The 72,089-nt window shown below is 43.2% G+C and overlaps 1 protein-coding gene across 2 annotated transcripts; it reads right to left on the reverse strand.

The window, feature by feature from the left end:
- Window positions 1-30,802: 30,802 nt before the first annotated feature.
- Window positions 30,803-45,944, reverse strand: LOC140760192 (probable methyltransferase PMT9). 2 transcript variants are annotated; one of them, XM_073097039.1, is made up of 7 exons: window positions 45,515-45,944; window positions 45,233-45,397; window positions 44,974-45,156; window positions 44,287-44,881; window positions 43,267-43,379; window positions 42,935-43,155; window positions 30,803-31,342 (listed from the first exon to the last, which is right to left on the reverse strand). In XM_073097039.1, the coding sequence occupies exons 1-7, from the start codon at window positions 45,743-45,745 to the stop codon at window positions 31,030-31,032; spliced, it is 1,821 nt and encodes a 606-aa protein (XP_072953140.1). In that variant the 5' UTR covers window positions 45,746-45,944; the 3' UTR covers window positions 30,803-31,029. The 2 variants fall into 2 exon arrangements, with proteins under 2 accessions (XP_072953140.1, XP_072953141.1); XM_073097040.1 differs by having other exon boundaries at window positions 45,525-45,656.
- Window positions 45,945-72,089: the final 26,145 nt, after the last annotated feature.

The raw sequence follows: 72,089 nt of genomic DNA on the forward strand, positions 1-72,089 counted from the left end.
GACAAGTGTTGGATAGATTGGAAGAAGGGGAGGAGTGTGATACGATCTCGCCTCTGGCTGTGGAGCTCTGATACCAAGTTTGATACAATCACGCCTCGAGCTATGGAGCTCTGATACCAAGTTGATACGATCTCCCCTATAGGGTTAAGGTTCGATCTCTTTCGATTCTTAGATCTGGACTAGATCTGGCACGGAATTTTAAAATAAGATCCCAAAATATTCTGCCGTCGGATCGATGTGAAATTTTGATATGTTGTAGTTGCAGGAAAGAGCTTTCCAACAAATCTAGTTTTAGGCGAATCAGATGTGGGGATATTAAGATATCATCCAATTAATAGACGAAGGTCAGGGTGGTCTGTTTTGGATCCGTGGATGGAGGCACGTGATCCTAGGTGATGGTGGTTGAAGGTGGACCGGCGTTAATGGGGTAGCACCGGTGAAAAGTGGTGGTGGAAGGGTTATGGTTGATGGAAGGGTTAGGGTAAGTGTTTGATAGATTGGAAGAAGGGGGAGGAGAGGGCCGCCCCTAAGGGACTAGGGTGATTGGCCGGTCGAGGGAGATTAGAAGCGGCGTCGCCGGGGATTGAGAGAACGGGAGCGAAGAAGATGAAGGAGTCAATGCAAACTCAATTCTCAATAATCAATAATGACTTTGGTTGCCATCTACATCCTTTTAGAGGCTAACCAACAACTCAAATTAACCCTAACAATACAATTCTCGTCGACTGCGTTCGAACTCGCCCGACCGCGTTCGAACTCACCGAGTTCGTTCCTCTGGATTTGCGAACGCGATGCAGGCGTTCACAGTGTGCTCGAATGCACCGCATTCGAACGCACAATGCACTCTCTTCACCCACGTTCACAACCCCGTTCACAAACCGCGTTCGAACTCACTCCACCCTCGTTCGAACGCGACTTACAGAAAACTTGTTTTAATGGAAATTAAACACTAAAACATGAAGCAAAAACACTCCTAAAGTGAATCCATGCTCGAGACGACGTCGATGAAGTCCGAATCGTATCAGAGTGGGCCGCCCTTAACGGACTAGGGTGAGTGGCTGGTCGAGGGAGGTTAGAAGTGGCGTCGTCGGATATTGAGAGAACGGGAGCGAAAAGGACGAAGGAGACAAGGCAAATACTCAATTTATCAATAATGACTCCATGGTTGCCATCTACATCTTTTAGAGGCTAACCAAACAATTTAAAAATAACCCTAAATAGTACATTTTCACCAACTGCGTTCAAACGCGCCCGATCACGTTCGAATGCACCTATTTCCCTCTTCTCTGGATTTGCGAATGTGATGCAGACGTTCGAACGCACATATTTCCCAATTCTCTAGATTTGCGAACGCAATGCAGGCGTTCACAGCGCGTTCGAACACACAATTCGCACTCTCTCGATGTGCGAATGTGATATAGGTGTTCACAATCGCATTCTAACGCACTCCACCTGCGTTTGAACGCGACATGCAGAAAACTTATTTTTTTAAGAATTTGATGAGCTCTGATACCAATTGATAGGCTTTGATACAAATTGATAGGCTTTGATACCTGAAACTTGATAGGCTCTGATACCACTTGATAGGCTCTGATACTAATTGATGGGCTCTCATACCAAATGATAGGATCTAGAACCAAAAGATCGGCTATGGAATAATTCCTTAAAATATGAATTTATTATAGGAATCAGTCCGCGCAATTATGGGAAAATATTTTTCAAATATTCTCTTGTAATCAGAAAATTACGAACCTAATTGGATTGGATCCATAACTTCGTGATCTACAACTTTTGTATTTTTGCCCTTCGCAGATTCAAACTGTAGTAGGGACGAAAATACAGAATAACGTAGGTGATGGTAGTGGTAACAGGTGGAGTAGATATTAAGGTTATGGATGGGTATGGAGATGAGGGTGTATTGTGGAAGTGATTAAGGGAAGTAGACGAAGGGAACGAAGTAGTCGAGATCCCAAAGGAGAGGGGTGACTCAACAGACGAGGGATATTAGAAGCAAGGAGAAACCTTGCCAACGGTAGAGGTAGAAGGATGGTGAAGAGGGAGGAGGGAGGAGTCTAGAGAGAAGATAGGAGGCAAGAAATCAAGAATCCTATAGCATAATGAAATTGGTTGCCATCCACATATTTATAAAGGCTAACTAACAAGTCATAAAACAATATGAAATCCTAATTCTAGAGGATTCCCGTCGATCACGTTCAAACGCACTCAAAAAGCCCCTTCTCTGGATTTGCAAATGCGACACAAGCATTCACAAGTCGTTCGAACGCGGGCATTCACAAGGCGTTCATAAGTGTTCACAAGGCGTTCATAATGATTCACAAGCATTCGAACGCCACTCCACCTGCGTTCGAACGCCACCTACAGGAATTTTATTTTAATGAAAATAAACACCTAATGCAATAAGAAAAGATCCTAACTAAGTGTATCAGCCCACCACGCTTCCCCCATATTGCCCTCAAGGTGAAAAGTCAGGAAAACACTCCAAGATATCAGTCTCCAACTCCCATGTCACCTCATCAGATGGCTTGCCAAGCCACTCAACTAGAATCTCCATCTCCAATCTGGTACCATGTCGTCGTCAGCGTCTAGCAAGTACTCGAACTAGCTCTACGATCTCTATCTCCTCCAATGGCTCCGGTAGAACCGATCCAACAATTTCATGATCTCCAATGTGCTCTCTGAACAATGAAACCTGAAAGATAGGGTGCACTCTTGACCCCTCCGGCAGCTCCGAACGATATGCAATTGGACCAATACGCTCCAACACCCAAATGCATCCGTAGTCCAACAGCAAACTTCCTCGATTCTCCAACTCTGGATGGCACTCTGGATCATCCATCACCTCCTGCAACAATCTCAAAATATCTAGGTCAGATGAACATGCATACCTCAGCTCTTTAAGGAAGGGAAAGGTAGGAGATGAATAGGCTGCAAGCTCGGCGGTATCGGGTTGGCACAATAGTGCATCTGCTACTTTATCTTCTGTTCCCTTCTTGTATTGAATTTCATAATCATACCCCAGCAATTTTGTGACCCATCGTTGCTGTGTCGGAGTGTGTGCACTGTCCCATAAAGTATGGAAGGCTCCTTTGATCGGTTCGTATAATGAATCGTCTACCTATCAAATAAGGCTTCCACTTTGTCACTACATGCAGAATTGTCAACATCTCTCTCTCATAAGTCGATAATTGCTAAGATTTTTGCGATAAAGCCTTGCTATGATTGGTAATGGGACGTCCTTTTTGCATTAGTACTACTCCTATGCCAACACCCAATGCATCACACTCAATAATAAATTCTTTGATGAAGTCCGGCAGCGCTCGAACGGGTGCCGTCGTCATTGCTGTTTTTAATTTTTCAAAGGTGAAAAAATTCCTAGACACACGTATGTATCTAAACACTAGGCAATGATATCGCTCGTTCGCTTAATTAAAAGTCCAAAGAAATATTAAGAACGAAAGCAGAGATGAACGCCAAGATTTTAACGTGGAAAAACCCAAAACGGGAAAAAAACCATGGATCCAAACTCGGATCAAAACCAATCACTAAAATATTAGCAGTTACAATACTGACTCATAAAATAACTCGTCGATCCAAACGACTTTGTTCCTCTCAGTCTTGATCGCTAGAACCCACGATTCACTGCTTCTTGTGATTGAAGTCCAATCTCAGTAGCCATCGAGATTGATCTTTCGTCTAGATAGCCCTTAAGACGAAAGATTAAGATTTTTAGATGCGAAGGACCTTGTTTGTTGAAAAACCGATGTAGCCTCCAAAAAGTCTCCTTGAATAATCTTCTTCAACTACCCTAGAGTTAGGGTTTCACAATCCTTATATATGATCTTCAAGATAGAGCCAAATCCAAGTCATATTCGTACTCACGAAAATCCAATAAATAGCAAACTTCATAGGTGCGTTCGAACGCGGCCCGAGTGCGTTCGAACGGCCTGACTTAATCTCAGGTGCGTTCGAACGGGCCCAAGTGCGTTCGAACGCGACAGCTTGAATTCTTCAGGTTGCGTTCGAATGCGTTTGTGAACGCGGCTCTCTGTCTGTGTGAACGCAGTGCCCGCATTCGAACGCGTTTGTGAACGCGGTGAGAACGCGACGGCTTTTCTCCAATGATCTTGCAATTCTTCACACCAGTGATATTCTAAACTTGTGTAAAGCTCATATACATGAAAAAATACACTTAGAATATTTTGTACAAAATTGCCAACAAATAAAAAACCTAACAAAAGGCTAAAGTGGCTTCATCCATCCATCTAAACGAGTCCTTCAACAAAGAAGTGAAAGGGGCAGCGATCTTGCCATATCTGGTGATGAATCGACGATAATAACCAGTTAGCCCCAAAAATCCTCTCAATTCGATGGTAGTAGTAGGAATAGGCTAAGCGGTCATACATGCAACCTTTTGAGGATCCACCGCTACATCATCCACTGAAATGATGTGGCCTAAATACTCCACCTTCGGTACTCCCCATGGGCACTTGGACTTCTTGATCTTCAATTGGTTTTGTTCAGCAAATTCAGCACGTTCTCCAAATATCGCCAATGCTCCAATTCAGTCCTACTATACATCAAAATATCGTCAAAAAATACCAAGACATACCTTCGTAAGAGAGGTTGAAATATATCAATCATAAAGTCTTGAAAGGTAGCCAGAGCATTGGTGAGACCAATAGGCATCACTCGGAACTCATAATGCCCGTCCGGAGTGTGAAATACAGTTTTATGCACATCCACCGAGTGAACTCTAATTTGATGATACCCACCCACCAAGTCAAGCTTGCTAAAAATAGTTGCCCCTGCAAGCTCGTTTAGGAACCCTTGATAACCGAAATGGGATACCGGTCCTTGATGGTAATAGCATTTAGTGCTCGATAGTCGACACAAAAACGCCATGTCCCGTCCCTTTTTCGAACAAATAGCATGGGGAATGAATATGAGCTATGACTTGGTTGTATGAGGCCATCTCCAACATCTCGGCTACCATTTTTGAGATAACTTCTTTTCGCACATGTGGAGATTGATATGGCCTCAAGTTCGCCGGTGCAACCCCGAGTATAATCTTTATGCGATGGCCCGCCGTTCTCCTCGGTGGCAACTCCTGTGGCTCCTCAAATAGTCGAGAAAAGTTATCTAATAAATTAGACAATTCAATAGTAGTACCTGAACTCGTTTAAGGCTCATCTTCCAATGGTCCTAACTGAAAAAGATATGCCAAATCATACGCACAAGGCAGTCCCACCAAAGGCTGCATCGCAGGAATCGGCAAAGACCGAACACCATCAAGCCGCACATCTTTGTTTTCTTATTTATATTTCATCCACATGCTCCGGAAATCAAATATGATGGTTCCAAACTCTGTAACCATTGAGCACCAAGGACAATGTCCGCTCCTCGTAGTGCCAATGGATACAAGTCCACAATGATGTCGTGTCCTTGCACTCTTATACCGACTTGACGATACAAGCTCTACGCGCTAAGCTTCATGCTGTTTCCAATAGCAACGTCAAACCCCGTAGTCGATTCAGCATCCAAACCCAATCTCCTCACTAGCCTCTCGTCTAGAAAGTTGTGTGTACTCCCCGAATCGATGAGGATGTGCACACAATGCTTTCTAACGAGTCCGTCTACCCGTAACATCCTCGGCGCGGAAGTACCCGAATATGCATGCATCGATATTTCAGCTTGGATATCTTCCTCCATGCCCTCCTCAACGATCTCCTCATGGGTCTAGTGCCTCCTCTAACATTTGAAGAAGGTCTCAAAGGTGGTCGAGGTCTAGTAGTCGTAGCCGTTGTTTTTGAAACCGCAGAATTTCCAACCGGCGTTCTAGGTGCAAACTGCCCATCTCGGTTAATCCAATTGGTTTTCACTACCATCTTTAGAGTCCTATGTTTTTGTTCCATCCTCATGGCCTTCTCAAAGGCCTCCTCAAGAGTAGTAGGACATAGAGCACGTACATCCGCTTGTATCTCCTCTCTCAGCCCTGAAATAATATACTTATCAATGTACGTTCGGGCCACGGTAGCTCACAACAACTACTAACTCTTTCAAAAGTATTCCAATACAGTAGTCCTCTGAACCATCTTGTTTAATGTGGCAGCGAAATCTTCATATGCCACTGTCCCAAATCTGCATGTAATCCTTCTACAAAAATTAGCCCATCCGATAAATCCACCACGACGAATAATCGATCTATACCAATGCAATGCCATTCCTTGGAGATGAAAGCTTGCCATCTGGAATTTTGCTTCTTTCGCTCTATCTTGACAATCAAAATATTGTTCAACTTGAAATACCCAATCCATTGGATCACCGCCTTGAAATTTTGGAAAGTCCAAACGTGCGGTTCTCCCCCAAATAGCATTGTCAGGTTCACGAAAGATCCTTGGTTCAGGTCTAAACCTTTGTGCATGTTGATCACCTTCTCTAAATCCTCGAGCATGTCGATCACCATCTCCATAGGGATCAACCTCATCCGCATAGTGCCAATCCTCCTCATTGACGAAGAACACTGGTGCCGCACGCCTCTCGGGTTCCACCACAGCCGGTCTTGGGTTTTGTAACGGAGGTGGGGGATGATATGAAAGCATAGGTAGGAGGGATCATTGACACTCATATGACGCACGTGGACCTGTGGGGTATCGGTTCTATGGGGTCCCACCTCTGGTCCTTCTTGAAACTCTGTTCGTCGTCGAGGAGATGACGAACCCAATCGATTCACAACATATTCTTTGAATTCATTGTGATCCTTTTGTTTGTTGTCCACTCTATGCAACAATGTTTGGAACATGTCCCTTAATTCATCCATATTCGAACCCATGGACGTTGGTTGACTTGGTCCTACCGTGGTCGCTCCAAAGGAATCGGCCTTACGATTAGGATCATCGTGCATTGAGTCTTCCCTTGTCGGTGTGCTCTCCATAGGTCTCCTTATTGATGTCATCTTCCTTGTTTCAATCATTAATGGAGGTCTAAAGTTCGCCTGCTCTGATACCAAATGATAAGCTCTGATACCAATTTGATGGGCTCTAATACCAATTTAATAGGCTCTGATACCAAATTGATAGGCTCTGATACCACTTGATAGGCTCTAATACTAATTGATGGGCTCTAATACCAAATGATAGGATCTGGAACCAAAAGATCGGCTACGGAACAATTCCTTAAGATGTGAATTTATTACAGGAATCAGTCCATGCAACTATGAAAAGATATTCGTCAGATATTCTTCCGTTGTCAGAAAATTATGAAACTAATTGGGTTGGATCCGTAACTTCCTGATTTATATTTATGCCCTTTGCAGATTCGAACGGTAGCATGGACAAAACTATGGAATAACATAGGTGATGGTAGTGGTAACAGGTGGAGTGGATATTAGGGCTATGGATGGGTATGGAGATGAGGGTGGATTGTGGACGTGATTAAGGGAAGTAGACGAAGGGAATGAAATGGTTGAGAACCCAAAGAAGAGGGGTCACTCGATAGACGAGGGAGATTAGAAGCGAGGAGAAACTTTGCCAACGGTAGAGGTGGAAGGATGGTGAAAAATGAGGAGGGAGGAGTCTAGAGAGAAGATAGGAGGCAAGAAATCAAGAATCCAATAGCATAATGAAGTTGGTTGCCATCCACATATTTATAGAGGCTAGCTAACAAGTCCTAAAACAATATGAAATCCTAATTCTAGAGGATTCCCATCGATCATGTTCGAACGCACTCAAAAAGCCCCATCTCTGGATTTGCGAACGTGACACAGGCGTGTTAGGTTTTTTATTTGTTGGCAATTTTGTACAAAATATTCTAAGTGTATTTTTTCATGTATATGAGCTTTACACAAGTCTAGAATATCACTGGTGTGAAGAATTGCAAGATCATTGGAGAAAAGCCGTCGCGTTCTCACCGCGTTTACAAACGCGTTCGAACGCGAAATCTGCGTTCACACAGACAAAGAGCCGCGTTCACAAACGCGTTCGAACGCGGGCACTGCGTTCACACAGACAGAGAGCCGCGTTCACAAACGCATTCGAACGCGGGTACTGCGTTCACACAGACCGAGAGCAACGTTCACAAACGCGTTCGAACGCAACCTGAAGAATTCAAGCTGTCACATTCGAACACACTTAGGCCTGTTCGAACGCACCTGAGATTAAGTCAGGCCATTCGAACGCACTCGGGCCGCGTTTGAACGCACCTATGAAGTTTGCAATTTATTGGATTTTCGTGAGTACGAATATGACTTGGATTTGGCTCTATCTTGGAGATCATATATAAGGATAGTGTTGCCCTAACTTAAAGGAGTTGAAGAAGATTATTCAAGGAGACTTTTTGGAGGCTACATCGGTTCTTCAACAAACAAGGTCCTTCGCATCTACAAATCTTAATCTTTCGTCTTAAGGGCTATCTAGACGAAAGATCAATCTCGAGGGCTACTGAGATTGGACTTCAATCACAAGAAGCAGTGAATCGTGGGTTCTAGCGATCAAGACTGAGAGGAACAAAGTCGTTTGGATCGACGGGTTGTTTTGTGAGTCAGTCTTGTAACTGCTACTATCATAGTGATTGGTTTTGATCCGAGTTTGGATCCGTGGTTTTTTCCCGTTTGGGTTTTCCACGTTAAAATTTTGGCGTTCATCTCTACTTTCATTCTTAATATTTCTTCGATCTTTTATTTAAGCGAACGAGCGATATCATTGCCTAGTGTTTAGATACATACGTGTGTCTAGGGGTTTTTTCAATTGGTATCAGAGCAGGTTCTCTCACCCTTTGAGAGAGATCAAATAGACATGGATTTTCATAGAGATGGACCCTCATCTATTAGACCTCCTATTCTAGATGGATCAAATTATGGATATTGGAAAGCTAGGATGAGAGCTTATTTGAAGTCTATAGATGAGAGAGTATGGATGGCCATTATGAACGGTTGGAGTCCACCAATGTACATGGTGAATGATGAGTTAGTTGAGAAACCGATTAAGTCATGGGATAAAACAGATTATGAAAAAGTTGGCTGGAATAACAAAGCAATAAATGCAATTTTTAGTTGTGTTTCCTTGGATGACATTGTCTTCGGGGCGACGAGTCAATTATTAGCTAAGGAGTTTGCAGATCTCATGCACAGTCATTTTGAGATGAGTATGATGGGTGAGTTGAAGTTCTTTTTAGGGCTTCAAATTACTCAATTGGAGAGAGGGATTTTTATCGCTCAAACCAAGTATGCTAAGGATCTTGTGACTAAATTTGGTTTAGAAAATGCAAAACTTGCTAGAACTCCTATGAGTACAACTACCAAACTAGGTGAGGACATGTCAGGAAAAAGTGTTGATCAGACAGTGTATAGGAGCATGATCGGTAGCCTTTTGTACTTAACGGCTAGTAGACCTGACATTGCATTTAGTGTCGGTGTGTGTGCTTGGTTTCAGTCTGAACCTAAGGAGTCACATTTGTTTGCTGTGAAACGTATCATAAAATATGTCAGTGGCACAGTTGATTTAGGTATCTGGTTTACTTATGACTCGGGTGCTATCATATCGACATATACGGATTCTGATTGGGCAGGTTCATGTGATGATAGAAAAAGTACTTCAGGTTGATGTTTTTATGTTGGAAACAATCTGTTGCTTGGCACAGTAAGAAACAAAACTCGATATCTTTATCTACTACGGAGGCCGAGTACATTGTAGCAGGAAGTTGTTGTTCTCAGTTACTATGGATGAAACAGATGGTCAAGGATTATGACATTGAACAAGATACTATTGTGCTTTATTGTGACAACATGAGTGCTATTAATATATCGAAAATCCTGTTCAACACTCGCGTACAAAACATATTGATATCCGACATCATTTTATACGCGAGTTAGTTGAAGACAAAACAATAGCACTAGAACATGTTGAGACGGAGAAACAGTTAGGTGACTTGTTTACAAAACCTTTGGATTTACAGAGATTTGAGTATTTTCGTACTTCTTTAGGGATTTGTGCTTTGGACTGATTTTATTGGGATTTGTGTTCTTTTTAGTTTGCGAGTTTCTTTCGTTTCGTTTTTTTTAGGTTTTCTTTTACTTTGAAATTTTCTTTGGTTTTAGTTTCAGATTTGTCGAGAGTTTTTGTCATAAAAAAAAAATTGATGCACTCCTAGATTCAATAATATACTCTTGACATAAAAATATGATTTTTCTTTTGATTATGAGTTATTATAGTTAATTTTGTCATCTTGTAGTATATTGTTTCAATTTTGATTTTGTCACTCCCTCGACTTCTATAATAATAAATTTTTTAATGCACTCATAACGTATGTGTATTCTTGTGTGAGCATGATATCATGAATTTTTTTTTTTAAATAGCTCTCTATTAACTTTGATTTGCACAGTTTGACCTCATGCTTAGTTATCAAATATTTTGTTCATAAAAGATCAATGAAAAGGGCTACAATGAGTTAGAGTGAAAGCCGTTTTGTTTCAAGTCCAGTTTGACTCAGTACATTATTTGCAAATTAAAAAAAATGATATATATGAATTTCTTCTTGCACATTGTTTGATTTGTACTACAAGAAAATGGCTACCTACTCATGTGTGAAAGCCATCATTGCACATATATATTTCAGTAAAAAAAAATAATAATATAGGAAAAATTCCTGTTATTTTATGAAGAATAAGTCGAAAAGTGCAAAATTTCAATACTAAGTCGGTTTGACTACTGTGTTGCATCATTGTTTATATAGTAAAGTTTGTTTAAGAAGATTGGTTCATGTTATCTATTCTCATCTTGCATATGCATATCGTTATGATCAATCAAGATTAATTTAATTTTGAGTGATGCATTCGAATTGATTATAATATGCTTTTGATGATTTGATTGATCTGTGTATGACTTATTTCATTTGATTGTCATATTCTATGTCTTGAATATATTTTGAAATTCTAGAAGTGCATCTCCAGAATGATTTTTAACTTGTTTTTAGTTTATAAAAAAAAAGGAAAAGTTGTTCGAACGAGGATTCTTGAGTTCGAACGCGCGGACTGGTGCGTTCAAACGCACTCGTGGGTTCTTTAAATACTGCGTCCGAACCCAAGGGTTTCATCTTCTATTTTCAAAACCCTTCATTCTCCCCTTCTCAAATCTTCAAGATCTTGGTGTTTTTCATCGAATTTTTCACTTCAAATCCTTTTTGGGGGTAGATCTCCTCCGGATCTAGTGTCCTTCAACCAAATTTTTGAGTTTCTCCTCACATTTGCAAGGTATGATCATCCATTATTTTCTTAGTCTTTTTATTCAATAAACATGCTTGATCTTGAGTGATTTGTGCGTTCTCAACTTTTGATCACGTTAATGTTAAACTCTTGATGGTTCTTGTGAGATTGAACGTGATATCTTAGCGTTTTTCAAGTGAAAGATGTTTTTCCTTTTGGGGCTTCATGGTTTCTACCATTTTTTTTTTGAATTCTTGCTATTTTTTAGTTGCTTTGGGCATGTATTGAATATTGCAACGTGTTTTCTTTTCAAGAATGCCTAAAAAACCGACAGTGACCAAGAAACCAAGGCCGACTTCATCGCCATCCTCGGCTCCCAAGTTTTCTTCAACAACGGCTGCGGGTCGTTACAAACATAATTTTGGCACCCGTCCTGTTATCTGTGAAAGACCTATGGTTATATCTGATTTTTCTGAGTTGGGGATTGAACAGATCTTTACTGAACGAGGATGGTTATCAGTGTGTCGGATGAGCGGGACTGCTTATGTGGAAGTTGTTCGAGAATTCTTTAATAATGCCACGATTTTCGATCACTGTATACGTTCTACTATTCGTGGTGTATCTATATACCTGGATTCCGATGTTATTCATGCTGAACTGAGTCTGCCTGATGGTGAGTTCCAATATCCGACGTCTGCTCCACTTCCTGATGTCAATGAATATGCCGGTACAGTCCTGATCAAAGGGGAACGTTGGAAAGGTAACATGATGCCGCATGCAAGGCTGACATCTGTGGCTCGCATGCTTCACCTCTTTTGTCTGTACAATGTTACCCCCAAGACTCGACATTCCAGTATTAGTCTGGATCGTGCATTTCTTCTTCATGCCATGTTATCGGGAGTCTCTATTGACTTAGCTGCAGTGATCTATGATTCAATTCTCTCAACTACACAGAAAGAAGCACCTCGTGAGGGATTACCATTTGGCATTTTTCTTACAAATTTGTGCATTCAGAGTGGGGTGCCAGTAGATGCTTCGGAACCTTCTCTTACTTCACAGAAACCATTGGATCGGATTACTCTGAAGCGGAGTCAAGCTCACGACCAGTCGTCTCCTCTCAAACCATCCTCTTCCGTCGCTGGTCGGTTATCGCACCTCGACAGTTCTGATGATAGCTCTGTCGATGACTCATCTTTCACTGAGGGGGAGTTACCACAGTACTCGGACCAGTTTGATCAACTTAGTACTCAAGTGCAGGATCTCCATTCAGTAGTGAATGATTTACGTACTGAGCAAGTCCGTCAGGGAACTGTACTTGATTCCGTGTTGACGATTCTTCATCGTCAGTTTCCTCCGAGTTCCTAGTCTTTGGCATTTGTGCCAAAAAGGGGGAGAGTGTCTTAGTGTTTAGGTGTCTAGGTGTGTAGGGGGAGTATGGGCATAGGGGGAGTTTAGTGGAGTTTACTTGATGGTTGAACTTTGCTTTGTCTTAGTGTCGTTGGCATTTGAACTTAACTTGAAGTAATTGTGATAACGTGTGTTTAATCTTTGTCTGTTTAAATTTTTGCTCTTGTGATAACTTGTGTTTTGATTTTTTTCTATTTCAAGTTATTTTCACTTGATCTTGGATTGGTATATGTTTCCTTGCAGGGATTGATGTGCAAAATATTCTAGACTTGTTGATTGCTCAGTTTGAAGTCATTGTAATATCTTGTAACCTAGGTGTTTTGTCACAAATTGCCAAAGGGGGAGATTGTTAGGTTTTTTATTTGTTGGAAATTTTGTACAAAATATTCTAAGTGTATTTTTTTCATGTATATGAGCTTTACACAAGTCTAGAATATCACTCGTGTGAAGAATTGCACGATCATTGGAGAAAAGCCATCGCATTCTCACCGCGTTCACAAACGCGTTCGAACGCAAAATCTGCGTTCACACAGACAGAGAGCCGCGTTCACAAACGCGTTCGAACGCGGGCACTGCGTTCACACAGACAGAGAGCCGCGTTCACAAACGCGTTCGAATGCGGGTACTGCGTTCACACAGATAGAAAGCCACGTTCACAAACGCATTCGAACGCGGGTACTGCGTTCACACAGACCGAGAGCAGCGTTCACAAACGCGTTCGAACGCAACCTGAAGAATTCAAGCTGTCACATTCGAACGCACTTAGGCCTGTTCGAACGCACCTGAGATTAAGTCAGGCCATTCGAACGCACTCGGGCCGCGTTCGAATGTACCTATGAAGTTTGCAATTTATTGGATTTTCGTGAGTACGAATATGACTTGGATTTGGCTCTATCTTGGAGATCATATATAAGGATAGTGTTGCCCTAACTTAAGGGAGTTGAAGAAGATTATTCAAGGAGACTTTTTGGAGGCTACATCGGTTCTTCAACAAACAAGGTCCTTCGCATCTACAAATCTTAATCTTTCGTCTTAAGGGCTATCTAGACGAAAGATCAATCTCGAGGGCTACTGAGATTGGACTTCAATCATAAGAAGCAGTGAATCGTGGGTTCTAGCGATCAAGACTGAGAGGAACAAAGTCGTTTGGATCGACGGGTTGTTTTGTGAGTCAGTCTTGTAACTGCTACTATCATAGTGATTGGTTGATCCGAGTTTGGATCCGTGGTTTTTTCCCGTTTGGGTTTTCCACGTTAAAATCTTGGCGTTCATCTCTACTTTCGTTCTTAATATTTCTTCGATCTTTTATTTAAGCGAACGAGCGATATCATTGCCTAGTGTTTAGATACATACGTGAGTCTAGGGGTTTTTTCAAGGCGTTCACAAGTCGTTTGAACGCGAGCGTTCACAAACGCGTTCACAAGGCGTTGACAAACGCGGGCATTCAAAAGGCGTTCATAAGGGTTCACAAGCATTCGATCGCGACTCCGCTTGCGTTCGAAGACGACCTACAGGAATTTTATTTTAATTAAAAAAAAACACCTAATGCAATAAGAAAAGATCCTAACTAAGTGTATCAGAATTAAATATTAAAATATGAAACAAAGACACCTCTAAAGTGAATCCATACTTGAGACGATATCGGTGAAGCCTGAATCGTATCAATCCACCATGCTTCCGCAACCTTGCCCTCAAGGTTTGAAATTTGGGAAGCCATCTATGATATCTAACTCTAGCTCCCAGGTAGACTCATCAATGGGCTTGCCTAGCCACTCAATCAGCACATCGGTCTCCAATCTGAATCCATGGTGTCTTCTCCTGCCGCCCAAGACTCGGACCGATTCAGTTGGGCTATCTTCCTCTATTGGTTCGGGCAAGGCCGAACCCACCACATAGTTAGGCCCGATCTGGGCCTTCAATGCTGATACATGGAAAACCGGATGGATCCTGGTCCCGTCGGGTAGGTCCAGCTGGCAAGCAACTAGACCAATTCGTTGTAGCACTCGGTACGGGCCATAGTACTTGTGACCCAACTTCTGGTTTAAAATTGGCCTCAATGTGGATTGCCGGTACGGTTGAGCTCAAACAAACTCCAATTGATCCACCTCAAACTCTCGCTTATGCCAGCCTTTGTCATGAGTCTGCTTCATGTGGTTTTGGGCTGTTGCTAGGTGTATCTTGAGCCGTCTCAAGGTTTCATCTCGATCAGCAAATTCCAAGTCAAGCTCAGTCCTATCTACCGCCGTGAGCCTATCGTAGACACGCAAGACAAGGGGAGTGCGCCCATAAACCGCCTCAAAGGGGGTCATGCTGATGCTAGAGTGATAAGTTGTATTATATGACCACTCGGCCCATGGAAGGAATTTGACCCAATCCTTTCGTCGGTTTGGCCATCCGTCTCGGGGTGATAAGCTGAACTAAGGTTGATTTGAGTCCCTTGCAATCTGAAGAACTTGGACTAAAACACGTTGATGAAGATGAGATCCTGATCTGACATGATCATCCTAGGCATCCCATGCAAGCGCGCCACTTTCCGAACAAAAATTTTAGCAACTTTTTCGCTAAAAACGAGTGCGTCAATGCTATGAAATGAGCATATTTGCTTAGTCTATCCACCACAACGAACACCACCGATTGTCCTCGAACCTCTGGTAGCCCCTTGATGAAGTCCATGGAGATGTCCTCCCAAATACGCTCCGGTATAAGCAGTGGTTGCAGCAGCCCGCTGGGCTTGACTGCCTCCGATTTGATTCATTGGTAGATTTGACATTCACGCACATACTTCTTCACATCCGTCTTCATTGCTATCTATGTATATTTTTGGGCCAACTGCTTGTAGATATGTAATATCCCTTCATGACTTGTTATAGGAGTATCATGGAAGTGTGTTATCAATAGTCTCCGTAGCTCTTCATTCCGGGGTACCTTTTTCCACCCGCGCTCTAGTAATAACCCATTGCGCTCCTCATGCTCGGGGTGGCTTGAGGGGTTCTCTCTCAGCTCCTCCATGAGTCGAACCAGATCACTATCCTCTGCGTTGGCTCTCCGTAGATCTGAGAAGAAAGGAAAGGTGGGTGCCAAGAAAGAAGCGAGCTCTCTTGTGTCCCCTTCGTTTGGAAGTTCAAGCAATGGTTGACTTTCATCCAGCAGCACACTCTAGTCATTCCTCTAAAATGTCAATGTGAGGCTTATAAAATCAAATGTCACGAGCCCTAAGCTTCGAAGCCATTGAGTCCCCAAAATAATGTTGGCACCTTGCAAGGCCAACGGATAAAGATCCAATGTGAAGAATAGGCCTTGCACCTTCAACTCCACACCTCCACAAATAAAATCTGCCCGCAATGTGGTGCCGTCTCTAATTGTCACGTCGAACCCTTCCATGGGTTTTGACTCAAGGCCAATCTTCTTACGGAGCCTCTTGTCAATGAAGTTGTGGGTGGACCCAGTGTCGATCAAGATTCTCACTATAGATGTCTTGATTACACCGTTCACCCACAAAGTCCATGGAGCGGCTGTCCCGGAATAGGCATGGAGGGAGATCTCGGTCATCATGTTCTCCATAGATCGTTCCTTAGCTACTCCTCCTTGCTGCCTAGCCACACCCTCATCTTCATCTACAATCTCGTCCTCAGCCTCCTCCAATCCGTCGATTAGCATCACCGATCCTATTGGTTTAGTGCAATGATGCTCGGGTACAAACTTCTCATCACAACGAAAGCATAGGTCTTTGGCCCTTCATTCCTCCACTTAACCAGGTGCGAGTGCCCGTCCCGAACCTCTAGGTGCGTACTTCAGGGGTGCTCGAGGAGGCACCATTGCAGCAACGGTTCTTGGTACTCCGGTAACAATTCTTGTCGCTATGGTTGGTTGAACCGAATTGCGGTTTCTTGGCTCGTCCAACTCTGTTTCTGGTGTAACTTCATGGCCCTGTGTTTGTCTTCCATGAGCACTGCATCTTCGAAGGCCTACTTTAAAGTTCTAGGCCTTAAAGCCCTTATGTCGGCTTGTATGCCTCCCGACAGCCTGGAGATGAAGATGCTGCGAAGTTGCTGATCCGTCCATAAGGGATGACATCAGTTATTTATCCTCTCAAATTCTTCTTGGTACGCCTAAACTGGTTATTGGTAAGCCAGTAACATTTCCTGCCGCTATGGTTGGTTGAGCTAGATTATGGCTTCCTTGGCTCGTCTAGTTCTGTTTGAGGTGTATCTTCATAGCTCGATGTTTGTCTTCCATGAGTACTGCATCTTCGAAGGCCTCCTTTAAGGTTCTAGGCCTTAAAGTCCTCACGTTGGCTTGTATATCTCCCTGCAGCCTGGAGATGAAAGTGCTGCGAAGTTGCTGATCCGTCCATGGGGGTTGGCATCGGCTACTTATCTTCTTAAATTCTTCTTGGTACGCCCCAACCGTGGTCCTTAGCACCGTCTTTGGGAGGAGAGCATCGAAGTCTTCATACCTCGACGCTCCAAATCGCCGCGTGATATCGATGCAAAAGTTGGCCCAAGTTTCAATCGTCTCATGGGCATTGGTTGCTCGAAACCAATGAAGCGCCGCATCTTCAAGGTGGAAGCTCACAAGTGTCACCTGTATTCTTCCATCGTACCCTGGTATGCAAAGAATTGCTCCGCCCTATACAACCAATCAATTGGATCGCCACCTTTGAACTTGGAAAATTCAAGACGCACAATTTGCCCACGGATGCTATTGTCTCGATCTGGATCATGTCCAAGTCCTTGTCTAACCGAAGGAGGATGCACCATGAATGGTTGATGATCCCTCCTTTGATTTTGATTAACTCGCCGTGGTTTAGGTTTGTATTGCCTCGCCCATGGATCTAGATCTCCAAGGTGATCTCCATAGTGGTTAGCTCGTCAGATGGGCTCACCTGCAACTGGGCTTGGTGGTACCATCATTGCTTGTCTTTGTCGATAGGGTGGCGGCAGTAGCGGCTCTTGTGGTTGCAAATTCTAAACCGGTTGCGGTGGGTTCATGGGAGTGGACTCACGTCGTGGGGTCAATGGTGCGTTCCCGTTCACCATGGCTTCCCTTGTCGTCCGTAATTCCCGCATCATCTCCATCATCATCTGGTTGTTGATAGCCATTTATTCAGAAAAAGACCCCAACACGGCTTGAACACTAGGTTCTTTCATATTCCGATTTCGCCAGGCAGTTCCGCGGGTGGAAGTCCCCGCGACCGTTTCTTCCTCCTCTATTAGGGGAATCTCTTTTTCCTCATCTCGCCATGCAGCCATGGCTCTGGTGGTTGTCATAGGAAGCGCGTGTCCGAGGAACGGTGACTCTGATACCAGCTTGATATGATCTCCCCTTTTAGGCCAAGGTTCGATCTAGCTTGATACGATCCCTCCTTTTAGGCCAAGGTTCGAGCTAGCTTGATACGATCTCCCCTTTTAGGCCAAGGCCCGATCTATTCCGATTTTTAGATCTGAATAGGATCTAACACGGAACGTTGAAAATAGATTCCAAAAGATGCCGCCGTTGGATAGACCTGAGATTTTGATATGTTGTAGCCCCGGAAAAGAGCTTTCCAACAAATGAAGTTTCAGGTGAATCGGAGATTGGGATCTCGAGATATTATCCGATTAGTTGACGAACATTAAGGAGGCTCTCTTAGGATCCGTGGATGGAGACACGAGATCAAAGATGACGGTGGATGATGGTGGACCGGCATTAATGGAGTGGCACTGGTGAATAAGTGGTGGTGAAAGGGTTAGGGCAAGTGTTGGATAGATTGGAAGAACGGGGAGGAGTAGGCTGCCCCTAAGGGGCTAGAGTGATTGGCCGGTCGAGGGAGGTTAGAAACGGCGTTGTCGGGGATCGAGAGAATGGGAGCGAAAAGGATAAAGGAGACAAGGCAAATACTCAATTCATCAATATTGACCATGATTGCTATCCACATCCTTTAGAGGCGAACCAAATAATTAAAAAATAACCTTAAATAGTACATTTTCACTAACCACGTTCAAACAAGCCCGATCGCATTCGAACACACCTATTTTCCTCTTCTTTGGATTTGCGAACGTGATGCAGGCGTTCGAACGCACCTATTTCCCATTTCTCTGGATTTGCGAACACAATGTCGGCGTTCGTAGCGCGTTCGAACGCCGCGTTCGAGTGCACAATTCGCACTCTCTAGATGTGCAACCATGATGCAGGCGTTCACAACCACGTTCGAACGCACTCCACCCGAATTCGAACGCGACATACAGAAAACTTATTTTTTTAAGAATTTAACATTAAAACAAGAAACAAAGACACCCCTAAAGTGAATTCATGCTCGAGACGATATCGGTGAAGTCCGAATCGTATCATAGCTAAAAGCTCTAATAAGAATAATTAACCTTAATCCTAGTTCCATCCCGCCGATCGCGTTCAAACGCGTCCGATTGCGTTTGAACGCATAAAAGGTGTTCTCTATATGTGCGAATGCGATGCAGGCATTCGAACGCGCCCAACCGCGTTCGAACGCGCATTACACGTTCTCTGTATTTGCGAACCTAATGTAGGCGTTCACAAATGCTTTTGAACGCGCCACCAACTGCATTCGAACGCGACCTACAAAAAATTTATTTTAATGAAAATAAAAAACTAATTGATACGATCTCCCCTTTAGGCTAAGGCTTGATTTATCCCGATTTTTAGATTTGGATAGGATCTGACACGGATCTTTGAAAATAGATCCCAAATGATGCCGCTGTTAGATCGACATGAAATTTTGATATGTTGTAGCCTCGGAAAATAGCTTTCTAAAAAAATCTAGTTTCAGGCGAATCGGACGGTCAGATCTCAAGATATCATTAGATTAGTAGAAAACGTTAGGGAGTCCGTCTTTGGATCCATGGATGGAGGCACAAGATCCTAGGTGATACTGGTTGATGGTTGACCGGCGATAATGGGGTGACACCGGTGAATATGTGGAGGTGGAAGGGTTATGCGTGATGGTAGGGTTTAGGGTAAAGTGATAGATAGATTGGAAGTAGGGGGAGGAGTGGGTAGCCCCTGAGGGACTAGGGTGAGTGGCCAGTCAAGTGGGGTTAGAAGCAGCGTCGCTGGGGAACAAGAGAATGAGAGAGAAGAAGACGAAGGAGACAAGGGTAAAACTCAATTCATTCAATAATAATTCCATGGTTACCTTCCACACCTTTAGAGGCTAACCAAACAATTCAAAAATGGCAATTATTAACCCTAAAATAGTAGATTTTCGTCGACCACATTCAAACGCGCCCAATCACGTTCGAATTCACATTTTGCATTCTCTGTATGTGCAAATGTGATGCAGGCATTTGCAGGCACGTTTGAATGTGGCATTCGAACGCACATTTTGCACTCTCTGTATTTGCGAACCTAATGCAGGCATTTGCAAGCGCGTTTGAATGCAGTCCACCCGCGTTCGAAGACAACATATAGAAAACTAATGTTTTTACGAATTAAATACTAAAACAAGAATAAAAGACACCCCTAAAGTGTAGCCATGGTCAAGACGACATTGGTGAAGTCGTCGTATCAATCCACCACTCTTCCACAACCTTGTCCTCAAGGTGTGAAATTAGGGAAGCGTCATTGAATTCTGACTCAAGCTCCTCCATGACTTGATCCTCTACACTGGTTCCCCACATATCTGACAATAGAGGAAGGGTTGGTGCTGAAAAGGAAGCGAGCTCACTTGTGTCCGATTGGCACGAAAGTGCATCGGCTGCTCGATTCTCGATCCCCTTTTTATAGACTAGCTCGTAGTCGTACCCAAGGAGTTTCGTGACCCACCATTGTTGTGCTGGGGTGTGCACACATTGCTCCATAAAGTAGGGTAAGCTACGTTAGTCCGTGTAGATGGTAAACCTTTGGCCAATCAAGTAGGGTCGCTATTTGGTGATAGCGTGTAGAATTGCTAGTATTTCACGCTCGTAGGTGGATAGCTGTCACGACTGGTTTGACAATGCCTTGCTCATATATGCCATGGGCCTGCCCTCTTGCATCAAAACAGCTCCAATACTCTCACCCGAAGCGTCGCATTCCATCACGAAGGGCTTACTGAAATCCGATATAGCCAAAACCAGTGCAGTAGACATGACTGTCTTCAATGCTTCGAAAGCCTCCGTCGCCTTGCCTGTCCATTGAAACCATCTTTTTCTGAGTAAGGAGGTCAGCAGGGCAGCAATCTTACCGTAGTTGGCAACGAATCGTCGATAGTACCCCGTCAACACAAGGAATCCCCTCAATTCCCACTGATTAGTGGGAATCGGCCAATCCACCATATTTTTGATCTTGCTTGGATTAGCTTCCACTTCTCTCGCTGAGATTATATAACCCAAGTACTCCACTCGTGGCTCACCCCATAGACATTTGCTCATCTTGACTTTTAGCTGGTTTTGTCGCAAGATATTCAACACCTCACGCACATGCCACAAGTGCTTGCTCATATTCCTACTATACACTAGAATATCGTCAAAGAAGACAAGCATGTACCGACGGAAGAGCGGGCAAAAAAGGTAATTCATCAGCCCTTGGAAGGTAGCCGGTGCATTGGTGTGCCCAAACGGCATGACTCGAAACTCATAGTGGCCATCATGAGTTCGAAATGCCGTTTTGTGCACATCTTCCAGGTTGATGCGAATTTGATGGTACCCCACTCTTAAGTCAAGTTTGCTGAAGTAAGCTGACCCTATAAGTTCGTCCAGCAACTCCTCGATCACCGGTATTGGGTACTAGTCTTTGACGGTGATCGCATTCAAGGCTCGGTAATCGATGCAAAACCGGCAACTCTTATCATTCTTTCGAACCAACAGCATTGGCGATGAGTAGGCACTTCTACTCAGTTGAATAATCCCTTGCTCTAGCATTTCCACTACCAATTTGCTGATCTCCTCCTTCTGGACATGTGGGTACCGATATGGCTGCACATTTGCTGGTTCAGCCCCTGGAATGATTTGAATGCAATGGTCGTGCCGACAGTTTGACGACATTCCTCGGAGCTCCTCGAAGCAATCCTTGAATTCCTACAGCAGCTCTTGCATGTCAGTGGGTATTTCCCTTAATGGTGGATGTTATGGTTCAGCAACAGCCATTTGCAAGAGTAGAGCTCGGTCCCCTGCACATGGAAGTTCCAATAATGGTTGCAACGTTGGCCCTTGCCGCGGTTAGTTTCCATCCAACAGCACTCTTCGACCATTCCTCCGAAATGTCAATGTGAGGTTTGTAAAGTTAAATGTTATGAGCCACAAGCTTCAAAGCCATTGAGTCCCTAAAATAATGTCGGCACCTCGCAAGGCCAACGGATAAAGATCCAATGTGAAAATTTGGCATTGCACCATCAACTCCACACCTTCACAAATGAAATCTGCTCGCAAGGTGGTGCCATCTCCAATCGTCACACGGATAGGTGGTTCTGACTCAAGCCCAATCTTCCTAAGAAGCCTCTTGTCAATGAAGTTGTGGGTGGACCCGATGTTGATCAATATTCTCACTTTGGTTGTCTTGATTACACTGTTCACTCGCGAAGTCTTTGGTGCAACTATCCTGGAATACGTGTGGAGGGAGATCTCGGCTATCACGTCCTCCAAGGGTTGCTCCTTAGCTACTCCTCCTTACTATCTAGCCACACGTTCATCTTTAGCTGCAATTTCTTCCTCTACCTCCTCGAGTCTATTAGCATCATCAATCCCATCGGTTTAGCACAGCGACGTCTGGGTACAAACTTCTCATCAGAACGAAATCATAGGCCTTTGGCTCTTCGTTCCTCCACTTGAGCAGGTGTGAGTGCTCGTCTCGGACCTCTAGGTGCGTACTTCACATCTTGCGAGGGCTTCAGGGGTGTTCAAGGAGGCACTATTGCAGCAACGGTTATTAGTAAGCCAGTAACATTTCTTGCCGCTATGGTTGGTTGAGCTGGATTGTAGTTCTATTTGAGGTGTATCTTCATGGCTCGATGTTTGTCTTCCATGAGTACTGCATCTTCAAAGGCCTCCTTTAAGATTTTAGGCCTTAAAGCCCTCACGTCGGCTTGTATATCTCCCCGCAGCTCGGAGATGAAAGTGCTGCGAAGTTGCTAATCCGTCCATGAGGGTTGGCATCGGCTACTTATCCTCTCAAATTCTTCTTGGTATGCCCCAACCGTGGTCCTTTGCACCGTCTTTGGGAAGAGAGCATTAAAGTCTTCATACCCTGACGCTCCAAATCGCCGTGTGATATCGGCACAAAAGTTGGCCCAAGTTTTAATTGTCTAATGGGCATTGGGTATTCGAAACCAATAAAGCGCCGCATCTTCAAGGTGGAAGCTCACAAGTGTCACCTTATATTCTTTCGCTGTACCCTGGTATGTGAAGAACTGTTTTGCGTTATTCAACCAATTGATCGGATCACCACCTTTAAACTTGGGAAATTCGAGATGCACGATTTGCCCACGGATACCGTTGTCTTGATCCGGATCATATCCTAGTCCTTGTCTAACCAGAGGAGAGTGCACCATGAATGGTTGATGATCCCTCCTTCGATTTTGGTTAACTCGATGCAGTTCCAGTTCGTATTGCCCCTCCCACAGATCTAGATTTCCAAGACGATCTCCATAGTGGTTTGCTCGTCGAATAGGCTCACCTGCGACTGGGCTGGGTAGAAGCATCCTTGCTTGTCTCTTCCCATAGGGTGGTGGCAATAGAGACTCTTGTGGGTGTAAATTCTGAACCGGTGGTGGCGGGTTCATAGGGGTGGACTCGCGTTGTGGGGTCGATGGTGCAATTCGCCATGGCTTTCCTTGTCGCCCGTAATTCCCGCATCATCTCCATCATCATCTTGTTGTAGATGACCAATTGTTCGATAAGAGACCCAAACATGGCTTGAACGCTTGGCTCTTCCGTATTCAGATTTGGTCGAGCAGTTCCACGGGTGGAAGTCCCTGCAATTGTTTCCCCCTCCTCTATTGGGGAAATCTCAATTTCCTTATATCGCCGAGCAGCCATGGCTCGGGTTGTCGTCATAGGAAGCGTGTGTCCGAGGAATGGTGGCTTTGGTACCAAGTTGATAAGATCTCCCCTTTAGCCAAGGCTCGATCTATCCCGATTTTCAGATCTGGACAGGATCTGATACGGAACTTTGAAAATAGATCCTGAAAAAGAGCTTTCCAACATATCTAGTTTTAGGCGAATCGGACGGTGGAATCTCAAGATATCGTTCAAGGAGTTCGTCTTTGGATCCGTGGATGGAGGCACGAGATCTTAGGTGATGATGGTTGATGGTAAACCGGCAATAATGGGGTGGCACCGGTGAATACATGGAGGTGGAAGGGTTATGGGTGATGGTAGAGGTTAGGGTAAAGTGATAGATAGATTGGAAGAAGGGGGAGGAGTGGGCTGCCCCTAAGGGACTAGGGTGAGTGGCCGGTTGAGGGGGGTTAGAAGCGGCGTCACTAAGGAACGAGAGAACGAGAGAGAAGAAGACGAAGGAGACAAGGGTAAAATTCAATTCATTCAATAATGATTCCATGATTGCCATCCACACCTTTAGAGGCTACCAAATAATTCTGATACGAATTGGATCAAATTGGATCACATCAAAAGAAGATTAAGCTCAACGGATTGAGTCTAATTATCTTATTTGGTTATTTGGTTTAGTTAGAGTCTTAGTAGGTTAGGATTTTATTTAATTAGCTAAATTCAACTCTGCGCAGTTTTGGGGAAATATTCGTAGAATATTCTACATATATCCAAATAATATCAAACTAATTGGATAATGTCGGCAACCCCCCGATCTACAACTTTTATATTCATTACTTTTCTATATTCAGAATCTATCTATGACAAAATGAAAGCTTAATCTAAGAGTTAATCGGAGAAAATAAAGAATACTGGTTTAGTTAGTTTGTTAGGGTTTCATATTGTTTTAGGACTTGTTGGCTAGCCTCTATAAATATGTGGATTGCAGCCAACTTAATATTGCTATTGGATTCGGATACACTTAGTTAGGATTTTATCTAATTAGCTAAATCAAACTCTGTTCAGTTTCGGAAAAATATTTATAGAATATTTGACACATATCCAAACAATATCAAACCAGTTGGATAAGGTTGATAACCTCTAGATCTACAACTTAGATAATGAAAGCTTAATATAAAAGGTATTCGGAGAAGATAAGGAATACTGATTTAGTTGGTTTGTTTGGGTTTCATATTATTTTAGGACTTGTTGGCTAGCCTCTATAAATATGTGGATGTCACCCAACTTTATATTGCTATTCGATTGTTGATATCTTGCCTCCTCCTATCTTCTCTCTAGACTCCTCCCTCCTCCCTCTTCACCATCCTTCCACCTCTACCGTTGGCAAGGTTTCTCCTCGCTTGTAATCTCCCTCGACTGTCGATCCACCCCTCTTCTTTGGGATCTCGACCACTTTGTTCCCTTCGTCTACTTCCCTTAATCACTTCCACAATCCACCCTCATCTCCATACCCATTCATAACCCTAACATCCACTCCACCCGTCACCACCACCATCACCCATGTTATTCCATATTTTTGTCCCTGCTACAGTTTGAATATGCAAAGGACATAAATACAAAAGTTTTAGATTAGAAATAAACAGATCCAACCCAATTAGTTTCGTAATTTTCTAACTACCGGAGAATATCTGACGAATATTTTTTCACGGTTGCGCGGACTGCTTCCTAAAATAAATTCAAATCTTAAGGAATTGTTCCGTAGCCGATCTTTTGGTTCTAGATCCCATCAATTTAGTATTCGAGCATTAACAAATTGGTATCAGAGCCTATCAATTGGTATCAGAGCTTATCAATTGGTATTAGAGCCTAACAATTGGTATTAGAGCCCTATCAATTGGTATCAGAGCAGGCAAACCTCAAACCTCCATTACTGATTGAAACAAGAAAGATGACATCAACAAGGAGACCTATGGAGAGCACATCGACAAGGGAGAACTCAATGCACGATGATCCTAACCGTGAGGTCGATTCCCTTGGAGCGACCACGGCATAACCAAGTCAACCAACGTCTATGGGTTCGAATATGGATGAACTAAGGGGCATGTTCCAAACATTGTTGCATAGAGTTGACAACATACAAAAGGATCACAATTAATTCAAGGAATATGTCGTGAATCAATTGGGTTCATCATCTCCTCGACGACGAACGGAGTTTCAAAAAGGACCAGCGAGGGACCCCATTGAACCGATACCCCACAAGTCCAGGTGCGTCATATGAGTGTCAATGATCCCCTCCTACCTATGCCTTCACATCATCCCCCACCTCCGTTACAAAACCCAAGACCAGCGATGGTGGAATCTGAGAGGCGTGAGGCACCGGTCCGCTTCGTCGATGAGGAGGATTGACACTATGAGGATGAGCTTGATCCCTATGGAGATGGTGATGGACGTGCTTGAGGATTTATAGAAGGTGATCAACATGCACAAAGGTTTTGACCTGAACCAAAGATCTTTCGTGAACCTAACAATGCTATTCGGGGGAGAACCGCACGTTTGGACTTTCCAAAATTCCAAGGCGGTGATCCAACGGATTCAGTATTTCAAGTTAAACAATATTTTGATTGTCAAGGTACAGCGGAAGATGCAAAAGTCCAGATGACAAGCTTTCACCTCCAAGGAACGACATTGCATTGGTATAGATCGATTATTCGGATGGGCTAATTTTTGTAGGAGGATTACACGCAGATTTGGGACAGCGGCATATGAAGATTTTACTGCCACATTAAGCAAGATGGTTCAAAAGGCTACCGTATTGGAGTACCAAGCTGAGTTTGAAAGAGTTAGTACTCGTTGTAAGCCATTGTGGCTTGAACGAACATTGATGAGTATATTTATTTCAGGGCTGCGAGAGGAGATACAAGCGGATGTTCGTGCTCTATGTCCTACTACTCTTGAGAAGGCCGTGAGGTTGGAACAAAAACATTGGGCTCTAAAGGTGGCAACGAAAACCAATTGAGGCAACCGAGATAGGCGGTTTGCACCTAGAACGCCGGTTGCAAATTCTGCAGTTTTAAAAACAGCGGCTGCGACTACTAGACCACGACCACCTTTGAGACCTTCTTTAGATGTTAGAGGAGGCACTAGAACTTCTGTTCGAACTCTCATACCTGTCCAGGTGGAGGAGCGAAGAGCGAAGAGCAAAGGGTCTTTGCTTTCGATGTGATGAGCGTTTCACCCCCGGTCATCAGTGTTCTAAACCGATCGAAAGTGTGATGCTTATCGATAGTCCTGAGGAGGATGATGAGATTGATGATGATGGAGAGTGTCCAGAGGAGACCCATGAGGAGACCGTTGAGGAGGGCGTTGAGGAAGATATCCAAGCTGAAATATCGATGCATGCATATTCGGATACTTCTACGCCGTAGACTTTACGAGTAGATGGACTTGTTAGAAAGCATTATGTGCACATCCTCATTGATTCGGGGAGTACACACAACTTTCTAGGTGAGGAGATTGGGTTTGGATGCCGAACCGACTACGGGGTTTGACGTTGCTATTGGAGACGGCACAAAGTTTAGGGAGAAGAGCTTGTGTCACCGAGTCGGTATACGGGTGTAAGGACACGACATCATTGTGGACTTGTATCTGTCAACTAGATAGTAGGGTCGGATATACCAAAGCCAATTGAAGAGAGGAGAGTTATAGAGCCAGTTCGTGTGCTAGCTAGGTGTAGGAGACGACAAGTAGGATGACTAGAGACAAAGATCTTGGTGGAGTGGTTTAGCAAGCTGTCCAACGAGTCTACATGGGAGCTTGAGTCAGACATCATTGATCGTTTCCCTCATTTCACACCTTAAGGAGAAGGTGGCGGAAGCATGGTGGATTAATATGACTGGAATTGGACCTAGTTATCTCGAGCTGAGTTTCTTTTATTTTCTTTCTGGAATAATTTTTTTTTTTTTATGATCGTGTTCGAATGCAAGGAAGTCGCGTTCGAATGCCCATGTTCGAACGCCTGCTACATTTGCAAATATAGAGAACATGTTTAGTGCGTTTGATGTTGCATTTGAACGCTCCTAATCGAACGCCTGCATACGTTCACAAATATAGAGAACGTATTTAGCGCATTCGAACGTGCTCGACTGCGTTTGAACATGCTCGACTGCGTTCGAACGTGATCGGCGAATCTGCACTATTTCTAGGTCCTTCTTTTGACTATTTTGTTTGTTTGGTGGCCTCTGAATATGTGGAAGGCAACCTTATAATGATTATTGAATGAATTGAGTTTCTTCCCCAAATCTTCTCCTCTCCTTCTCTCATTCTCTCCTACCACGGCTACACCGCCTCTAATCTCCTCGACTAGCCTATCCCCCTAGACCCTTAGAAAAGGCCCTCCTTCTTCTTCTTCTTCTTCTTCTTCTTCTTCTTCTTCTTCTTCTACTCTCCTTCATACCCAAATATTCCCCATTGAAATCAAGATCACAACACCAATATCCTCTCCAAACTTCTAGAAGAAGAAGCCAGACTTGGGTTAATCAATGGAATCAAGCTAGCTAGAAGAGCTCCCCTATCACTCACCTGTTGTTTGCAGACAATCTACTACTATTTGGCAAAGCAACATTAAGCGAGGCAACCAACCTAAAGACTGTCTTAGGGCTCGATGGCAAGCTCTCAGGTTAAGTGTTGAATCTAAAGAAATATGCGATTCACTTCAATAGTCACACAAATAACTTGACAAGAGCTCAGATCATTACACTCCTCAAAGTCAAACCCTATTTCCAGGAGAGAAGTACCTAGCAATCCACTGCTATTATTGAGAAGAAGAGATGAAGATTATTTATTCGTAGTCGACAAGCTTAAAACGCCAAGTTGGTAGGGTGGGAAGGCTAGAAATCTTTCGTAGGTAGGAAGATTAGTTCTCATCAAGTCAGTCCTCGGCTCGATCCTTGTCTTGTTCATGGCAACGTTTCTCTTCCCCAAAGCTCTTTTCAACAAGATAAAAGGTTTAATTTGAGATTTCTAGTGGGGCTACTCGGATGGAATGAAACACATCTATCAACACCACTGGAAATTTCTATGCCAGCCATTGTCAAGTGGCGGGCTTGGATTCGCTGTCCACAGCTAATCAACGAGAGCTTAATCGCTAAGCAAGTTTGGATGCTCATTTCTTCACCTGACAACAACTAGGCGAGACTCATCAAGTTGAGATACTTCCCTCGATCCTCCCTTTGGGATGCAAGACTTCAAGGCAAGCACTCACGGATGTGGAGCTCCATATTCAAGCTCAAAGATAAGCTCAGGCCCAACATTTTTTGGGAGGTTGGGAACGGCGCTTCAATCTCCATTACCCACGATCCTTGGCTGCCTGTTCTGGAGATTAGTCAATTCAACCTTCCCCCTAAGGTTAAGATGGTTAAAGATCTCATGAGAGAAGATTGCTGGGACAGACCTGATTGGTAGGAGCTTCCCTAGGGAGGTGGCCAACCATATCCTAGGCTTGTGCATTGGACCGGCATCGCTTGAACGTCTGGATCGACTAATATGAAAACCGTCTCCAAATGGCTTGTTCACGACCAAGTTGGCTTATGGTTCTCTCTCTAAAGGGGATTGGCATAGTTCTACATCTCTGCATGGCTCGAAGAACATCTAGAAGCTGATCTAGGAGCGCAAAGTCATCTTGCCAAGGATAAAGACCTTCCTATGGGTGTGTCTAGCTACTGCACTCTCGATCAAGCTGCTCTTCACAAGAGAATCCAAGCAATTGTTCCCACTTCCCCTGCTACTCGAAAGAAGATAAGACAATAGAACATCTTCTCTTGAACTGTGCTTGCGCCAGGACAGCTTGGTTCCACAGCCGGCTGGGATTTAAGTTAGACAATATGATGGATAGGCTGGATGATTGGCTCCTCAGCTTGCTGTCCTCTCTTCTCCAAGATCTTATGGACTTTGCTCTGGTGCTTTTGTGGAACATTTGGAAGGGGTGGAATGACCTAGTTTTCAAGAATATCCCTTTCTCCCCAAAGGAGGTGGTTAATCAGACTAAACTATGCTGGGCGGCTAAAAACCTGCATTCTCTCAAGTTAAATGAGTTTGGAACTGGAGGTGTGCATGGGGAAGTCACTCTAGACGTGCTGGACATGTGGCCAAAGGGCGATATGTTGCATGGATTGATGCAGGTTCTTACACAGGTGGAATTGGCGTTTTTGTGGCACAATTTCCCACCAACTTTATTTTGGGGAAGTCAGTATTTTGAACCAATGCTCTAGCCCACTACACGATGAAGCACTCACTGTGCAACATGGACTTCACGAACTCGGAGTCAATCAGAGTGGTCCATTCCATCAAGGGAAAAGCTGAGAATATCCATTGGTCTATCTGGCCAATAGTGCAAGAATGCCCTAGGTGGATTTCTTCTCACCCTTGCTGCAAGGTGTGTTACATGAGTAAGTCTAACAATAAAACGGCCCATACTCTTGCCAATCTTGCTATTCGAGAAAGTATGTGTAAAGAATGGATTGATCCACCCTTTGATTTGGATTGTAACCTTGCTTTGGAATGAATGAAGTCTATAGATTGTCTTAAAAAAAAAAAAAAAAAAAGTTAATAGTTAGGCAGCAAAAGATGGTTTAAGGTGGCTCCTTCCATTCCTTCACATTTCAAATAATGCAAATTTTGGTCGAAGGTTAGTTACAACGTTAATAGTAGCACCCATTCTTATGTTATGCCTGAGGAAACTTTACAAGAATTTTACAAACTAAGATGCATGGAATGTCATGTAAGTTCGTAGAATAATCATAATGTGCAATTTTGGCACAGCATTCTCCTGTAATATTCTACCTTGGAGCCATTATACTGTGTTGGCATGGCTGCTTGTGAATCATATGAGCTCTAGCTCTGACCTGATATGCTTACGGTGAAAGTAATTATAGGATGTTAAGGTGAAACTGCGGTTATCTACCTTGGAGCCATTATACTGTGTTGGCATGGCTGCTTGTGAATCATATGAGCTCTAGCTCTGAGCTGATATGCTTACGGTGAAAGTAATTATAGGATGTTAAGGTGAAACTGCGGTTACTGCACAATGTCCTAGACTGGCATGGAACAAGAATAGTTATATCATAGCAAAAGCCAATGCAATTCATCATCAGAAAGTTATTCTCAATGCCAGAAACCATTTAATAACTGAATGCAGAAAAGACAAAATTAACTACAGGGAGAACAACCCATCGAGTCAGACATAGAAAAGGAATTATGATACTGAAATTATCAACTGCAGCTTGATGCAGCTTGAATTCATAGTACACCAGAACTATTAACAGTTACAAAAGAAAAGAAAAAACAGCAAGCAACTATTTTACATCTGATAATTATGTTGATGGATACAAAATTAAGGCAGTGAGACCACATATAGCTCCTCATTTACAACCTAAACTGAACAAAAAAGAAAAGATAGAAAAGTTACTGTGATTACAACATTTCAGGACCTTTCCACAGTTTCTTCCTCACAATCAGTACTCTTTCATCACCCGAGGAAAGAGCATCAACTTTTGGTTCCAGTTCTGATGACCAGTCATTCCATCTCAATGCTGCCAAGAACCTCTTAATTTCATTTATAATAGCAATTTTGTCCCTGATAATCACATATCCATGAGGGCGCAACACCCGATCCATCTCAATTAGCAGGTCCTCCAAACTACATCCCAGCTTCTCAATCTCAGAAAATAAGAGCCAAGAATGAAGGAGATCGTAGGTGCGTGGATATGTTAAGAATGACTCACACCTGTTTATTAAAAATATCACAATTAAAAAACATTTGCTATGTGAAGGGCTGATTACTAATAGCCCAATGAAGAGATTGCACAAGGAATGAGATCAGAAAGATTGAAAATGCTGGTAATCATTTTGACCTGAGAGATTATATCATTCATATTAACTTATCATAAAATATTTTAACTTGTTTACTTGTTTCTGTTATTTCTCTAACTCAAAATAAAGAAGAAAGCTTAAGCTTCACCTATGTTATTAAAAGTGACCATTGTCACAAATCAAACTTCGAGCTAACAATGAGTTGCACAGGAGCCGATCCTTCCTTTGAGAAGGCTGGTTAAAAATTTGTCTAAGATATACCATTTGTGGGATTAAAATATTAAATACTCCCCAACATTTTTGGCACAGAACTGGTAGTCTCAAGACTGATAGAAAACCAAACTATTAGGAGTGTGAAAGACTTGGGACTCATAAAACAATACAAATGTAGGCGAAATAGTGTGATTGTGATGGTCATTTTATAGACTTACAGTCTTCTGTCTTGGATGCAAATATGCAAGAACCAAGAAGCAATTAAATAAGGGTTCAAGTCTAAATATCAAATTATATAGTTTAAATATACATAGTACCTATATTTTGCTCTAAGAAATAAGATACCTAAATGTGTAGTAGTCAGTCAAACAAAATCTACATCATTTTCTGCTTCTAAGGAGCACAAGAAAGCAACAGGTGCCCGAGGCACAGCAATTTCTTAGATGTAAGAGTAACCAAGAAGCAATTACACAAGGTTCAAGTTTGAAGATTAAATTACATAGTTTAAATATATATATATATATATATATATAGTACTTGCACTGTGCTCTAAGAGATAAGATACTTGATACATTTAGTTAGTCATTTCTTATTGCATTAGTTGTTTACTTTTATTAAAATAAAATTCCTGCAGGTCGAGTTCGAACGCAGAATGGGTCGCGTTCAAACGCTTTTGCAAACGCCTGTATTAGGTTCGCAAAAACAGAGAATATAAAAAGTGCGTTCGAATGCAGACGTGTGCTTTCGAACGCCTGCATCGCGTTCGCACATATAGAGAATGCCTTTTGCGAGTTCAAACGCGATCGAGTGCATTCGAACGCGATCGACGGGAATCTTCTAGAATTATGGTTAATAATTGTATTTTGACTTGTTGGCTAGCCTCTATAAAGGTGTGGATGGCAGCCAAATTCATTATGCTATTGAATTATTGATTTCTTGCCTCCTATCTTCTTTCTATTCTCTCTATCTTAATCTCCCTCTTCCCTCTCCACCAACCTACCTTCTCTACCGTTGGCAAGATTTCTCCTAACTTCTAATCTCGCACATCTGTCGAGTCCTCCCTCTTCTTTCCCTTCGCCTATATCACTTAAACAATATCAACCATCCACCTTCATCTCTATTATCATCTATAACACCTACATCCACTCCACCCGTCACCACCACCATTATCCGCACTAAATCGTAATTTCGTCCCTATTGCAGTTCGTATCTATGAAGGGTGTAAATACAAAAAAAACGTAGATTAGAAAGTTACGGATCGATTCCACTTGATTTCGTAATTTTCTAACTACGGGAGAACATTTGGTGAATATTTTCCTTTAGTTGCGCGAACTGTTTCCTACAATAAATTCAGATCTTAAAGGAATCGTTCCGTAGGCTTATCATTGATATCAAAGCCTATCTTTTGATATCGTAGAACTTATCATTTAGTAGCAGAACCAAGAGAACCTCAGACCTCCATTAATAGTTGAAACAAGGAAGATAACGACGACAAGAAGACCAATGGAGAACACACCGACAAAAGAAGACTCAACCCACGATAATCCTAACCGTGAGACCGATTCCTTTGGAGCGACCACGACAGGACCGAGTCAACCAACGTCCATGGGTGTAAATATGGGTTTGGCAGATGAACTTTGAGGCATATTCCAAACATTGCTACATAGAGTTGACGCAAAGCAAAATGATCATAATGCTTTAAAGGAACATGTCATGAACCGATCGGTTTCGTCATCTGCTCAACAAAGATCAGTGTCTCAAGAAGGACCAGCGGTGGGACCACACAAAACCAATACCCTACAGGTCCCGATGCGATATGTTAGTATCAATGATCCTCTTTCACCTATGCCTACACATCATCCCCCACCTCCATTACAAAACCCAAGACCGACGGTAGTGGAACCCGAGAGGCAAGCGGCACCAGTGCGGTTCGTCGAAGAGAATTGGCACTTTGAGGATGAGGTTGATCCCTTCGGAGATGGTGATGGACGTACTCGAAGATTTAGAGGAGATCAACATGCACAAAAGTTCAAACCTAAACCAAGGATCTTTCGCGAACCCGATAATGCTATTCGGAGGAGAACCGCACGCTTTTGGACTTTCCAAAATTTCAAGATGGTGATCCAACGGATTAGGTGTTTCAAGTTGAACAATACTTTGATTGTCAAGGACAACGGAGGACGCAAAGGTCCAGATGGCAAGCTTTCACCTCCAAGAAACGGCATTGCCATTCAGGGGAGAACCTTCGCGAACCCGATAATGCTATTCGGGGGAGAACCGGGTTTTGGACTTTCCAAAATTTCAAGGCGGTGATCCAATGGATTAGGTGTTTCAAGTTGAACAATACTTTAATTGCCAAGGACAACGGAGGAAGCAAAGATCCAGATGGCAAGCTTTCACCTCCAAGAAACAGCATTGCATTGGTATAAATCGATTAATCGTGGTAGAGGATTTACCGGTTGGGCTAACTTTTGTAGGAGAACTACACAGATTTGGGACAATGGCATACGAAGATTCTGCTGTCATATTTTGCTGCCATATTAAACAAGATTCAGAGGACGACCGTATTGAAGTACTGAACTGAATTTGAAAAAGTTAGTAGTCGTTGTGAGCCACCTCGGCCCGAACCGACATTGATGAGCACATACATTTCAAGGCTACGAGATGAGATACAAGCGGATGTTCATGTTCTTTGTCCTACCACTCTTGAGGAGGCCTTTGAGAAGGCCGTGAGGATGGAGCAAAAACATAAGACTCTCAAGATGGCAGCAAAAATAAGTTGGGGCAATCGAGATGGGCGATTTGCACCTAGAACGCCAGCTGAAAATTCTGCGGGTTCAAAGACAGCAGCTGCAAGTACTAGACCACGACCACCTTTGAGACCTTGTTCCGATGTTAGAGGAGACACAAGACCCCCCGTTTGAACTCTCACGCCTGCCCAGGTGGAGGAGCGAAGAGCAAAGAGCGAAAAGCCTTTGCTTTCGATGCGATGAACGTTTCACCCCTGGTCATCGGTGTTCCAAACCAATCGGGAGTGTGATGCTCATCGACGGTCTCGAGGAGGATGATGAGGTTGCTGATGATGGAGAGTGTTCAGAGGAGGTCCATAAGGAGACCGTTGAGGATGGCACTGAGGAAGATATCCAAGCTAAAATATCGATGCATGCATACTCAGGTACTTCCACGCCGAGGGTGTTACGAGTAGATGGACTCGTTAGAAAACATTGTGTGCACATCCTCATCGATTCCGGGAGTACACAACTTTCTAGACGAAAGGTTAGTGAGGAGATTGGGCTTAGATGCTGAACCGACCACGAGATTTAACGTTGCTATTAGAGACGGCACGAAACTTACAGCAGAGAGCTTGTGTCGCCGAGTCGATATACGAGTACAAGGACACAACATTATTGTGAACTTGTATCCATTTACACTGCGAGGAGCGGACATTGTCTTTAGCACTCAATGGTTACAAAACTTGGGACCCGTCACTTTTAATTTCCGAAGCATATGAATGAAATTTAAGCAAGGAAACAAAGATGTGCGGCTTGATGGACTGTTTGATGAATCAAAGAAGTTGCCACCAAGGAGAACAGCGGACCACCGTATAAAGATTATGCTCAGGGATGCACCGACGAATGTGAGGCCATATCGGTATCCACATGTGCAAAAGAAAGTTATCTCCAAAATGGTAGTCGAGATGTTAGAGCAAAGCCTCATACAACCAAGTCATAACTCTTACTCATCGTCTATGCTATTGGTGCGAAAAAAGAACGGAACATGGTATTTTTGTATCGACTATCGGGCACTAAACGCTATTATCGTCACAGACCGATATCCCATTCCGGTAATAGAAGAGCTGCTGGACGAGCTTGCAGGGACAACTATATTTAGCAAATTTGACTTGAGAGCCGGGTATCATCAAATTAGAGTTCACCCGGCGGATGTGCACAAGACTACTTTTCGGACTTCGAACGGACATTATGAGTTCCGAGTAATACCTTTTAGTCTCACCAATGCCCCCAACTACTTTTCAAGGCCTCATGAATGATATATTTTGACTTCTATTGTGAAGGTATGTTTTGATATTCTTTGACGATATTTTGGTGTATAACAGGACTGAATTGGAGCATTGGCGGCATTTGGAGGATATATTGAATTTGTTGAAGCAAAACCAGCTAAAGATCAAAAAGTCCAAGTGCCTATGGAGAGTACCACAAATGGAGTATTTAGGCCACATCATCTCAGCGAAAGATGTAGTGGCGGATCCTCAAAAGGTGGCATGCATGACCGTTTGGCCTATTTCTACTACCACCACTAGATTGCGAGGATTTTTGGGGCTGACCGGATATTATCGCCGCTTCATCACCGGATTTAGCAAATATGCGCACTTTTCGATATTATCACATCAATTTTTAGCCAAGTCAGTGGCTGAAATTTTTGTTAGAGATGTTGCTCGATTAAATGGCATGCCACGCACGATTGTCTCGGATCGTGATCATATATTTATGAGCGATTTTTGGATGGAGTTTTTCAAATTGCAGGGGACTCAATTGAACTTCAGTTCAGCCTACCATCCCTAGTCGAACAGCCAAACCGAGGTAGTCAATCAAAATATTGAGCAGTACTTGAGGTGTTTTCTTGAAGAGATGTCGAGACGATAGTTAGAGCTCTTACCATGGGCAGAGTGGTCTTACAACACTGCCTACCATAACAGCATTGGCATGACTCCATTTGAGGTGATGTATGGACGCACGGCTCCAACATTATGCGCTTATAATCTAGTGGCATCTGCAGATCGGACGAAGGTGGACTTAGCGTTGATGGATAGAAACACCACATTGAGGAGTTTGCGTGCTCATATTAAACTTACTCAAAACCGCATGAAACAAGTTTATGATCACAGCCATAGGGAGCAGGAGTTCAACATCGACAGTTGGGTGTTTGTGAAGGTGCAACCGTATAGACAAGTGACCTTGCGTCCGATGCAAACTAAAAATTAGCACATCACTACTTCAGTCCGTTTCGGGTGTTAGAGCGTATTGGTCCGGTTGCATATCATTTGAAGCTGTCAGAGGGGTTGAGAGTGCATCATGTCTTCCATGTTTCATTGCTGAGGGAGCGGATTGAAAATCATGAGGTCATTGGATCAGTTCTACTAGAGCAATTGAAGGAGAAAAATCGTACAACTAGTTCGTATACTTGCTAGACACCGATGACGATATGGTACCAGATTAGAGATAGAGATTCTAGTCGAGTGCCTTGGCAAGCCATCCAATGAGGCGACATAGGAGTTGGAGACTGATATTTTGGAGCGTTTCCCTAACTTTTCACCTTGAGGACAAAGTGGGAGAAGCGTGGTGGACTGATACATTTAGTTAGGATCTTTTCTTATTACATTAGTTGTTTATTTTTATTTAAAATAAAATTCCTGCAGGTCAAGTTTGAATGCAGAATAGGTCGCATTCGAACGCCTGCATCAGGTTCGCAAAAACAGAGAACGCAAAAAATGCGTTCGAATGCAGTCGGGTGCGTTCGAAAGTCTGCATCGCGTTCACACATACAAAGAACGCCTTTTGCGGATTCAAACGCGATCGGGCGCGTTCGAACGCGATTGATGCGAATCTTCTAGAATTATGGTTAATAATTGTATTTTGGCTTGTTGGCTAGCCTTTATAAAGGTGTGGATGGCAGTCAAATTCATTATGCTATTGAATTATTGATTTCTTGCCTCCTATCTTCTCTCTATTCTCTCTATTCCTAATCTCCCTCCTCCACCAACCAACCACCTCTACCGTTGGCAAAATTTCGCCCAACTTCTAATCTCTCTCGTCTGTCGAGTCTTCCCTCTTTTTTGGAATCTCGACCACTTCTTCCCCTTCGTCTTTATCACTTAAACAACATCAACCATTCACCTTCATCTCCATTATCATCCATAGCCCCTACATCCAGTCCATCCGTCACCACCACCATCATCCACACTAAATCGATTCCACTTGGTTTCGTAATTTTCTGACTACGGAAGAATATTTTGTGAATATTTTCCTTCAGTTCCGCGAACTGTTTCCTGCAATAAATCCAGATCTTGAAGAAATCATTCCGTAGACTAATCATTGGTATCAGAGCTTATCTTTTGGTACCGTAGAACCTATCAATACCTATGTATGTAGCAGTCAATCAAACAAAATCTACATCATTTTCTGTTTCTTAGGAGCACAAGTAAGCTCTGTGAATACATAGTAGCAATTATCCAATGGCATCTATAACTGCAACTTTATTAATGACAAAGTCGTGAATACAATACACTAGTAAAACATATTATACAATTTAGGAAATTTGTACGATCAAGTCACATTACTAGTGAAAGATTGATTGGTGTGAAGAAATCCAAGTTTCGTTGAAAGAAGAAAATTTCAGCATTCTGCTAAAGTTCGTCTGAACTAAGCTCTGGATGGTGCGGACTGCTGGCATACTTTAGCCGAAAACACTTACATTATATATGTTCAGTGCAAACTAAGCTTGGTCATTTCGAACTGAGCGAGCAGGGCAGCAAAGGAAACTTCAGAAATTGATTGAGACTAGGAAATTCCTTTTGTGATTCGCCTAGTCTGAACAACAAAGGATCAAGGAAGAACTCAAGGAGCTTCTCGATTAAGATTTCGTGAGTTCCAACTCTCTCTCACAGAAAGAACTTTTCAATAAATATGAGGAGAGCCATATATACATGTCCGAGTGCTAGTCTACATAAGTGATCAATCATCAAGCACTAGAGGAGCTAAACTGAGTTATCTACTACGATTTCTACCATCGACCACTAAGAAGTTTTGATGAGTGAACTGTCATACTGTGAACAATATGCAAAAGCAATCTAATCATAGAGTAGTTAACCAATATAGATTTCGAGCAAGAGAAGTAGACTTCAACGGTTAGATGATGGACTGTCTAAGGTGTGTAACAAATTCTTATGTCTATGAAAGATTGATCTACTTTGGACTGAGAGGTTTTCCACATTAGAAAATCATGGTCGTTGTTTATCGTGTTTAGTTTTCCTAATCTTACTCAGTTATCCATTATCTACTCTTAATTTTCACTTTCCAACTTGCATTTGGTTTTCATAGTTTTAGTATTCAATTTCCCTAGTCCTAATAGGATTTGGATTTGACATTGACTTCCAGTTAGTAAGCATAAAACCATGAATTATAAATTTCACACTGTTGGATGTAAAGTTGAGAAGGAACTTGTTAAAATTTGTTTGATAGGAGATAGCTATTGTGTTGGCATAATCAAATGTGATTAAGATTATCTTGTCTAGAAGTGTCAGTGTCTACATCAACTATCCTTTCAAAGAAAAAAGCATAACATCTTCAGAGAATGAAGTTATCAATAGATAGGGTAGGAGCACACAAAACCATTGATTTTCACTGTGATGCTGTTGTGACCCGACTTGTGGGTCAGGATGAGTCTGATCAAGTCTGTATTTGCTTGATTCATTTGCTTATGTATTTTGCTTTGGGTCAAACTAGTCGGACCGGACTAGGATGGGGCTTAGACCACCTGAGCCATTGTAGCCGTAGGTAGCCACTTATGTGGTGAGCACTTAGTTAGGGGATTAGGATCATTTGTTCTCTCTCTCTCTCTCTCTCTCTCTCTCTCTCTCTCTCTCTCTCTCTCTCTCTCTCTCTCTCTCTCTCTCTCTCCTCATTACCAACCTCCCTTAAGCTAGCCATGCCCCCTTTCATCCCTAGATCCACCGAACCACAATTAACCTTAGCCGATCCCCACCATTTCACCGAGCTCCCTTCCATCCAAACCACCCCCTAATCCGAGGCCACACCAATGGTATCAGAGCCACCGGTTCTCGAACTTATGACCACCACAAGAGCAATGGCCAATCGACGCGCAGTCATAGAGGTGCCCACAAAAGTCGAGCATACCACACCCATGGTGTCCACAAGTGGAGCTAATACGAGTCTGAGCTGACTTCGACTGGTCCAGTACCCTCCATGGATCCAACCTTAGTTTCCCTCTTCCAGCAAATGATAGACATATAGCGTACACAGTAGGAGGAGATGAGAGGCATGAGTGAGGAGCTACGAAACCTTGCAGCCACCGTGCGCATGCCGGAAGCCCTAGCGCATGCAATCCCTGTCGCGCGGTGTTGCCTCAACCGATTGCTAGGGCAGCCTCTGTCCAAGTTGAACCTCTGCTGCCACCACCCATCGGTCAAGCCCTCTACAGTGGACAAAGAGGCACAGAAGGGCCGCACCTAGATCTGAATCCTAACCGTGCTGAGGTGGCCACAAGTTGGTCAAATCGGGATGACCCCGGTTTGCATCGTGAGGGGAATGACCGAAGGCACAAAGAACACGAGGTATAAGTCCTCGATCCTCCTATCATTAGATCTGAACTCGTGTTTGACACGGGACGCGACAATCCTATGCGCAAAAGAATGGTGAGATTTAAGTTCCCTAAATTTCAAGAAGGTAACCTTTAAGATTGGATCTTTTGTGCTGAACAGTTTTTTATATATCAAGGGACCACGGAAGACGCCAAGATGCTGTTAACGAGCTTTAATTTGGAGGACGCGACATTGCATTGGTACCAGTCCGTGAGCGCCCACGAGGTGTTCGACAGATGGTCAGCATTCATAATCGCCTTATCTAGACACTTCAAGACAGCAAGCTTTGAAGATTACAGTGTCACCTTGTCTAAGCTTGTTCAAAAGACGTCGGTTGCTGCTTATCAGAAGGAATTTAAGTGCATCAGTAGTCAATGCCGACCACAATGGTCGTAGGAAATTCTGGTCAGCACCTTCATTTCTGGGTTGCGTGAGGAAGTCCAAGCTGATGTACTCTCTTTACGACCTAGGACCTTGAGCAAGGCTTTTGAGAACGTAACCATGATGGACCAGAAGCATTAAGCCTTGAGGAATGCCACTAAACCCAGGTGGAACAACGGATATACGCCTACGATGACCAAGGTTGTCGGTGGGCTAGGTACGACTTCTAGGCCTCTGGCGGCCACAGCAAGACAGAAGGTGACTCCGAGAGCTGTACTAGGAGTTTGAGGAGGTGAAGCAACCCTTGGTGTCCATGCTCTCGCACTTGCACAGATGGGGGAGTGATAAGCTAAGGGGTTATACTTCCGATGTGACAAGAGGTTCACTCCAGGCCATTGTTGCGCCAAAGCGACGAGCATAACGACATAAAGGAGGTTGCTAGTGATGACTTGGTGGCTAAGGAAGCTAGGGAGGCTATGTATGAGGAGCTAAATGAGGAGATACCGATCGAGATCTCCATGCACGCATATTCTGGTATGAGCGCCTCGAAGACCTTGCAGGTGGACGGACTAGTCAAGAAATAGTGCGTGTACCTCCTCATTGACAATAGAAGCATGCACATTTTCTTGGACGAGCGGCTCGTGCAAAGGATCGGACTTGAGGCGCAGCCCACTATCGGCTTTGAGGTGACGATCGGCGACGGCACCAAACTCCGGGCTAACAGCGTGTGCTGGAGTGTCTTCATTTAGGTGCAAAGCCACAACTTCATTGTGGACTTGTATCCATTGGCTCTCTGAAGAGCGGATGTGATGTTTTGGTATATAGTGGTTGCAAAGCTTTAGCCTAGTCACCTTTGACTTCTCATAGATGTGGCTTACCTTTTGACAAGACGAATGGATAGTATGGCTTGACAGGGTTCGGACATAGTCGAGTCCCATATTGCAGCCATTGAATGGAGCACCTCGAGTTGGTGATCCATCATACTTTCTCCAAATTGCGCCAACCAAGCCTAAGGCTCTCCCTAGCTCAGATATACGTGATGATTTAGAGCTTTTGTTGACTAACTTTGCTGCCCTATTTGAGGTTCCACAAGGATTGCCACCCGTGAGACATTTTGACCACAGTATTAAGATCATTCCAAGGGCAAAACTTGCTAAAGTTTGGCCTACCCCTATCCTCACATCTAAAAGGAGATATCAAGATTAGTTGAGTAGGACATTATCCAACCGAGTTGGAAATCCTATTCATCGCCGATGCTACTGGTGCGGAAGAAGGACGAGAGCTGACATTTCTGCATGGACGACCGTGCATTGTGCACTAAATGTTATCACTGTCAAAGATCGAAACACTATACTAGTCATAGAGGAGCTATTGGACAAGTTGCTAGGGGCATTATACTTTAGCAAGCTCGACCTCCGTGTCGGTTATCATCAGATTCGTGTGCGAGCAGAGAATGTCCACAAAATAGTATTCCGAACTCATGATGGGCACTACGAATTTTGGGGTAATGTCGTTTGGGTTGACGAACGCACTGGAGACGTTCCAGTGGCTAAGGAATGATATATTCCATCCACTCCTACTGCGATATATGTTAGTACTTTTTGTTGATATTCTAGTGTATAGCAGAACTTGGGAAGAGCACTTGGTTCACTCGCGCTCAGTATTGGGATTGTTGGCGGATCACTACTTAAAGGTGAAGAAAAGAAAATACCTTTGGAAAGAGCGCAGAGTGGAGTACCTCTGCTTTATCACTTCAGCAGAGGGAGTGGCGGCCGACCCGAGTAAGGGGATTAATCGTAGGTAGCCACCAAGTATGTGGTGCGCACCTAGTAGGGATAATAGGATCATTTGTATTTTGTCCTCTCTCTCAATCTCTTCTCCCTTCCTCTCTCCCAGCCCCTTCTCTTCGTGTAGCCCACAACTAGAACTCTCTCTCCATTCCCTCCGACCGACCCCCTTCCACTTTAGGACCGGTCCATTTCCTCTCTCGTCGTCCCTTCTCCCCATCACCAACCTCCTTTAACCTAGCCACACCCCTTTCATCTCTGCCCTAGATCCACCAAACCACCATTAACCTTAGCCGATCCCCACCATCCCACCGAGCTCCCTTCCATCCAAACCACCCCCTAATTCGAGACACATCAGAGAATCTTTCGTATGTATAACGTTAATGATGTTCATGATTAAATCATCTGCAAGGGAAGTGGTATTCATATCTGTGTTTTTGGTTACTAAGGATCTTAAGTATGTTGTATGATAATCAATGGTCTGTAATTGCATCTGCATGTCAGGTTCCTCGCTCATAAATTCACAGGACAAGAGTGCAATCCTGAAATAGGATGTTACCCTAACTAAATTTTGTAGAAAATTTTGCACAAATGCCATGAAGGCAACCTTTTTCACCACAAAGTAGAAAATTGTTGATGTATGAATATTTGAAGTGGTAGAAACAATCTAAATAACAGGAATAAATATAAATTGCCATAGAATCATAGGGATTAAATGTCACAAACATACCAGTCATGGACGGTTCCAATTAAACCTCGATCATAAATGACCTTCAATTTTCTAGATTCATTTCCAGGAACAACATTCATTACCCAAACATCCTCATGTGCCAGAGAAGCTGCAAAACCACCAAGGTTTGCTTTCATATCCATAACATTTCTAAATGAATCCCTTTGTATCTCAGATTTCATCTGATTCCAATACTCTATCACTCTAAAATGCCATATGTCCTGCATTAGACAAATGAAGCTCAGTATTATGCTAAGACATAAGTAGCATATGAAACAAGAGTGGCCATAGAATATTTAGATATTGTGTTATTAGCCTATACTGAAACTCACATTGTCTACAAGAAATTTCTTGGAACTAATTCCAAGTTCTTCTAGACGAGGGGGTGGCGTTATAAGCCTTTGCGGCCAAGGATGCAGCTCACTGCCTTTTGCCATATGAACTCCTGTTCCAAATAAGTACACATCTTACTATTTAAATATGACAGGGAGCGGGAGGCAAAACTGACATGCATGCAATAGAAGTTTCTGTAAATAAGTGACAAGAAATAACTACTACTAAATTTGAAAGATAGGAAATTTCCAAGAACTTGTAGCAATTTATTACTTAACAAGAACTCAAGCAACTTATCTAGTAAACTATTCAATGCCAAGAGGATAATGAATAAGCTGATAATTGGAGTCAATTTATACCATATATCAAAGCTCTAAGATATTGGAACTAGTGAACTACTATGAAACTAAGACATTGCAACACAACTTTTTGCCGCGTCATATTATCTTTCACTTTCTCAACTTCATGATACTAGAATTTGCAGCTTTGTGATGTCTACAGTACTTTTATCACCTACTATCATGTTTTTAGATCACTTATATTCTAAATTAGAAGTAAGTCATATCAAGCTATAGTTAATCGTCGTCAAAGAGTCTAATCCATAATACAAGCTTTCGAAGAACATTAAAATGTGAAATGTATCTGTAAAAGAAAAATGAAAACAGAAGATAAAGTTCAGATATTCCATTTGTTCTTATATTATTTGATAATTTCATTTCTTCATTATTACTCATGAACTTCAAAAATTAACTACCCAAAGTATTTATATGGCATAGGACCACAAGTAAACAAGTCAAAAGAAAAAGGAATTATTTAAGAAAAATATCAAACTCATTTAAACCTCATCGATAAAACGAAGAATGCCAGTTTCGGTCAATCCCAGCCTACTGGCTAGTTTCAAGCCGGGTCGGATCCATTTTTGCTTTTGCAAAATGATATATAGGAAATGCATAGAAAGGAAAACCAATTAATCAGCAGATACTCTTACTATTAACCAACAAAAATGACAGTAAACTTACTATTTGAGTAAGAAGAAATGCACGCCTTCATGGGCATATTCCAAGCAGCATCAGGGTCATCATCAGGACCACACATGGGAGGAAGAGTCCCTGGCTCTCTTCTGAGGTAGCACCCATTAGTCAAAGGTTTGACCCATATCACCGTCTGGTTCTTCTTTGAAGCTATCCGCCAACACATCCTCCGAACAAGATCACTCATCGCACTCCATATCTTCCTATTCTTCTCGTCCGGAACATAAGCCTCTGGAGAGGAGTACACAAAGTAACCCCCAGGCCTCAACACCCTATCCAATTCCAGTAACAAAATCCCATCCCTCTGAAGCCAGTCAATCCTACACCGAGAGCAGTGAGCCAACTCAAACGCGTGGCTCGGATATGGCAACCTTCTGGTCCCCAAAACACCTAATGTCGAAGGTATCCCTCTCTCAAGTGCAAACTGAATCTGGTTTTCATGAACATCGTTAGGCGCAAGGGACATGGCAATGATATCAAGAGGAAGAAGGTATGCCCCAAAGCTCGCGACACCACAACCAATATCAAGAACAGTCCTAATTTTTCCCCCATTGTTGAGCTTATCATTCGGAAATTTTAGCATCTAGTAGAACACCAGAAGTGCAGGTATCAAGAACTAGATTATGGATAAAAAAGGATGAAATTTGAACGGTATGATCGAGTCTTCTGCTGAACCTGTGCGATGTGCACAATGTACTTATCAGCTCCAGCATGAAAGTGTGTCCCGCCGCCTGGAAAGTTGATCTTATCGTCATTTACAACCATCCACCTCTGGTCGGACTTCTCCGATGCAAGATGGGTGTGGGGAATATTAACCGTCCACACCTCATCCCGGCTCGCCGGCCACCTTATTGGTATCTATAGTGCACAAAAAAGATTAGGAGATCGAAATCACATTGAAAACAATAAAATTCAAGTACGAGATCAGTCTCACTCGGTAACCAATTGGGGGAGGAATGAGGCAATTGTATCGCCGAGAAGGAGGCGGGCAGTGGCGCTCGTAATGCTCCATGAGTGACAAATTAAGCTTTAACTTGAGCTGATAATGAAGATTCCGATCCAAGCACGGTATCAGCTCCGACAATCTCAGACCACAAACCTAAGTTATTTTTTTCCAGTCAAACCCAACCACATCGCATCAAGATCGCAACTTGATCCAAGAAATGGAAACAAAATCCAACATCAAGACTCAAAGAAGTATAGATAGAGAGGGTACGGGGAATGACTTGACGGCGAGGTCTGAGGGCAGAAGGGCGGAGCGGAGAACGGGCTCGTCGGCGAAGGTATGAAACACGGGGTCTCCGCCGGCGAAGTCTCCGGAGCTCCGGCGGCGGAGGCCAGGGGCAAAGGAGGTGCCGTAGTAGAGGCAGAGGAGGCCGAGGGCGACGACGGAGGCGATGAGGAGAGAGGAGAAGACCTTTCGCTTTAGAACGAATTGTCGGCTCATCTCCTTCTCTCTTTCTCTCTTCCCTCTTGTTCTTGGATTGCAGAGAGGCGTTTGGAAAGAACAGATGGGAAACGGGGGAGGGGGGCGCAGGGAGTAAGTGCGACGCGCGTTGTGAGCACTGCGGCTACTGTCCTTGGCGTTGGAATTTAGGAGGTGGGAAGTGTGCTGCAGTGTGCACTGTAGAGTGAGAACGGGAACAACTCGAGATGGAAAGAGTGGTGTCTTTATTTAAGGTCACCGACTTTAATGAGACACAAATCTTGACACCTCTGCAGAGGATAGTGACAAACGACTTACCATACTTTGGGACTGGGGGCACCCGTGAAGACGATAAGTGGACATCAGAATTTTCGGTTGTAATTTAGGATTAATTACACCTGCACCCTCTGAATTATACCTAATTTTTTCAGAGGCTCCTAAACTATTTTTTGTTATAATGTCCCTCCTAATTTAGATCTAAATAAAATAACAGGCGACAGTAAATCTAATGACTATTATAGTTCTACCACTAGTTTTCTGCCTTGTTAGGAGAAGAAGGCCAAGTTGGCGCCATCTTTAAATTGGTAGACAGTGATGGGCTTCCCATGTAGTCTATTCTGGGGTGAAGGAAAAGTATGCCATATCAAGCCACCTCCATGGGACGTAAATGATGAAGAAGCAGTGGCCTAATGGAGAGCCCATAGATGTGGTTGTAGGTGTGGGTGATCTCCTCTCCGGCCATCTTTGTCACAGCGTAGAGAGACGTAGATTGGTCAGTGCAATCTGACTTCGAGAAAGGGACCTTGTCGTTGAGGTCGTATATGGAAGAGGGAGGACGATGCCCAAACAATAGTGAGTTGTGTATCTATGCACTTGCATGCCTCAAATAGGGTAATCGGACCCACAATATAAGAGGAGGGGTTCTCAATTGCGTGGCGGACATTGGAATAGGCAATCGGGTGGAGGACATAGGAGAAGGGAACAACGTCAAAGAGTTGAGAAAGAAAGTGGGCGTCTTTGGGGTTGCCCTCTACGTCGAAGATGCCATGGTTGTCGAGGACGGCCTTGCAAGCTTTCTCTAATGAGAGGCTATAGTAGGAGTTGAAGTTGTTAGGGATGGCGATGCTATCACGCAATTGCGGAGGGTGAGGGACACGTGGCTAACAACCAAACCGGCGACGCCAGTGAAGAAGCTAGGGTACCTGATACATTTAGTTAGGGTCTTTTCTTATTGCTTAGTTGTTTATTTTCATTAAAATAAATTTTTTATAGGCCGCGTTCGAACGCGGTTGGGGGCGCATTGGAACACCTTTGTGAATGCCTGCATCAGGTTCGCAAATACAGAGAACGCGAAATACGCGTTCAAACGCGGTCGGGCGCGTTCGCGTTCGAACGCCTGCATCGCGTTCACACATACAGAGAACGCCTTTTATGCATTCAAACGCGATCAGGCGCGATCAAACGCGATCGGCAAAAATCTTCTAGAATTAGGGTTAATAATTATATTTTGACTTGTTGGCTAGTCTCTATAAAGGTATGGATGGCAGCCAAAATCATAATGTTATTGGATTATTAATTTTTTGCCTCCTATTTTCTCTCTATTCGCTCTACCATAATCTCCCTCCTCCCTCTTCACCAACCTACCATCTCTACCATTGGCAAGATCTCTCCTAACTTCTAATCTCCCTCTTTTTTGAGATCTCGACCACTTCTTTCCCTTCGTGACAACATCAACCATCCACCCTCATCTCCATTATCATCCACTCCACTCGTCACCACCTCCACCCTCCGCAATATATCATATTTTTATTCTAGTTGCAGTTCGAATCTGTAACTATCACCCTCCGTAATATATCATATTTTTAACCTTAACCGAGAGGCCGATTCCTTTGAAGCGACCACGGCAGAACCAAGTCAACCAACATCCATGAATGTGAATATGGGCTTGACGGATGAACTTAAAGGCATGTTCCAAACATTGCTGCATAGAGTTGACGCAATGCAAAATGATCATAATTCTTTAAAAAAATATGTCATGAACCGATCGGCTTCATCATCTCCTCGACGATGATCGGTGCCTCAAAAAGGACCAGCGGTAGGACCACACTGAATTGATACTCCACAAGTCTAGGTGCGATATGTTAGTGTCAATGATCCTCTTTTACCTATGCCTACATATCATCCCCCACCTCCGATACAAAACCCAAGACCGGCGGTGGTGAAACCCGAGAGGAGAGCGGCACCAATACGCTTCATCGAAGTGGAGGATTGGCACTTTAAGGATGAGGTTGATCCCTTTGGAGATGGTGATGGACATGCTCGAGGATTTAGAGAAGGAGATCAATATGCACACTTAGACTTTCCAAAATTTCAAGGCGGTGATCCAACGGATTAGGTGTTTCAAGTTGAACAATACTTTGATTGTCAAGGGACAGCGAAGGACGCAAAGATCAAGATGGTAAACTTTCACCTCCAAGGAATAGCATTACATTGGTATAGATCGGTTATTCGTGGTAGAGGATATATCGGTTAGGCTGACTTTTGTAGGAGGATTACATGCAGATTTGGGACAGCGACATATGAAGATTTTGCTGCCATATTAAGCAAGATGGTTCAGAGGATGACCGTATTGGAGTACCAAGCTGAATTTTAAAGAGTTAGTAATCGTTGTTAGCTACCTTAGCCCAAACTGACATTGATGAGCACATTTATTTTAGGGCTGCGAGATGAGATACAAGCGGATGTTCGTGCTCTTTGTCCTACCACTCTTAAGGAGGCCTTTGAGAAAGCTATAAGGATGGAGCAAAAATATAAGGCTCTCAAGATGGCAGCAAAAACAAGTTGGGGTAACCGAGATCGGCAATTTGCGCCTAGAATGCTGATTAGAAATTCTGCGAGTTCAAAAACAGCGGTTGCGAGTACTAGACCACGACTACCTTTGAGACATTCTTCCGATGTTAGAGGAGGCATAAGACCCCCGTTCGAACTCTCACGCCTACCCAGGTGGAGGAGTGAAGAGCAAAGGGTCTTTGCTTTTGATGCGATGAACGTTTTATCCCTAGTCATCGGTGTTCTAAACCGATCGAAAGTGTAATGCTTATCAACGGTCTCAAGAAGGATGATGAGGTTGTTGATGATGGAGAGTGTTAAAAAAAGGTCCATAAGGAGGTCGTTGAGAATGGTGCAGAGGAAGATATCTAAACTGAAATATCGATGCATGTATATTCGTGTACTTCCGCGCCAAAGATGTTACGGGTAGACGGACCCGTTAAAAAGCATTGTGTGCACATCCTCATCGATTTTGGGAGTACACACAACTTTCTATATGAAAGGTTAGTGAGGAGATTGGGCTTGGATGCTGAACCGACCACGGGGTTTGACGTTGCTATTGGAGATGGCACAAAGCTTAAGGCGGAGAGCTTGTGTCGCCGGGTTGGTATTCAAGTGCAATGACATGACATTATTGTGGACTTGTATCCATTGGCGCTGCCAGGAGCGGACAATGTTCTAGACATATAATGGTTACAAAGCTTAGGTCCCGTCACTTTTGATTTTCGAAGCATGTGGATGAAATTTAAGAAAGAAAACAAAGATGTGTGGCTTGATGGCGTTTGATCTCCGCCGATTCCTACGATGCAGCCGATGGTGGAGCTACCATGTGCAAGTGATTTAGCATATCTTCTTCATTTAGGACCAGCAGGAGACGAGCCTCAAATGAGTTTAAATACTACCATTGCGGGACTGTTTGAGGAACCAAAGGAGTTGCCACCAAGGAAAACGGCAAACCACCGCATAAAGATTATGCCTTGGGCTGCATCGATGAATGTGAGGCTATATTGGTATCCACATGTACAAAAGGAAGTTATCTCTAAGATGGTAGCCGAGATGTTGCCAATTCTATATACGGTGAGCCGGTGACAAAGTAGAGGTCTTATTTGATCGGTAGGTGATTCATATCCGAACCGATCAAAGGAGCTTTCCATACTTTATGGGACAGCGTATACACACTCCGGCACAGCAGAGATGTGTCACAAAATTGCTGGGGTATGATTATGAAATTCAATACAAAAAAAGAACGGAAAATAGAGCGATGAATGCAGTATCACGCTAACCCGATACCGCTGAGCTTGCAGCCTATTCTTCTCTGACGTTTTCTTTTCTTGATGAACTGAGATATGCATGTACATCTGACCCAGATATTTTGTGATTGTTATAAGAGGTGATGAATGATCCAGAGTGCCATCCAGAGTTGAAGAATCGAGGCGGTTTACTGCTGGACCGCGGATGCATTCGGGTGCCCGCAAATGATGAATTGCAGCGAAAATTGTTGGAGCACTTCCATCAAACTCCAGAGGCTGGTCATGAAGGTGTCTTGAGGACTTATATGAGGATATCATAGAGTTTCACATGGCCAGGATTGAGGCGGGATGTGAGGAGTTTTGTTCGTGCTTGCGAAGTTTGTCAAAGGGCTATGGCAACCACATTGAAATCGGCCGGATTAATTCAGCCTTTTCCTATACCAAACTGTGTTTGTGATACAATTCGGACATCTTTGATGTCGTCTCGAGCACAAATATACTTTAGGGGTGTCTTTGTTTCTTGTTTTAATATTTAATTCCTAAGAAAATAAGTTTTCTGTAAGTCGCATTCGAATCTGGGTGGAGTGCGTTCAAACGCGGTTGTGAACGCCTGAATCACGTTCGCACATCTGAAGAGTGTGAATTGTGTGTTCGAACGCACTGTGAACGCCTACATCGCATTCGCAAATCTAGAGAAGTGGGAAATAGGTGCATTCGGACGCTCGTTCGAATGCCTGCATCGCGTTCATAAATCCAAAGAAGAGAGAAATATGTGCTTTCAAACGCGATCGGGCGCGTTCGAACGCGGTCGGCGAAAATGTACATTTTAAGGTTAATTTGGAATTGTTTGGTTAGCCTCTAAAGGATGTGGATGGCAACCATAGAGTCATTATTGATGAATTGAGTTTTTGTTTTGCCTCCTTTGTCTTCTTTACTCTCGTTCTCTCAATCCTCGGCGACGCTGCTTCTAACCTCCCTTGACCGGCCAATCACCCTAGTCCCATTAGGGATGACCCTCTCCTCCCCCTTCTTCCAATCTATCCAGCACTTGCCCTAACCCTTCCATCAACCATAACCCTTCCACCACCACTTTTCACCGATGCCACCCCGTTAATGCCGGTCCACCTCCAACCACCATCATCTAGTATCTCGTGCCTCCATCCACGGATCATGATTAGACCCCGTAATGTTCGTCTACTGATTGGACGATATCTCGAGATCCCCACATTTGATTCACCTGAAACTTGATTTGTTGAAAAGCTCTTTTTGGGGGCTAACACATATCAAAATCTCATTACAATCCGATGGCGGCATCTTTCAGGATCTATTTACAAAGTTCCGTACGAGATCTAGTATAGATTTGAGAATTGGAAGAGATCGAATCTTAGCCAAAAGGGAAGATCGTATCAAGCGGGATCAGAGCCACCATTCCTCGGATACGCGCTTCCTATGATAACAACCAGAGCCATGGCTGCACGGTGAGATGATGAAGAAGAGATTCTCCCAATAGAGGAGGGGGAAACAGTTGTGGCGACTTCCACTCGCGGAACCGCCCGACCTAATCAGAATACGAAAGAACCTAGTGTTCAAGCTATGTTGGGGTCTCTTTTCGAACAAATGGTCATCAACAACCAGATGATGATAGAGATGATGCGGGAATTACGGGCGACGAGGGAAGCCATGGTGAACGGGAACGCACCATCGACCCCACGACGTGAACCTACTACCATGAACCCACCGCCACCGGTTTAGAATTTGCAACCACAAGAGCCGCTGCTGCCACCACCCTATGGGCAGAGGCAAGCAAGGATGGTTCCACCAGGCCCAGTAGTAAGTGAACCCATCTGACGAGCAAACCACTATTGAGATCACCTTGGAGATCACGATTCGTGGGCGAGGCAATACGACCCGGAACCATGATGAGTTATTCAAAACCAAAGGAGGGATCATCAATCATTTATGGTGCATCCTCCTCCGGTTAGACAAGGACTTGGACATGATCTGGAACGAGACAATGGCATCCGTGGACAAAGCGTGCATCTCGAATTCCCCAAATTCACCTTGAAGATGTGGTGCTTCATTGGTTTCGAGCAGCCAATGTCAATGAGGCTATCAAAACTTGGGCTGAATTTTGTGTTGATATCACGCGGCGATTTGGAGCGTCAGGGTATAAAGACTTCGATGCTCTCCTCTCAAAGACGGTGCAAAGGACCACGGTTGGGGAATACCAAAAAAAATTTGAGAGGATAAGTAGCAGAAGTCATCCCTCATGGACGGATCAGCAACTTCGCAGGACCTTCATCTCTGGGCTACGAGGAGACATACAAGCTGATGTGAGGGCTTTAAGGCCTAGAGCCTTAAAGGAGGCCTTCGAAGATGCGGTTCTCATGGAAGACAAACACATGCCATGAAGTTACACCTGAAATAGAGTTGGATGAGCTAAGGAAGCCGCAATTCGGTTCAACCAACCATAGCGGCAGAAAATATTACCGGAGTACCAAGAACCGTTGCTGCAATGGTGCCTCCTCGAGCACCCCTAAAGCCTTCCCAAGATGTGAAGTACGCACCTAGAGGTCCGGGACGAGCACTCACAACTGCTCAAGTGGAGAAACGAAGAGCCAAAGGCCTATGGTTTAGTTGTGATGAGAAGTTTGTACCCGGGCATCGCTGCGCTAAACCAATGGGATTGATGATGCTAATAGATGGATTGGAGGATGTGGAGGATGAGTTTGTAGCTGAAAATGAAGGTGTGGCTGGACATCAAAGAGAACTAGCTGAGGAGCAACCCGTGGAGGACATGACAGCCAAAATCTCCATCCACCCCTGTTCAGAGACAGCTGCGCCAAAGACTTTGCGGGTGAACGATGTAGTTAAGAAAACCACAGTGAGAATCTTGATAGACACCAGGTCCACCCACAACTTCATTAACAAGAGGCTCCTTAGGAAGATTGGGCTCAAGTCGGAACCTACGAAAGGGTTCGATGTGATGATTGGGATGGCACCACATTGCGAGCGGATTTTATTTGTGGAGGTGTGGAATTGAATGTGCAATGCCAAACTTTCACATTGGATCTTTATCCGTTGGCCTTGCGAGGTGCCAACATTATCTTGGAGACCTTATGGCTTCAAAGCTTGGGGCCCATAACATTTGATTTCTCAAACCTCACACTGACATTTTGAAGGAATGGTCGAAGGGTGCTGCTGGATGGAAATCAACCGCGGCAAGGGCCGGCATTGCAACCACTTGTGGGCCTTCCTTGTGTAGGGGACCGAGCTCTACTATTGCAAATGGCTGTTGCTGAACCAGAACATCCACCACCAAGGGAAATAGCCGCTGACATAGAAGAGCTGCTACAGGAGTTCAAGGATCTCTTTGAGGAACCCCGAGGACTGCCGCCGACCCGTCGGCACGACCATCGCATCCAGATCATTCGAGGGGCTAAACCAGCAAATGTCTGGCCCTATCGGTACTCGCATATCCAGAAGGAAGAGATCAATAAATTGGTGGTAGAAATGCTCGAGCAAGGGATTATTCAACTGAGTAGAAGTGCCTACTCATCGCCAATGCTGCTGGTTCGGAAGAAAGATGGGAGTTGGCGATTTTGCATCGACTACCGAGCCTTGAATGCGATTACCGTCAAAGAACGGTATCCAATACCGGTGATCAAGTAGTTGCTGGATGAACTCACAGGGTTGGCTTACTTCAACAAACTTGACTTAAGAGCGAGGTACCATCAAATCTGCGTCGACCCGAAAGATGTGCACAAAATGGCGTTCCGAACTCACGATGTCCATTATGAGTTCCGAGTCATGCCGTTTGGGCTCACCAATGCACCGGCCACCTTCCAAGGGATGATGAATGACCATTTCCGCTCGCTCTTGCGTCGGTACGTGCTCATCTTTTTTGACGATATTCTAGTGTATAGTAGGAATTGGAGCGAGCACTTGCGGCATGTGCATGAGGTGTTAAATATCTTGCGACAAAACTAGTTAAAAGTCAAGATGAGCAAGTGTCTTTGGGGAGAGCCACGAGTGGAGTACTTGGGACATATAATCTTAGCAAGAGGAGTGGAAGCCGATCCAAGCAAGATCAAGAATATGGTGGACTGGCCAATTTCTACTAATCAGCGAGAATTGAGGGGATTCCTTGGGTTGACGGGGTATTACCGGCGATTCGTTGCCAACTACGGCAAAATTGGTACCTCGCTAAGCTCCTTACTCATAAAAAGTGGGTTTTAATGGATGGGCAAGGCGATGGAGGCCTTCGAAGCCTTGAAGACAGCTATGACTACCGCTCCGATTCTAGCACTACTAGATTTTAGCAAGCCCTTTGTGGTGGAATGCGACGCTTTGGGTGAGAGCAGTGGAGCAGTTTTGATGCAAGAGGGCAGACCAGTGGCATATATGAGCAAGACATTGTCAAACCAGTCGCGACAGCTACCCACCTACGAGCGCGAAATGCTAGCAATTTTGCATGCTATCACCAAATGGCCACCCTACTTGATTGGCGCCAACTAGACACAAGTGAGCTTGCCTCTTTTTCAGCACCAACCTTTCCTCTATTTTCAAATATGTGGGGAACCAATGCAGAAGATCAAATCATGAAGGAGCTTGAGTTAGAATTCAAAGATCGCTTCCCAAATTTCAAACGTTGAGGACAAGGTTGCAGAAGCGTGGTAGATTGATACGATTCGGACTTCACCGATGTTGTCTTGAGCACGGATACACTTTAGGAGTGTCTTTGTTTCGTATTTTAATGTTTAATTCCCAAGAAAATAAGTTTTCTGTAAGTTACGTTTGAACGCGGGTGGAGTGCGTTCAAACGCGGTTGTGAACGCTTGCATCATGTTCACACATCCAGAGAGTGTGAATTGTGCATTCGAACGCAACGTTCGAACACGCTGTGAACGCTTGCATCGTATTTGCAAATCTAGAGAAGTGGGAAATAGGTGCGTTCGAACGCCTACATCGCGTTCCCAAATCTAGAAAAGAGAGAAATAGGGGTGTTCGAACGTGATAGGGCGCGTTCGAACGTGGTTGGCGAAAATGTACTATTTAGGGTTAATTTTGAATTGTTTGGTTAGCCTCTAAAGGATGTGGATGGCAACCATAGAGTCATTATTGATGAATTGAGTTTTTGCTTTGCCTCCTTCGTCATCTTCGCTCTCGTTCCTCGATCCCCGGCAACGCCGATTCTAACCTCCCTCGACTAGCCAATCACTTTAGTCCCTTAGGGGTGGCCCTCTCCTTCCCCTTCTTCCAATCTATCCAACACTTGCCCTAACCCTTTCATCAACCATAACCCTTCCACCACCACTTTTCACTAGTTCCACCCCATTAACGTCGGTCCACCTCCAACCACCATCATCTAGGATCTCGTGCCTCCATTCACGGATCCTGATCAGACTCTCTGACATTCATCTACTAATCGTGTTAGGTTTTTATTTGTTGGCAATTATGTACAAAATATTCTAAGTGTATTTTTTACATGTATATGAGCTTTACACAAGTCTAGAATATCTCTAGTCTAAAGAATTGCAAGGTTATTGGAGAAAAGCTGTTGAGTTCACACCGCGTTCACAAACGCGTTCGAACGCGGTGCGTTCACAAACGAGTTCGAACGCGAAATCTGCGTTCACACAGACAGAGAGCCGCGTTCACAAACGCGTTCGAACGCGGGCACTGCGTTCACACAGACAGAGAGCTGCGTTCACAAACGAGTTCGAACGCGAAATCTGCGTTCACACAGACAGAGAGCCACGTTCACAAACGCGTTCGAACGCGGGCACTGCGTTCACACAGACAGAGAGCCGTGTTCACAAACGCATTCGAACGCAACCTGAAGAATTCAAGCTGTCGCGTTCGAACGCACTCGAGCCCGTTCGAACGCACCAACAAAGTTTAAAAATATTAGACTTTCATGAGTACGGATAAGATTCAGATTTGGCTCTATCTTGAAGATCATGAGTACGGATAAGATTCAGATTTTGCTCTATCTTGAAGATCATGAGTACGGATAAGATTCGGATTTGGCTTTATCTTGAAGAACATGAGTACGGATAAGACTCGGAGTTGGCTCTATCTTGAAGATCATGAGTACGGATAAGACTCGGATTTGGCTCTATCTTGAATATCATATATAAGGATTATGAAACCCTAACTCTAGGGTAGTGGAAGAAACATTATTGAGGGTGACTTCTTGAAGCTACATCGGTTCTTCTACCAACAAGGTTCCACTCATCTACAAGAATTTAATCTTTCGTCTTAAGGGTGATCTAGACGAAAGATCAATCTCGAGGGCTACTGAGATTGGACTTTAATCACAAGAAGCAGTGAATCGTGGGTTCTAGCGATCAAGACTGAGAGAAACAAAGTCGTTTAGATCGATGGGGTGTTTTGTGAGTCAGTCTTGTAACTGCTACTATTATAGTGATTGGTTTTGATCCGAGTTTGGATCCGTGGTTTTTTTCCCGTTTTGGGTTTTTCCACGTTAAAATCTTTGTGTTCATCTCTACTTTCGTTTTTAATATTTCTTCCGACTTTTACTTAAGCGAACGAGAAATATCATTGCCTAGAGGTTAGATACATACGTGTGTCTAGGGATTTAATTTTTTTCAATTGGTATCAGAGCAGGTTCTCTCACTCTTTGAGAGAGATCAGATAGGCATGGATTTTCATAGAGATGGACAATCATCTATTAGACCTCCTATTCTAGATGGATCAAATTATGGATATTAGAAAGCTAGGATGAGAGCTTATTTGAAATCTATAGATGAGCGAGTATGGATGGCCATTGTGAACGGTTGGAGTCCACCAATGTACATGGTGAATGAAAAACTTATTAAGAAACCGATTGACTCATGGGATAGGTCAGACTATGACAAAGTCGGCTAGAATAGCAAAGCAATAAATGCTATTTTTAGTTGTGTTTCCTCGGAAGAATTTAGAAGAATTTCTACGTGTGAGATAGCAAAAGAAGCCTGGACGATCTTAGAAACTACTCACGAAGGAACCATGGCTGTAAAACTTTCGAAACTTCAGAGGTTGACTACTAGTTTTGAAACCCTACGTATAGAGGAGAATGTGACATTTGATGAGTTCTATGCAAAGCTGAGTGATATAGTCAACTCTAATTTCAAGCTAGGAGAGAAACTTCCTGAAAACAGAATTGTCCGTAAGATCCTTAGGTCCCTTCCAGAAAGGTTTCAGGCAAAAGTTATAGCTATTGAGGAAAGTAAGGATATCGATTCAATGAAAGTTGAACAATTGGTAGGAAATCTACAAACATTTGAGTCCAATCTTTCAAAACCGAGGAAGTCCAAAGGGACGGCCCTATCTACAGTTGAACAAAATTTAGAGGAATCGGATGATGAAGGTGATTTAGATGTTGAGATGTTGACCATGTTTGTCAAAAAGTTCAATAAATTCTTTCGGAAGCCAAACAAGTTAAATGCTGAAAAACTTGAGAAAAGCAAAGCATTTGTAAAAAGGAAGAATACTATGAGTTCAAATACAGGTGGTACCAACAACAATGTCAAACAGAAAAATAAGAATTTTGAGAATAAAGTTCAATGTTTTGAATGTTCTGGTTTTGGACACATCGCACAAGAATGTCCTAATCGTCTTAAGAGGAAGGGCAAAGCTATGAAAGTTACTTGGGATGACTCAGATGAATCTATTGATGATTCTGAAAAGGACGAAGAAAACTTTGTAGCTTTTACCTCTTCTCTACTTTATACTGACTCTATTGTTGATATTGATAGTATAGATGATCAGGATATGTTACCTGCTGAGGAAGATGAATTTGAAATCCAAAAGGCATATAATGACTTATACCTAGAGTCGTTTAAACTCAAGAAAAACAATCTTAGACTACTTCAACGACTCAAGGTAATCGAACCAGAAAGAATTCAATTTGAAGAGATGTACAAATTGGAGCTTGAACGTGTCAAAGACCTTTCTGAACAACTTGACAATGCAAAAAATAAAATGAAGGCTGATGAAATTAAACTAGAGCGATTGCATAAGGAAGTTACATTTCTGAAAGGGAAGAACAAACTTGACGAAATTCTAAAAGCTCAGATCTCTGGAAAAGACAGGTATGGTATTGGATACACTAGTAATTCAAATAATAATAAAACTGTATTTGTTTCTGCAGGTATACAAAAGGAAGAATACCTGAAGCCATCAACCGCATTTACAAAGCAATCGTGGATGAAACCTTTTAAACAGAACTTGAATATACAAACTGGTGAATCTTCGACGGTACCAAAGGTAAACTCTAATCACTCTCCTCGACATAAGGTGAGTAGAAAAAGGTTTGTTCCGACATGCTATCATTGCGGCATTCTAGGGCATATTCGACCACATTGCAAATTTTTGCAAAAACCTAGAAGTGCTTTTATTTATGGGGTGAAAACAAAGGCCATATGGATCAAGAAATCTGATTTGAAATGTTATGTTGTGCATACTGCCTTGAAAGCCTTAAATTCTGAATTGTGGTATTTAGATAGTGGCTGTTCAAGACATATGTCGGGTGACAAGTCTTTATTTTCTAATCTCGAAAAACATGAAGGGGGAGTTGTGACATTCGGAGATGGTAACTCATCCAAGGTAATAGGTAAAGGAAAGGTAAGTACTCCAGGGATTCCTAGTCTCGAAAATGTTCTTTATGTTAATGGCTTGAAAGCAAATTTATTAAGCATCATTCAATTTTGTGATGAAGGTTATGAGGTAGAATTCTCTAAAAATGATTGTACTATTCTAGATCATGATGGTAATGTTATATGTTTTGGATCTAGAACATCTAATAATTGCTATATTGTTAGAACTTCACATAATCTGAAATGTAACAAGACAAAACAATAGCAATAGAACATGTTGAGACGGAGAAACAGTTGGGTGATTTGTTACAAAACCTTTTGATTTACAGAGATTTCAGTATCTTCGCACTTCTTTAGGGATTTGTGCTTTGGATTGATTTGTGTTTTAGTTTGCGAGTTTCTTATTATTTTGTTTCATTTATTTTAGGTTTCATTTACTCTGAAATTTTCTTTGGTTTTAGTTTCAGATTTATCGAGAGTTTTTGTCATAAAAAAAATTGATGCACTCCTAGATTCAATAATATACTCTTGACATAAAAATATGATTTTTCTCTTGATTATGAGTTATTATAGTCAATTTTGTCATCTTGTAGTATATTGTTTCAATTTTGATTTTGTCACTCCCTCGACTTCTATAATAATAAAATTTTAATGCACTCATAACGTATGTTTATTCTTGTGTGAGCATGATATCATGAATATTTTTTTAAATAGCTCACTATTAACTTTGATTTGCACAGTTTGACCCCATACTTAGTTATCAAATATATTTTTATAAAAGATCAATGAAAAGGGCTACAATGAGTTAGTGTGAAAGCCGTCTTGTTTCGAGTTCAGTTTGACTCAGTACATTATATGCAAATTCAAAAAAAAATGATAGATGTGAATTTCTTCTTACACTTTATTTGATTTGTACTACAAGAAAAGGGCTACCTACTCATGTGTGAAAGCCATCATTGCACCTATTTTTTTTAAAAAAAATACAGGAAAAATTCCTGTTATGTTATGGAGAATAAGTCGCAAAGTGCAAAATTTCAATACTAAGTCGGTTTGACTACTGTGTTGCATCATTGTTTATATAGGAAAGTTTGTTTAAGAAGATTGGTTCATGTTATCTATGCTTATCTTGCATATGCGTATCGTTATGATCAATCAAGATTAATTTAATTTTGAGTGATACATTAGAATTGATTATAATATGCTTTTGATATCTTGATTGATCTGTGTATGACTTATTTCATTTGATTGTCATATTCTATGTCTTGAATGTATTTTGAATTTCTAGAAGTGCATCTCCAAAGTCTATTGATCTTGATTGATTTCGTGTAGTTTCAAGTTTTGATCACGTTAAAGTTAATATCTTGATGTTTTTTGTGCGATTGAACGTGATAACTTGCATTTTTAAGTGGAAGATGGATTTCACTTAGGGTCTTCATGGTTTCTAGAATTTTTGGATTTTTTTTGTATTCTTTGGGCATATGTTGAATCTTGCGACTTTTTTCCTTCTCTAGAATGCCTAAAAAAGCTACAGTTACCAAGAAACCAAGGCCGCCTTCTTCACCTACCTCGACTCTGTGTTGCCGATTCTTCATCGTCAGTTTCCTCCGAGTTCCTAGTCTTTGGAATTTGTGTCAAAAAGGGGGAGAGTGTCTTAGTGTCTAAGTTAGTGTCTAGGTGTCTAGGTGTGTAGGGGGAGTATGAGCATAGGGGGAGTTTATGAGAGTCTTAAGTACTTTTGAACTTTGCTTGAAGTAACTGTGAACTGCTTAAGTACTTTTGAATTTATGCTACATTGATAACTTGTGTTTAGATTGTTTATTCATTTCAAGTTATTTTCACTTGATCTTGGATTGGTATATGTTTATTTGCAGGGCTTGATGTGCAAAATATTCTAGACTTGTTGATTGCTCAATTTGAAGTCTTTGTAATATCTTGTAACCTAGGTGTTTTGTCACAAATTGCCAAAGGGGGAGATTGTTAGGTTTTTATTTGTTGGCAATTGTGTACAAAATATTCTAAGTGTATTTTTTACATGTATATGAGCTTTACACAAGTCTAGAATATCTCTGGTCTAAAGAATTGCAAGGTTATTGGAGAAAAGCTGTTGAGTTCACACCGCGTTCACAAACGCGTTCGAACGCGGTGCGTTCACAAACGAGTTCGAACGCGAAATCTGCGTTCACACAGACAGAGAGCCGCGTTCACAAACGCGTTCGAACACGGGCACTGCGTTCACACAGGCAGAGAGCTGCGTTCACAAACGAGTTCGAACGCGAAATCTGCGTTCACACAGACAGAGAGCCGCGTTCACAAACGCGTTCGAACGCGGGCACTGCGTTCACACAGACAGAGAGCCGTGTTCACAAACGCATTCGAACGCAACCTGAAGAATTCAAGCTGTCGCGTTCGAACGCACTCGAGCCCGTTCGAACGCACCAACAAAGTTTAAAAATATTGGACTTTCATGAGTACGGATAAGATTCAGATTTGGCTCTATCTTGAAGATCATGAGTACGGATAAGATTCAGATTTTGCTCTATCTTGAAGATCATGAGTACGGATAAGATTCGGATTTGGCTTTATCTTGAAGAACATGAGTACGGATAAGACTCGGAGTTGGCTCTATCTTGAAGATCATGAGTACGGATAAGACTCGGATTTGGCTCTATCTTGAATATCATATATAAGGATTATGAAACCCTAACTCTAGGGTAGTGGAAGAAACATTATTGAGGGTGACTTCTTGAAGCTACATCGGTTCTTCTACTAACAAGGTTCCACTCATCTACAAGAATTTAATCTTTCGTCTTAAGGGTGATCTAGACGAAAGATCAATCTCGAGGGCTACTGAGATTGGACTTCAATCACAAGAAGCAGTGAATCGTGGGTTCTAGCGATCAAGACTGAGAGAAACAAAGTCGTTTAGATCGACGGGATGTTTTGTGAGTCAGTTTTGTAACTGCTACTATTATAGTGATTGGTTTTGATCCGAGTTTGGATCCGTGGTTTTTTTCCCGTTTTGGGTTTTTCCACGTTAAAATCTTGGCATTCATCTCTACTTTCGTTTTTAATATTTCTTCCGACTTTTACTTAAGCGAACGAGAAATATCATTGCCTAGAGGTTAGATACATACGTGTGTCTAGGGATTTAATTTTTTTCAAATCGGATGATATCTCGAGATCCCTACATCCTATTCGCTTAAAACTTGATTTGTTAGAAAGCTTGTTTTCGGGGCTACGACATATCAAAATCTCATGATGATCAGACGGCAGTATCTTTCAGGATCTATTTATAAAGTTCTATGCCAAATCTTATCCAGATCTGAGAATTGGAAGAGATCGAACCTTAGCCACAAGTGGAGATCGTATCAGTTTGTGAAGACATTTCTATGGATTTCATAGAGGGTCTTCCGCTAGTACATGGTTATTCTCTTATCTTTGTGGTGGTTGACAGATTAAGCAAGTATATATACTTTTCACATCAATTTTCAGCCAAGTTAGTGGCTAAAATTTTTGTTAGAGATATTGCTCGGTTACATAGCATGCCACGTACAATTGTCTTAGATCGTGATCGTATATTTATAAGCAACTTTTGGAGTGAGTTTTTCAGATTACAGGGGACTCGATTGAACTTCAATTTGGCTTGCCATCCACGGACGGATAGCCAAACTGAGATGGTCAATCGAGACATTGAGTAGTATTTGAGATGCTTTGTTGGAGAGATGCTGAGATGATGGTTGGAGTTCTTATCATGGGCGGAGTGGTCTTATAACACCGCCTACCACAGTAGCATTGGCATAACTCCATTTGAGGTGGTGTATGGACGCACGGCTCTGACATTACGCGCTTATGATTCAGTGGCATCTGCAGATCGAATGGAGATGGACTTAGCTTTGATGGATAGAGACGCCACATTAAGGAGGTTGCGTGCCCATCTTAAACTTGCTCAAAATCGCATGAAACAAGTTTATGATCACAATCATAAGGAGCAAGAGTTTGACATTGGTAGTTGGGTGTTTGTGAGGATGCAACCGTATTGACAGGTGACCTTACGTCCGATGCGAAACCAGAAGTTAGCACATCACTACTTCGATTCGTTTCGAGTGTTAGAGTGTATTGGTTCGGTTGCATATCGTTTGGAGCTGTCAAAAGGGTCGAGAGTGCATCCTGTCTTCCATATTTCATTGCTGAGAGAGCGGATCAGAGATCATAAGGTTGTTGGATCAGTTCTACCGAAGCCATTGAAGGAGATAGAGATCGTAGAGCTAGCTCGTGTACTTGCTAGGCACCAACGATGACATGGTACCATATTAGAGTGGCTTGGCAAGCCCTTCGATGAGGCGTCATGCGAGTTGGAGACTGATATTTTGGAGCGTTTCACTGACTTTTCACCTTAAGGATAAGGTGGGGGAAGCGTGGTGGGCTGATACATTTAGTTAGGGTCTTTTCGTTTTGCTTTAGTTATTTATTTTCATTAAAATAAATTTTTTGTAGGTCGCATTCGAACGCAGTTGGGGGCGCGTTTGAATGCCTGCATTAGGTTCGCGAATACAGAAAACACGAAATGCGCATTCAAATACGGTTGGGTGCGTTCGAACGAGGCATCGCATTCACACATATAGAGAACGTCTTTTGTGCATTCGAACACGATCGGACGCGTTCGAACGCGATTGGCAGAAATCTTCTATAATAAGGGTTAATAATTATATTTTGGCTTGTTGGCTAGCCTCTATAAAGGTGTGGATAGCAGCCAAAATCATAATGTTATTGGATTATTGATTTTTTGCCTCCTATCTTCTCTTTATTCTATATACCCTAATCTCCCTCCTCACTCTTCACCAACCTACCACCTTTACCGTTGGCAAGGTCTCTCCTAACTTCAAATCTCCCTCGTCTGTCGAGTCCTCCCTCTTCTTTGGGATCTTGACCACTTCTTTCCCTTCGTCTTTATCCCTTAAACAATATCAACCATCCACCCTCATCTCCATTATCATCCACTCCACCCATCACCACCACCACCCTCCGTAATATATCATATTTTTGTCCTAATTGTAGTTTGAATTTACAAAGGGCATAAATACAAAAAACGTAGATCAGGAAGTTACGGATCGATTTCACTTGGTTTCATATTTTTTAGACTATGAAAGAATATTTGGTGAATAGTTTCTCTCAATTGCATGGACTGCTTTCTACAATAAATCTAGATCTTGAAGGAATCATTCTGTAGCCTTGTCATTAGAATCAAAGTCTATCAGCTTGGTACCATAGACCTTATCAGTACCATGGCAGCGATGTAGGAGGGAGGAGGAGGTCATCGACGATAGAGGAGGAGGTGGGGGAGAGTGAAAGAGAGAGACGGTGATGGTGATAGAGATAGGAGAAGGATGAGAAGAAAGAAGATGAGGATAGAAGAAGATGACATTTAGGTCATTGATCGTAGTGTATTTTAACATGACTACTATATAAGCTACGGTGCCAATTTAGCTGACAATAGACTAATAGAAGGATGACATTGAAATTGTTCCAAAGTTTTACTAGGGATATTATAATGAAATAGTTTATGAGGGGTCTCTGTGAAAACCAAGTATAGTTTAGTGGGTGTAAGTGTAATAACCAAAGCATAAGAAAAATATATTATTCGGCATGACATAACCGGCCACACTATGGCACTCGATTGTAGGGAAAACTTGGCACTCTCTCTTGTGACGTGGGCAACAAGGGGCTTTTGGTTTGGCTACCCACGAAGGCCCTGTAGTCTTCCTCATGTCAAGTATGGAGTGGTGGTGGAGGCAAAGTCCTTTAACAAAGTTGTGGTTCTATCAATAGAGCGGGGAGTGCAATTGATGTTGTGTTTCTTGGTGCACCCATGAGGACTTGAGTCATCACTTCCATCGATGCTTGTATGGCTAGCTGCATCTCCATCATGTCTGCGAACATCTTAATTAAATCTAAGTTCACGGAAGACAAGGAAAAATCCCTCGCTAGTGTGCTAGGGTTCGACTCAAATAGTGCCAACTCGACTCCATTAGATTTGGTCCTGACCACATCCGTAGCTTCTTGTTTGGCTGAGGTGCCTTAATGGGGTCTCAACGCCGTGGATCTGATTGTTGGCATAGTATCCAAGAAATAGTGGCTCTAATACCTCTTGTTATGGTTCGATATTGGCTATTGGATCAAGCTCGGATGCAAGGAAAGTAGTCCGCACAATTAGAGGAAAATATTTGCTAGATATACGTCTGTAGCAAGAAATTTATGAAACTATAGGGAAAAGATAGGTTAACCTAATAATTTATATTAAATGGGAGAAGATAGGTTAACCTAATAATTCATGCATAATCCAATCTAAGTGCACTCCACAATATATGTTGGAGGCTAATCTGTAACACCCCAAATTAAAAAAAAAAAAATCCCGTGACGCACGCGCCGAGCACATGCGTCACAGGCGCCTGCCACCCTGCCCCCAGCGTCCTCCCTTCCTCCTTCTTCCCTTTCCCTTGCCGTGCACGCCACCTTCCCCACCTCCTCTGTCTCTTTCTTCCCCTCACCGCAGCCCTCCAACCTCCAGCCTCTCATCTTCTCCTCTACCTCACCTCTCTCCCTCTCTCGCGGATTGCCGGAGCCGAAGGCAACGAAGTACCGTTGCCGCCGAAGCCGGACCGAGAGTTGCCGAGCCCGCCGACCAAACCCCGGTAAGCCTTCCCCCCTGCCTTTAATCTTGATAGTGTAAAACCCCCCTACCTCGCCGTCGTCGGAGCCCTCGGCGGCCAACGACCTCGCATCTAGCCGCCGATCCGAGAAGCCCCGGTGGAGAGAGAGAAGCCATCTTTGGGCTTCGGGCCCTTGGTGTTGGGGCGAGGATGGACTCCCCATGGCCGCCGGCCATGGAGCGCGGTCGTCGCCGTCGGGTCCACCTCCTTCCCCTTTTTCTTTCCCTTTTTCCCCTTTCACTTACCCGTCGGTCTCGTGGCCGTCGTCGGCCTTGTGCTGCGCCACCGGCGTCGTGCCGCGCCGCCCGTAGCCCCGCAACCCTGTGGATTCCTCTCACCGCCTCGACCTCCTTCCATCGGGAGGAGATGGGGTGGGGGGGTGGGGGTTTAACCCCCACTCATTCCCCCCTTAGTGGGCTGCAGTGGCTGCAGCCCACTAAGCCGGTTTTGGGGTGGGTTGCAGACCGCAGCCCACCAGCTCGATCTGGGTGGGCTGCAGGCCGCAGCCCACCTAGACTCGGGTGGGCTGCAGGGCGTAGCCCACCTGGCCTTGGATCCGGGTGGGCTGCAGGCTGCATCCCATTAGCCCATTGTTGGGTGGGCTGCAGTCTGCAGCCCACTATTCCAACCTTAGTGGGCTGTGGCTGGGCCCCCAGCCTACCAAGACCCTATTGCTTTTTGGGTTGGGTTTGAGTCTACCCATTGCCTCTAGCCTAGCCCATTTGGGGCCATTTGGACCCCCCCTTAACTCATGTATTTTACCAAACATAAATGCTCTAATAAGATAATTAATTCTATTAGTTCGCTAATTTTACGTATGGCTTACTTGCGTGAATTAATAGGATTGACACCGCGTGAGGAGGATTTTGGGCTTCCGGAGGAGTCGGCTAGCTGACGAGTTTTACCATACTGTGGAGACCCCCCAAGCGAGTAGAGTTATACAAATCTAGAATAACATAATTACAGTCATTATACCTGTCATGACACTGTAGGAAATGTCAGTATTAATGCATGCAGTTAGTACACATGTTATATCCTTGCATATGTGGTTATTGATAACTTGCTCATCATATCATTATGAGAATATTAATGTAGCACAAACATTAGTGTGATAATGCTTTACATGTGCCCTGTATGGTATAATATTGCGTAGATGTATGATTGCTGTGAATATAGAATGTAATAATCATGATGACTATAACATACTTTATACACTCATAGACACTGCACCACTTCCACCTATTATTAGTAGTCGAATTCTGACTATGCAGTACCCTTACTCACTCAGCCCAAGGTTAAGGGTAGAGTGTACTTTATATAACTATACTATTAGCGGCCTACACCTGAGGTCGGAAAGCCTATGTGGCATTCAGGTAGTTATACTGTATAGTTAGGACTAGATTATGATGATAGAAGAATATGATTGTGAGGCGGGGATATAACTCTAGCAGTACCCGACGACGCAGGGTTAGAGCGTATGTGGATGAGCCAAGGGCTCTTGATTCTCCCGCTGAGAGCGGTGATGATTTAGAGAGAGTGAGATACGGGCTTATGACTGGGGTCCTTAGTCTGATGGCCACAGACAACCGGTCACATGTAGTGTCGCTATACACGTGTAGGTGACATTACCGCTAGAGGTGTATATATCCCCCCTCGATGTATGAGATGATGGATGATTGTTTCTTAAGAGTATTTACCCTGTGTGGTGAATAGCTCAGTGAGCGATGATAAGTGTGATTAATGTTTAGTAGGCCTGAGATGACTAAATTGCTATTTTATTGCTATGCATAACATGTAAAACCTATGATTGAGATGTGTACGGATGAGAGATGGTATCAAGCTTTATATCTGTGTGAACTTATCATGATACGTTAGGAACTAGCATGTTTCAGGATAGTGACTAGTAATCTTTATCAATTGCATTGATTCAGTAAATTATGGTAAGTCTTTTCAATAAGTATATCGTTATCATTAGCAAATATAGGCATACATTGGATATACACATGTATTTTCATTATTTTTAGATTATATAGATCCTACTTGCTGGGCTGTAAGCTCACCACCTCGTGGTGGTATTATTTTCAAAGCTAGGGGACGCAGGTGCGGGTAGCGAGGAGTAGCTGCTTTTCCTTTTTAGTAGATTTGTTAGTTGTGTTAAGCCCCTACGAGGGCGTGATGATGATGTTGTATTTTGGACTTTAGCATTGTATTTTGGATGTATATTTGGGAGGCTTGTTGTGGCCTATGGAACTTGTATCCGGACTCTTTTAGTTGAGTTTATTTATGGTGAAATTGTGCTGTTGTGTGCCTTGTGAAATCCTTGTACTGACAGGTCATGTGATGCACCGCGTGGGAGAATTTATACACGCGGTTTACACGTGTATTTGGAGGTTTGGGTGTTTCATAATCGGTCAACTCAAACCAGTTCAAGACTAGACCAACATCCCATTAACTAAACAACACAAGCTAAACTTAACTATGCATAAAAACTGAAACTAACTAGTTCACGAGCTTAATGTCGTCATGCCCAAGCCTAACGTGCACGAGGTGACTCGGTCTAGCCCGAATCACATCATTATCTCCCTTCCATCCTCAATCCTCCTCCTCCCTTGTTCGACCATCACCAAGCTTGATCGACAACCACCCTTGGCCAACCAAGCCACCTACCTCCTCGTTTGATCGCCCCCTTGATCCTAAGGAACGTTCCATCTTCTCCCTTATCCCTTCTTCCTTAAACTAATATTTATAGCCCTACACCACCGCCAACCCAAATTTTCCATCATCACCTACCCTATATGTGAGACACCATCACCGTTGGCCTACCACCATACACTGATTCCAAAACTAGTTCAGAGTGTTCTCCCGCGAATCTATCCATCCCGACCTTTGACCACTGATCGGGCAATATATCCTGATCTAGCTATCCGATTCTCATGATAGTAGTATACAACATATCCAAATCTCACCTTGATCCAACGGTTAAATCCTTTGACATTTCTCTCAAAATCTCTATCTTAATTTCTATCCAAAACTGATTGCAAATTGAAATGAGATGCTTCGAGGGAAGATCGTGATATTGGTATTAGAGACACAAATTCTCGGACGTTTTCTTGCTTAAATTTCATCCACATGCTCCGGAAATTAAAAATGACGTGTCCCAAGCTTTGTAACCATTATATGCCTAGGAAAATATCCGCTCTTGACAATACCAATGGATATAAGTCCACAATGATGTTGTGTCCTTGCACCCATATACCGACCCAGCGACACAAGCTCTCCGCCTTAAGCTTTGTGCCGTCTCCAATAGCAACGTCAAACCCCATGGTCGGTTCAACATCCAAACTCAACCTCTTCACTAACTTCTCGTCTAGAAAGTTGTGTGTACTCCCAGAATTGATGAGGATGTGCACAATGCTTTCTAACAAGTTCGTCTACTCGTAATGTCCTCGACGCGGAAGTACCTGAATGTGCATGTATTGATATTTCAACTTGGATATCTTTCTCCGCGCCCTCCTCAACGGCCTCCTCATAGACCTTCTCTGAACACTCTCCATCATCAACAACCTCATCATCCTCCTCGAGATCGTCAATGAACATCACACTCTCGATCGGTTTGGAACACCGATGACCGGGGGTGAAACATTCATGGCATCGAAAGAAAAGGCCCTTCACTCTTCGCTCCTCTCTTTGGGTAGGCGTGAGAGTTCAAACAGGGGGTCTTGTGCCTCCTCTAACATCGGAAGATCTCAAATGTGGTTGTGGTCCAGTACTCGCAGCTGTTGTTTTTGAACCCATAGAATTTCTAATCGGCGTTCTAAGCGTAAACCGTCCATCTCGGTTGCCCCAATTTATTTTTGCTGCCATCTTGAGAGCCTTATATTTTTGCTCCATCCTCACAACCTTCTTAAAGGCCTCTTGAAGAGTGGTATGACAAAGAGCACGAAAATTCGGTATCGGTCGAGGTGGCTGACAACGACTACTAACTCTTTCAAATTCAGCTTGGTACTCCAATACAGTCGTCCTCTGAACCATCTTACTTAATGTGATAGCAAAATCTTTATATGCCGCTGTCCCAAATTTGCATGAAATCCTCCTTCAAAAGTCAGCCCAATCGATGTATCCTCCACCACGAATAACTGATCTATACCAATGCAATGCCGTTCTTTGAGGTGAAAGTTTACCATCTGGACCTTTGCATCCTTCGTTGTCCCTTGATAATCAAAGTATTGTTCAACTTGAAACACTCAATCTATTGGATCACCGCCTTGAAATTTTAGAAAGTCTAAGCGTGCGGTTCTCCCCCGAATAGCCTTGTCGGGTTCGCGAAAGATCCTTGGTTTAGGTCTAAACCTTTATGCATGTTTATCTTCTTCTCTAAATCCTCGAGCACGTCCATCTCCATTTTGGAAGGGATCAATCTCATCCTCAAAGTGCCAATCCTCCTTTTCGACGAAGGACATTAGTCCTGCTCGTCTCTCGGGTTCCATCACCGCCGGTCTTGGGTTTTGTAATAGAGGTGGGGGATGATATGTAGGCATATGTAAAAGATGATCATTGACACTAACATGTCGCACCTGGACCTATGGGGTATCGGTTCGGTGTGGTCCCATCGCTGGTCCTTCTTAAGGCACTGATCGTCATCGAGGAGATGACGAAGTCGATCGGTTCATGATATATTCCTTTAAAGCATTATGATCATTATGCATTGCGTCAACTCTATGCAGTAATGTTTGGAACATGCCCCTAAGTTCATTTCCCAAGCCTATATTCACACCCATGGACATTGGTTGACTCAGTCCTGCCATGGTCGCTCCAAAGGATATATATATATATATATATATATATCAACCTCATGGTTAGGGTATCATGGGTTGAGTCTTCCTTTATTAGTGTGCTCTCCATTGGTCTCTTTGCCGACGTCATCTTCCTTGTCTCAACTATTAATAGAGGTCTGAGGTTCGCTTGGCTTTGATACTAATGATAAGACTATAGAACAATTCCTTCAAGATCTGAATTTATTATAGGAAGCAATCCGCACAACCGAGGGAAAATATTCATAAAATATTCTCTTGTAGTTAGAAAATTACAAATCTAAGTGGAATCGATTCGTAACTTCCTGGTATACATTTTGTGTATTTACGTCCTTCGTAGATTCGAACTACAACTAAAACGAAAACATGAGATAGTGCGGGTGTTGGTGGTGGTGATGGGTATTGTGGATGTTAGGGTTATGAATGATAATGGAGATGCGGGTGGATGGTTGATGTTGTTTAAGGGATAAAGACAAAGGGGAAGAAGTGGTCGAGGTCCCAAGAAAGAGGGAGGACTCGATAGATGAGGGAGATTAGAAGTTAGGAGAGACTTTGTCAACGGTAGAGGTGGTAGGTTGGTAAAGAGGGAGGAGGGAGATTAGGGTAGAGAGAAGATAGGAGGCAAGAAATCAATAATCCAATAGCATAATAATTTTGGCTGCCATCCACACCTGTATAGAGGCTAACCAACAAGCGAAAATACAATTATTAACCTTAATTCTAGAAGATTCCCGCCGATTGCGTTTGAACGCGCCCAATCGTGTTCGAATGCACAAAAGGCATTCTCTATATATGCGAATGCCGCGTTTGAACGCACATTTTACATTTTTTATTTTTGCGAAACTAATGTAGGCATTTACAAGGGCGTTCGAACGTGACCCCTTCTGCGTTCAAACACGACCTACAAGAATTTTATTTTAATGAAAATAAATAGCTATTGCAAAACGAAAAGACCCTAACTAAATGTATTAGTTGGTTGAGATCCCAAAGAGGAGGGAGGACTCGATATTCAAGTGGGATTAAAGGTAATCAACGACGAGATGACATAGGGCTAGGGCTTGAACGAGGAGGGAAAAGAGTTAGGGTAGAGAAGAAAGGAAAGAAAATTCAATATTCATTCATAATCCTCCTTTAGGTTGCCATCCACATTTTAAGAGGCTAACCTAACAAGCCAAACTAACAAATAATAACCCTAGAAATACTGTATTCTCTCCGACCGTATTCGAACGAGGTCGAGTGCGTTCGAATGCGCAATTTACATTTACTATCAATGCGAACGTATGCAGGCGTTCGCAAGCGTGCGTTCGAACGGGGTCGAGCGCATTTGAACGCATAATTTACGTTCTTTGTTGATACGAACATATACATGTGTCCCACGTTTGAACGTGACATCCAATTTTTTTGAAGAAAACAACTAAAACAAAACAAGAAATAAATCCCATAGGTTATATCCATGCATAAGATGACTCAGTGTGGTCCAAATCACATCATTCTATCATGCTTCCGCTCACTTTATCCTCAAAGTGCAAATTTAGGATAACGGTCCATCAATATTGCCTCGGTTCCCATGTGGCTTGCTTTTGTGTCTGACCGACCCAGCTCACCAACACCTCTGTGACTATTAGTCCTTCACGTCTGACCCTTCTTCATGCTAGGACCTTTTTTGGAGTGAGCTCAACTACCTCCGATTCAGACCAGGTGAAATCAAGATGACTCGGATATGTCCAGCTTATATGCAACCACTCCCACCTTCCCTAGAATCTGAAATGGATGAAAGAAGTGATGTGCTAACTTTTGGTTTTGAATAGTTCGTACCGAGATTTGCTGATACAGTTGGAGTCGAACATAGACCCAATCACCAACTTCATAGCTTCTTTCTTGGTGTTTGTGATCATACACTTGCTTCATTCAGTTCTGTGCCACTGCTAGGTGAAGCTTGAGCCACTTAAATACTTCATCCCACTCCACTAGCACCTCATCTATGTCGGTATGATCACGTGCGCTCGGTTTGTTAGAAAATCACAATGTTAGGGGGCATGCGACCGTAGATAGCCTTGAAGGGGGTCATCCCAATAACGGTGTGGTGAGCCGTGTTGTGTGAGTTCTCTGCCCAAGATAGGTAAGCTAGCCATTTCTTCGGTTGTTCCCCGGCGAGCATCACAAAT

Source organism: Typha angustifolia, chromosome 5, assembly GCF_048772165.1.
Source record: "Typha angustifolia cultivar Huaian chromosome 5, ASM4877216v1, whole genome shotgun sequence".
Taxonomy (NCBI): domain Eukaryota; kingdom Viridiplantae; phylum Streptophyta; class Magnoliopsida; order Poales; family Typhaceae; genus Typha; species Typha angustifolia.

What these genes read in the sequence shown, in the direction of transcription:
- LOC140760192 (XM_073097039.1), bottom strand. Translation starts at nt 45,745, where the DNA reads ATGAGCCGACAATTCGTTCTAAAGCGAAAGGTCTTCTCCTCTCTCCTC. An exon ending in CTCCCCCAATTGGTTACCGA is followed by an intron (nt 45,157 to 45,232) that starts GTGAGACTGATC and finishes TGTGCACTATAG; the next exon opens with ATACCAATAAGGTGGCCGGC. An exon ending in ATTGGAACCGTCCATGACTG is followed by an intron (nt 31,343 to 42,934) that starts GTATGTTTGTGA and finishes TTTAATAAACAG; the next exon opens with GTGTGAGTCATTCTTAACAT.